Below are 72,089 nucleotides of genomic sequence, written 5' to 3'. Positions count from 1 at the left end.
CTAAAATCTTCTTTACACCAAAATGACCACTCCAATTATATGCAAACTCAATGAAAGGCAAATGATACTCCCGCAAACGTTCATGCAATAAGTGAATGAATGGCAAATGATACTCCCACAAACGTTCATGTAACACGTTTAAAATCTTCTTTACACTAAAATGACCACTCCAATTATTTGTAAACTTAATGAACGGCAAATGATACTCCAGCAAATATTCATGCAACAATTCAATGAATGGAAAATGATACTCCCACAAACGTTCATGTAACATGTCTAAAATCTTCTTTACACCAAAATGATCCATCAAACCAAATACATGCACAAGCAACTCACGCATAAGACTAGTAGGCTCACAAAGTCTATTCTCTTTAAACAAATACCAATCTAGTCTATAGAACTGACCAAACGATGCTTTCTCACGTGGTGTATTTAGTGGATTACCACCTATTAGAGAGATAGAACACTACATTGATTTTGTACTAGCCAAGCCATCATCATTAACATACAATTTCTTATCATATTCAAGTCTCAATAACTTTGCTTCTAAAATGATGACAATGACATACCTTCTTGCTAAAGCATTAAACACAAATTTTTCCTTACCTTGTGTATACTTGATTACATGAGGAAAAGTCTCAATGAATTGCACCGACTTGGCATGCATTCTATTTAACTTACCTTGTCCCTTCAAGTGCGTAAGGACTCATGTTCTTCAAAGAAAGGTTGCGTAGGGATTGTTGCACCTAGTACAAAATCAATGTAGTGTTCTATCTCTCTAATAGGTGGTAATCCACTAAATACACCACTAGAAATCATGACCTCATATCCATGCAACAAATAAACAACGCTAGGCAAAGAGTCATTAAATTCATTAGTATAAAAGATTGTTTTAGCATAAAAACTCACTTTTGTTTTTCCGTTCCTCTCTGCAATCTCTCTTTCTTTTTCCTCTCGTGGCTCCACTCTTTTTTCTTGACTCTCAGCCACCTCTCTATTTTCTTTTTCACTCACTCTTTCTTGATATTTCGGCATCATTCTCTCTTTTTCTCTCACTTTATTTTTTCTTTTCACTCTTTTTTTTCTTTCACTCCCCTCTTTTTTTAAACTCTTGGCCTCACAATTATTTTTCAACTCATTATTTCTTTTTCTTGAGGTTTCAACCTCACCCTCATTTTTTTCTCTCTCATTTTTATCTCTCTCATTTTCGGTCTCACTATTTCTTTTTTCCTCAATCTCATCCTCACTTTTACTCCCTCTTTTTTTTATCAATCTCACTTTTTAGCTCTGGTTGGTCCTCATGGACCTGTGTTGGAGTTAAAGGTGCAACTTTGATTGCTTTTCCATCCTTTTCAAAACTGTAAATGTTCCTTAACCAATCATGGATCACTTTCCTATCATAGTGCCACGGCCTCCCCAACAAAATATGGCATGCATGCATAGGCACTACATCACAAAGCACCACATCCTGATATTTCCTAATTGAAAAAGAAACTAACACTTGCTTATTTACCCTACCATAGTGATCGAGCCTCGTTCACAATACCTGCTAAAATTCACTCACAACTTGTAATCCAATCATCATCACAACCTCATCACATTACAAATACAGCCCTAACGACATCTCGCGCATATCAACCCGAAAAGTTGCAAACGAGAAATCTGAACTCAAGAAATAGCAATTAATAATGAGTTCTGCTACAAACAGTCACTTTTGCATACTCCTTGCGCACTCCACTAATGTGATTGGCCTATATAGTTGTTTTATATTAAAAAGAATGACACAACCAATCACATTAGTGGAGTGCGCAAAGGAGTACGCAAAAGTGACTGCACATAGAGTTTTTGCATCCCAAAACCCTACTTGGGATGGAACGGATACTTGGAGCATCGAGACATGCAATATATGGTTTGATACACCCGTTTGTAATAGTTAATATGCAATGCATCATTGTACACAACTATCAGTATGCAAGAATCACAGCAGAATAAGGGTGACTTATAAAAACTTTATGCCAGAATGAACTAAATATCCCAAATAGATCAATTAACCATCAATAGATGTTGCCTTACTTAAGAGCTCCACATAGTAAGGTGTGAGTTTAGACATAAAGTGAGAGATAGAATCGTTGAAAAAGAAACTAACACTTGCTTATTAGTTGTAACTATATAGCAAGAAATTTATCCTTGTACAATTTACTACACAAAAAGAAACTAACACTTGCTCATTTAATTTCTAAGTGGAAAGAATCGTTGAAAAAGAAACTAACACTTGCTTATTAGTTGTAACTATATAGCAACCTTTGAATATGCTACATTTTCTTTTCTTTTTTCCTCTTTTTTTAATTTTTTTCTTTTCTTTTCTTTTCTTTTCTCTTCTCTTATTTTCTCTAATTCAATTACAAACAGCAATATTCAATTGTGAAAATTAAGCAATTGAATTCAAACACACAAGAATTGACAATGAAGTAGAAGAGAATGAATGGAACGGCACTCCAAGCATTTGACAAACTTAGAGATGCGAGAAATCCTAGAATTTTGAAACCTAGGTGATGCAAATTTCAGCCAAACCAACAACTTTATGAATTTCGGCAGCCTACTTTTTTTATTTTTTGCAACCCTAGAACAATGAAGCCCTAGAATTAAATTTAAAAATGCAAGAATTAGAAGATTGAATCAGACTTGATTGGAAACTGAGCTCTGAATACCAAATGATATAAACCCGTGGGAATGGAATCCCTTAAACCCACAATCAATTTGAAAACTCAACCAAGAAGCCAAAATCAAGCCAATGGAAAATTTAGACCCATTGATGAACTCGTTTCAAGAACCTAGATTATATGAAAATCTAGACCCGTTGAAGAACCTATCTCAAGAATCTATATTATAAGGAAGAACGCCACAAAGGTTGTTATTTTGCCTTTGATAAGTTCAAAAGTTCATTCAATAACAAGAGGAGATGAACTCAACTCCCGATTAATAAATTCATCAAATTTTATAAACTCATTAAAATAAGGCTACAAATAGTATTTAAAGCAAAACCCAATTAAAACCCTAACCAAAATAAATCTTCATCTTCCAAAAACTCTAAGAATTTTGGCAGCCGCCTTTTCTTTTTTCCTCTTTTTTTAATTTTTTTCTTTTCTTTTCTTTTCTTTTCTTTTCTTTTCTCTTATTTTCTCTAATTCAATTACAAACAACAATATTCAATTGTGAAAATTAAGCAATTGAATTCAAACACACAAGAATTGACAATGAAGTAGAAGAGAATGAATGGAACGGCACTCCAAGCATTTGACAAACTTAGAGATGCGAGAAACCCTAGAATTTTGAAACCTAGGTGATGCAAATTTCAGCCAAGCCAACAACTTTATGAATTTCGGCAGCCTACTTTTTTATTTTTTGCAACTCTAGAACAATGAAGCCCTAAAATTAAATTTAAAGATGCTGAATTAGAATATAGAATCAGACTTGATTAGAAACCAAGCTCTGAATACCAAATGATATGAACTCATGGGAATGGAATCCCTTAAACCCACAATCAATTTGAAAACTTACTCAAGAAAGTCAAAATCAAGCCAATGAAAAATTTAGACCCGTTGATGAACTCGTTTCAAGAACCTAAATTATATGAAAATCTAGACTCGTTGAAGAACCTATCTCAAGAACCTAAATTATAAGAAAGAACGCCACAAAGGTTGTGATTTTGCCTTTGATAGTTCAAAAGTTCATTCAAGAACAAGAGGAGATAAAATCAATTCACAATTAATAAATTCATCAAATTTTATAAACTCATTAAAATGAGGCTACAAATAGTATTTAATGCAAAACCTAATTAAAATCCTAGCCAAAATGAATCTCCATCTTCCAAAAATGCCCCTAAGTGAATAGTGTTGCCGCGTCTACAATACTCGGCAACAGTACTTCTAGAAATCCTAGTTCAACAAAATAATATTTTTTTCAACATGCCCTTAAATAGGTGCCACCCTTAAGTCCTTCTCATAATAAACTCAATTATTCTAAACTAACAAAATAAGTCCTTTAAATGAATTAAACAAGTTGAAAGCCTTCAAGTGCCCAAAATCTTTAAGTCATGTTGTTGCCCTCTTCCATAGCTTGTATCCAAAGAATCAAAATTGGATCTTCATCCTTCATGCCACCTAAGTTATAAACATGTCTCTAAGATCATATTTATGGTTTGCTACTTGATCACACAAGCATCTATAAGAGGTTATAGGCTTGAAATCACGAAAAGTCCAACAAAATACATGTCACGAGTTCATCAACAGGGTTTTACATCACCGTCGCGCCAAGGTTACCATTTTCTCTAGCGATGTCGTCGCGCCACCTCCAGCCACCATTTCTTCACCACTTCAGCCTCGACCTCCTAGCAACCCAATGGACCCAACCCCAGCTCCGATCCGTCACCAGTGAAGCACTTCCAACCCCATTTCCGATTTGGGTGTTTTTGGTCTTTAACCACCCATTGCGCCGCCACCCACGGCCAACCACCACCACCAATAGCTTCACCGACATCCCTAGGCTCTTAAGTGGTTAGGTTCATTTCTTTTTGGATACCGCAAATATGGGTGGAATGGCCAAGAACTACCTTGAAAGAAGAGGTCGAATACGTCATGAAAGAGGTACATGAAGGAGTGTTCAGAAACCACTCAAGAGGGAAATCCCTTACCATGAAGATCATGAGTGTAGGGTACTATTGAACACAACAAGCCCACACATAAAGATACAATCAGCCATTGTATTCAAAGTCTCATATTCCACCTTCCCATAATGAATTCAACACATTATCATTCTTCCAAGCTCAAGAACTAAATATAAGAGGAAAAAAAAATGGAAGGGAGTCCTTTTCTGTAAGAGTGACCAGCACATAATCTAAATTGTCTGCCCATTGTTTCTAGATGCACTTTTCCACTAAAATTTCAAATCCAACTTCTTCCTTGATTGCCATTGTACACGGCTAGATCCACCTTGTTATGCTCCTTGCCGCCATCACAAGACCACCACGAGCCCTTCCAAGACCACACATAGCTATCTAAACACCCAAACAGCCACTGTACGTGGCTAGCCGCCACGTACGACCCTTCCGACGTCTTCGACGGTGACAATCAATGAGTAACGCACGGGTTATCCCGTCAATGGTATAACCCTCTATCTCTCGTATTTATGTTAGATGTTGATTAGTTGATTAGGATGTGGTCTATGCTGTTAGTATTATGGGGTTCGTTGTGTTGTATGGAGATGTGTTGTGCTGTGTAGCGAAGTGTTGGGCTTATCTATGTGGTGCACTGTGAAGTGTTGGGCAGATTTGTGTAGTGTGGTGATGTGATGTGCTGTGTATGTGAAATGTTGGGCGTAGTTGAGATGTGTGTTGTGAAGTGTTGTGGACTGTGCTATGTTGTATGGTTATGGAGTATGTGCTGTATTGGTGACGTGGCATGTGGAGTGGGAACAGTACATGCTGAGTATACTCTGTGTGTGGCGTAGTGTGGGATAAGGAGAGTATATATAAAATATACCCTCCTGGTTTATTGCGGAATGGGAAGACTACACGTGGAGTGTACTCCATGCGGTGGAATGATGCACCATATGGTGTGTACGCCATAGTGGTGATGTGGCATAGTGCGTGTGAAGGGAGTACACGTAGAGTGTATACTCCATGTGGTGGAGTGATGCACCATATGGCGGGTACGCCATAATGGTGATGTGGCGTAACGTGTGTGAAGCGAGTACACGCGGAGTGTACTCTATGTGGTGGAATGATGCACCATATGGTGGGTATGCGATAGTGGTGACGTGGCGTAACGAGTGTAATGGGAGTACACACGGAGTGTACTCCATGTAGTAGAATGATGCACCATATGGCGGGTATGCCATAGTGGTGACGTGGCGTAGTGCGTATGAGGGGAGTACATGCGGAATGTACTCCATGTGGTGGAGTAATGCACCTTATGGCGAGTATGCCATACTGGTGATGTGGCGTAACGTGTGTGAAGGGAGTACACGCGGAGTGTACTCCATGTGGTGGAGTGACGCACCATATGGCAGGTATGCCATAGTGGTGATGTGGCGTAATGTGTGTAAAGGGAGTACACGTGGAGTGTACTCCATGTGGTGGAATGATGCACCATATGGCCAGTATGTAATAGTGGTGATGTGGCATAGTGTGTATGAGGGGAGTACATGCGAATGTACTCCATGTGGTGGATTGATGCACCATATGGCTTCTATGCCATAGTGGTGATGTGGCGTAGCATGCGAGAAGGGCGTATGCATGGAGTGTACTCCATGAGGTGAAGCGATACACCGTGTGGCATGTCGCAGAGATGAGGATGGTTGAGTGATGGTTGGGCGTAGGGCATGGTGAGTAGTGTCGGGAACTGTGGAACAGTGACCCGAAGTAATCATGGTGTAGTCTGTGGTCTGAGGTGACGGGTGTCACCATGAAGTTGACTCATGGCTAGAAGTACGGGTGAAGTAGCATAACAAGTGTAAGAGTACGCAGCGGAAGCATGACTGGGCAATGTCACGAAGTGACGTGAGTACTGGCAGTCATGCTTATGATGGGTGAAGTGTTAGAGTGTAAATGGCGTAAACGGGAACATGACAAGATGTCACGATGTGTTAGGAGTACGTGAGGAATCGTACTCACGATGAGTTAAAAGTTAACGTAACAGGATGTTAGGTGATGCGACAAGGTCACGGTGTAGCTTGGGAATGGTCTCGAGCTGTATGACATGACATAAGGCACAGTTGTGAACGGAGTCTTGTAGCATTAAGTGTTGGGATGAACTGTCAAAAGAGATGGATAGCATGAGGAATCATGCTAGCCGGGTTAAGAGAAGGTTGGTATCGGAGTATGGCCCTTATCCCTACGAGCAGGTGATCAACATGTTATTTGTTGATCTTAAGTGATAAAGGGGTAAGGTACATGTGTAATCTGATGAGACACATGTGCCAGACAAATTCACCATATGTAATGGGTAATCTGTCCTAAGCATAGTTGCACGGTACTTAAGCCTCAAAGTTGGCTTAGAGCCGTGTGGCTTGTATGGATGAGAATGAGGATTAGTATGGTCTAAGATGCATGAAGATAGTGACAGGTGTACTGTCTAAGGATGGGATGCGTGACTTAGTCGGTTTGAGTCATGTGTCGGAACGTGGTTAATGAGAAGAGTAAGACGAAGATCCAAGTATTTTAACCCTAAGGTGAATCATGGGTTCACTTTAATGGATGAGCACTCGAGGCAAGACCTTGAGTTGGAAGATGAGGTGACCGTAATGGGTCCCCGAAGGTCTTGTCATAGTAAGGGACACATAAGAGCACGGGATAGAAGGAGAGTGTTCCAAGTGAAGCATAGTTTTATTTCTAGTTTAAGTTGCTTATGTATTAGATAGAGAATGACGTTAAGGTTATGTGTATGCATGTAGGTTGCCATCTGACACGCACATGAATAGACTGCATGATATGCAAGTAGCATGGAGTCCAGGTAAGTATTACGTTCATACTCTTCTAGGAGTTTTCCAAGATACAAGAAACGTTTTTCCTTTAAGATGCTTTCGAAAAGAAATGAAACACATTTTACGAAAGAAAATGCTAAGTATTCAAAGGTATAAGTATGTACGACCCCTTCTTGGCAGCCCTTGTTTACGCACCAAAAGTATTAATTGTATGCATGTGAATAGATGACTATACGGTGTATCTATTGTATGTATTTTCTAAGAAAATCCATGAACTGATATTTTATGATCATGAAACGATGTTTTCTCATGAAACGATGTTTTATCACGAAAATGAATGTTTTCATGAAAGGCAAAGAAAGACATGAGAACTGAGGCTTTCACGGATCCTACGAACCGACGCTTTCATGGATGCCAAGAGGTGATGCTCGTGGATGCTGTGAAATACGACGTTCAAGGTCATGCTTATGGATGTCGTGAGAGACGAAGTTCAAGCCCATGTTTTAAGTGATGCTTTCCATGAAAATGAATTCATGACTGTTAAAAGAAAGAAAGAATTGAATGAAAGCTCTAGCTCCTTAGAGCTGACATGAATGAATGAATGAAAAGCAAGAAAGACATGAAATCATGAAATGTATGAAAATACGTAACGGCCACATAAATGAATGAAAATGATACCAATGAATGGGCAGATTGTGATGCCGGGTAAGTAGTATTGGTAGTGCACCCAGTGCTGCCCCCTGATCACGGGGCGTAACGGTGTGTACTGGCCTATGAAAATGATAAGAAAGAATGGATGAATGCATGAACGTATGAATGCATGAATGCACGCATTCTTGAAGAAATGAAGGCACTGACGGGAGAAACGTTTACAAAAAGAAAGCCTATGTTTAAAAGAGAAAAATCCCGTTCAGTGACGTTTTCAAATGAACACACGTAAGCACGTATGCATGCACGTATAGTATGCATGAATTATGAATACATGAATGAAAACCTATGCTGTTGTATTTTAACTGTACGAAGTAATGCTTACGAGTCATCGACTCATTTTAATTTTTATGCATGTCCCTCCCAACACAGGAACTGAACGATCAGGATGGACACGGCCCATTGGGAAGAGCACGAAAGTCTAGGCATGGGTTTTAATTGTATAAGAGACCTTTTATTGTAAAAATAATGTTTTCCGCTGTAAACCTCTTTTATTGTCAAAGCATATTTTATTTTATAAACATAGAGTCTTGCACCCTGGGTACACAAGTAAAAAGTTTTAAATCGAACGGTAATTCCCGTTGTCTTCTCTAAAAATATTTATAAAAAGTCTCACCACAAGGACGAGCGTTACAACGGTGGTCGGCGACCATTAGCCACCATCGGTTTACTTCCATGCCCACCTCCCCTCAGCCACTGTCCATATGGAAAAGGGGTTGTCTTTTCATCAAAATCTCGCACCTAATCACAGTCACTATATGCATGACCTAGCATTCCACAGATAAAGCAAAAGTCAGGCAGCCTTTCCTAAGAGAAGCTCACCCAGTAGGGTACTTGAGAACCAATACAGAGTTTCTTCCCTCGCAACACGAATACGCGTGAATTCACCTCAAGCAATTTCTCCATCTAGCAAGTCTATATCCTCCAAATGACCCAGTGATTTCCCAATCAACTCTCCAACTTCGACACTGCGAGCAGCCAAGGGTCAATCATGAACCCTAACCCCGAAAGATGCTGTTGTTAATTGAAGTTGCTGAACATGTTGAAAACCATCAAAAGTCTTTACTAATACTAGTTGTTTGCCAAAAGTTCACGGACTATGATGAACGACCCTTTCCTTATCACACATCATCAAATTCTGCCAAGAGGAATTTCGAATCAAGCTCCTGCATTTTCAACCCTCTCGAAAGTAGGGGTGTTCAACCGGGCCGGATTTTTTTCCGGTCCGGTCCGAAACCCGGAATCCGGGTGGATCCGGGCGGTTATCTGCCCGGATTAAACCCGGGCGGGTAAAAACAATTTCGTACCCGCCCGGATCCGGTTACGGATCCGGTTGTTAACCCGGTTTCCGTAACCGGCTGCTTCTTTTTAAAAACAATGATTTTGATTTAAAACGGCGTCGTTTTTGCTAATGGAAAACTACGCCGTTTAACCTTGAGATTAATCCTCATTTCTTCGCATCGACTTTCCTAAGTTTCATTCATTCTCCGTTCTCGTCTCATACTTCTTTCTGAGTTCGTCGCTGAAACGGTGAAACCCTAGCCCTCATCTCATTGGTTTGCACCCCTCGAGCGCCTCTCTACCTCTCATTTTATCTCAACTGAGCTGAAAAGTGAAACCCTAGCTGCTAGCCGTCACTGCGAGCGCCGAGTCTGCGAGCCCCATCTGTCTCTCTCAACTCCGAAACCTACGGTATGTTCATCTCTCTTGCTCGGTTTATATAGATATTTTTATGTTGTGTTTAAAGTTAGATGCACTTTGGATTTGAGTAAGTGGGTTTTGATTTGTGTGGGTTGTTGGTTCGTTTTTGGGTTGTTGGGTTTGATTTTTGTTTGATCTATGTTTTGTTGTGTTTAAAGTTCTGATTAACATTGTTCTACGTACTTGCGAGAGGGGTTTTGAGTCTCTTCGATTAAGCCCAATATAAAGTAGGAAATGTGAAGGTGGGAGGGGGTTTTCGTTGTTTGAAAATATGGCAGTCCCTTCTTGCTTGGCGTGGGCTGTTTGGTTTGAAAGAAAATGGTCTCATGAAGTACTGAACATTTTTTCCCTTTATTTTAGTGTTATATTATCCCGTCAATGTGATTTTGTTGTCCAAATTTTTTGAGGTGTTTTTATTTTATTCTCTTTAGAAGTATCAAGTGTAATATCCCAAAATCAGAAATGTCTTTTGGTGCAGAAATATTAAAAGCACCACATGTAAGATATAGCAATTACAGTGCTAATTAGAGAGGAAGAGTTTTCTTTTCTAGCTACCACCTTTCATTATCCATCCTGTTGGATATTTTGTCTTTATGTATCAAGAACATGACATCAATTCTACAGGAAATTTGGCAATTCTACTTATAAATTGCATTTGGGTCATGTCAATTGCACACTGTTAACTGCTAAATCATGTAATCTAGTAGATTTGATTCTGTCATGGGTTGTAACCAGTTGTGTAAGTGGGGGCTTTGCATTAATAAAGCGCGCAAAGAAAATATTAGCTAGCCTGCGTCCAAATTAAGCCCCAAGCTGGAAAGAAATTAGAGGGTATCACCTAACATGAAACAGCTCATGATTGCATATACTACATTGATTGGGAACTCTCTCACCCTGCCAGCCCAATTTTACTACTACTGTTTGTATTTACAGCTTCTTTCCAAGTCCATAGATTCATAAATCTTTTTTACCTTTCTAAATTATATTTTTTTTCATACTTTCTGTCTTCAAATCCCTTTGTAGATTTGGCAAATTGAAGTAGGTTGGAGATTTTAGATATGAGTGGAAATCTTTTCATTGGGAGTATTTCTCCATATATTGGGGCACTATCTTCAGCGAAGGCTATATCGTCATCTGACAATGATTTCAATGGAGATTTCCCAACTCAAGGTGAGTGAAAAACAAATTAATCACCCATCTTCAATTAATTCATTAGGATTGAATGTGAGAACAAGTTAAAGATAGGCGCTAATGGTTGCATGATTTAGCTATTTTCATTGGTTTCTATTGGAAAACGTAGCAATTTACCGTTCACTTTTCTGATTTCAATAAGAAGCTTCTGAATTTCTGTGCATGGAACTCTAAGAAGATCCTAGTAATTCAATTCCCTCATTTGTTCTAATAATCCTAACAGTAACTCATATATGCACAGGTTTTTAACAAAGATATAGACAAAGACACAGTTGTCTTGCTTGCAGCCAGAGCAGCAAGGCAGGAAAATCAAGATGCTATTGATGCAGCCATCACAAACATGCTTGCTGATCCAAAGGGAATATGGGTTGCATTTGGTCTATTTTGTAAATTTATTTCTTTTGTTCTTTGTAAATTTATATTTTAGTTTAATTAGTTGTGATGTATTATTTTTTCTTTTGTTTTTTGTAAATTTATGTCTTGCATTGTGATGTAACAACAATATTATTTGTTTTACACTTTTATTTATTTTGCTTTTTTATTTATTTTGTTTGTTAATTTATTATCAGAATTAAAAAAAAAAACTAAGTGCTATAAAAATATTTTTTGAAGTTTTAAAGTCTTTTTAAAAAAAAAACCCGGATTAAATCCGGTTATAATCCGGATCCGGATTAAATCCGGATATCCGGTTACAATCCGGATATCCGGATTGAATCCGGTTATCCGCCCGGATTAAATCCGGATTAATCCGGGCGGATAACCGCCCGGATTTTAACATCCGGATCCGGATCCGGTTATGGCCGGATATCCGGATCCGGATCCGGATGAACACCCCTACTCGAAAGGCGCCAAACTCTTCGAAGCATCTCCTTGAAAGCCATCTGATTGTCATTAAGTAACGTTAGCAACTGCACAATCAATCACTTTTCTCCTCTCACTACAGTTTTTTGTACCAAATCAACATCAGCAACGACTGTCTCTTGTTCCGATTTTATTAAAGATAGCTTCCCATAAAGCCCTCGAACTCCTCCGCTATTTGGAATAATCAGTGAAGAAAACAAAGTGAACCCCTGCACTAGACAGTAGGAAGAAACCAAAACCTCTACTCGTAGGAGACACGATTCTGTTTCGATTCTTAGACACGATCCCAAGAAATATCTCTTTGTACCATTTCCATACACCACGTGATGCCATTCTTCCTAATCCCAGTCCACCCTTATCCTTCTCTAATCACACCCACTTTTCACTCATCTAAATCTAATCGGTCATCGGGTTTATCTCAAAATTTGGAATGATACTTGCCAATCCATTCCAATCGACACCACATCGCCACTTGTTCCCGTACGGATTCTCTGTACCTTAAATCTTTGAGCATCTTTGTTTATTGTGGAGCCTTTTTTATTAGGTTATTTATTAATAAAATGCTAAGTGGTCTTTCAAAATTACCATTCAAACTTACAGCTAGTATATTTTTTTATTCATTTTTTTTTATATTTAAAAGTACCCCTAGTGCATGCATTTGTTAATTTTTTTAATATTTTAAAAAAAGGAAAAAAATACTAAAAAGCACAAATGAATTAGTAGTAAATTTGAGTGATAACTTTGAAGGAGCTGAGTAGCAGGACCGTATTTATTAATCCAATTATTCTTTTTTAGTTATGTTGTGAGTCTGGTTTGAAGATTCCAGATTCATTTTTGTTGGTCTTTTACTTTTGGTCTTATAGTAGACAAAGGTCACATTCAGCCTAGTACTCTTGGCTCAAATTTTTGTCCTGATGTTAGTTTTAGGGGTGTAACCGGTTCAGTTTTAGACATATTTTAAAATTGAACAGATATATACCGATTTTGAAGAATCGATACTACACCAATTACACTCCTAAATCGATACTTCTGATTTTATTGGTTTCAGTCCGATTCGGTCCAATTTTCTAATATATTATATAGAATATATATTATAATATATAATATATAGTGATATATTATTAGTATAACTACTAATATAATAGACTATGTCACTTAGTGATAATAGATAGTTTATTTATATAGGATTTTTAAATTTAATATTATATTAATAAATAATTTATCATATAATACAAATTTATTTTATAATATAATTATATATATTATATTTAAGTATAAAAAATATTTTACACAATATAAAAATTTAAAATATATATATATAAACCAGTCCGGTCTAGTATTAGAAAATAGAAAATCAGAATCAAACTGATTTCAACCAGTTTTGAGAAAAATGAAACCAAGACCGGACTGGACCGAACATTGTACTAGACCAAACCCACCGGTTCGGTTCAGTCCTGTTAACCAGTTCATCAATTTTTTTCACCCCTAATTAGCTTTTTGTTGGGTTTGACCCATTATAAATTTTTTACAGGCCAATTTGATGTTCCAGCTACTGATCAAAGTTTCAATTGCTACTTCATCAACAAACACTCTCGTAATCTCATCTATAATCAATCAGTTAATTAAGTTAGAAGGTTATGCTCAAATTTCAAACTCAAACTTTCAAAACTTTCTACTTTGAGTTTGAGGAGGGATAAATAAGGATGGTATGGTAAAAGTATGGATCATCATGTGTTTATGTGGTGTATGTGAGGTAAAGATGTATTACTTTGATTCTGAAGCCAATGGTTGGGTGGATCTAGCCGTGCACCGATTTTGGACAAGTCCTTGTCTTGACATGGCTTGACTTTTCGATTAACAACATCCAGTTGGAAAAATATACAACAGAAAAGGAAAATCAGGGGTCAGACAACTTAATCGATGAGCGAATAAGTAATGTTCTTGAAGAAGCGCTGCATGTTACCAAGATCAAAGTCTATTTTTTCAAGTTATGGCCAAATTTGGAAGCCAGAATCAGAGAGGCTGAAAAGCTCATCGAAAAGTTTAACCAAGATCTTTCTGAGATGAGGAAATGATAATTAGTTTCTTAAGGTAGAACTTTGAAGTAAAATTAGAACTCTGAAAAATAAATCAAGATGACCCTAAAAGTCCAATCCAGAGACTGAAATGGGAGTCTGTGACAATGACTCGTATCTCTTATGCACTTATAATGAAATTTTTTTTCCTCATCAGTTTTGGACTCTTACCTGGAAATTTCAAGGACTAAATGTTATCTTACAGCCATTTTGAACTGATAATTTACAAATAACATGTACTGTTAATGGTGTTGGCTAGTATAAAAACCTGATGTGCCACATCCTCACTTCCTAAACCATCGTTTGCAGAACACATTGGCTCCAAATTTAGAAAAGTCATAGTCGCTTCACTATTTGAATGATCTATTGCTAACAAATAAATAAATACGTGCATACACACAAAGTCCGGTCAATTTTCAAATGCCGAGTAAGAATTGATTAAAATTACAAGCAGCACTCTCTCTCTCTCTCTCTCTCTAGTTTTTGTTTTTCCAAAACAAGATCAGTTTTATTCAACCGGTAAATAGTTTTAGAAGCCTACAGATCAGAGAGCTTGACCTAAGGAAGACGGGAATCAAGACGGAATCATGCACGTATCATTGTAATTTCCATAAATCATAAGTAATTGGACAAATATATATATATATATGATCATTACGTAGTGCTATTTGAAAGTTTTTACACAACACACCATATATAATTTGATTTAATTATTCAAATTTTAAAATGAGAAATGCCACTTATTATTCCCTATACGACACACCAATATATGATTTATTTTTTTTATCATTCTATTTAAACACATAAATCAATATGTGTGTGTTTAAATAGAATGACAAAAAGGAGAAAATCACATGTTGGTGTGTAATTAATTAGAAGATGATAAGTATAATTTTTCTTTTAAAATTTTTCTTCCAAAATAAATTATGATGTCATTTGGATAGTATGTAGAGTAAAGGTTTCAAATAGAATTATTCCATATATATATGAGAGCTGCTCCTAGGCGATCTGGTGAAAATCCAATTTTAACACCGACCAATAAAATTTTGCCACGTAGGGCATGCAACAAATCTTCATCTACACTCACATGCACTAGATTCATTCCTTATTTTCCATCTCTTCCTCTCTTCTCTCTCTTTCTCCCCCATCCCCATGCAACTTTCCCCTTTTCTCTCTCTCTCTCTCTTAAACTCTCCCCTCTCTCTCTCTCTAAAATATTCTCTCTCTCAAATACATTCTCATCGTTCTCCTCTGCAGGCTGCCCAGCTCTCTATGAAAGTAACAAAAGTTTGCTGCCTTTTTATATATATATATATATATAATTAGCAACAACTTTGTTTTTTTTTTCTAAGATCTAGATTTTCATCATCATTTTGTTGTTGTGGGTATCTTTTGGCTGGTTTGACATGTGCAGAAATATTATGATGATGAATTTAATACGATTATTAATTCATAGGCAATGACCTATACAAGAGAGTGTATTTTAGAGAGAGAGAGAGATAACGTATTTTAGAGAGAGAGAAGTTGCAGTGGGGTGGGAGAGAGATGAAAAATGAAGAAGCAATCTAGTACATGTGAGTGTAGATGGAGATTTGTTACATGTCCTACGTGGTGAAATGCTATCGGCCGGTGTTAAAACTGGATTTGCACCCGACTGGCTAGGAGGTTTTTCCTATAAATAAATATATATATATATATATATATATCTCCAAGTGTATGTGTTTGACCATATATATACAAGAAATATTTTTTCACTTTGCAACCACTGTTTTAAATACCGTACGGTACCGGTCGGTACGACTGAAATATGCCATACCAGACATTGGTCCGATACATGTATTACATATATTTCGTATTGGCCCAAATGCCGGCCTATATTTCAGCCTGTACCGGCCTATATTTCGGTCTTTATTATTTTTTTTTTCATTTTTTCAAATTACAAATTAATTTTTTAACTCCCACTTCAGACTAAGTTATTTATAATTTATATATATATATATGTATTTATATATAATTTATTCATATATAGACTATTATTTTAGAATATAATTTTTATATATATTTATATATAATTTATTCATATAATATTGATTATTTCAAAACGATATCGATATCGAAATATTTTGTTCTAGTATTTAGACCGGCATGAAGTATGGTACAGTATTAAAAACATTGTCTGCGATTGGAAGACATACTAATGATTACGATCTTTGTTGTATTCTTTCCTCCCTTTCCTGCAGGTTCCATCATCCAATGCAACGGTAAGTTTGCTTTAAATATCTTACAACAATAATACATCAATCAATGAGTAATTCTACTCATCATGTAGAGACGATGGGTTCCATAATATTCATGAAGGTCGCTGACAGTATATGGAGAATACCACTTAATTTATCCCATAAATGCAAGTAGTAAAGTAGCATACTGGGAAACTGATATATGTTAAGACAGAGTAATGTTCGGATTCCCTTAATTTATATCAATCACTTTGCTTCTTGATGTCCACGTAACTTATTAAAAAAATTAAAAATAAAATTTAAAAATATATATTCAAAACAAAATGTTGCCCAAAAACACAAAAATAGAGAGACTAAAATCTTAGATTCCCTCTATCTTTTTATATGTTTGTGTTTTTAATTTTTTTCAATAAATCATATGACACCACACATCAAAGAGGTAAAGTGAGTGGTATAAATTAGAGGATATAATAGCATTATTCTAAGATATAAATATAAATAATAAAATCTACATCTTCCTATTAGTTTAAACTTTTGAAACAAGTGATAATTTTACATAATATAAAAGTTCTGAATTCGAATTTTGGCTCTACACTTCACTCGATTGATTTTATATTCTACGTGTTTGTCCACTTATTAAGGAAAAATCTGACACGCACACGAGGGGAGTGCTAAAGACATAAAAATATGCCTCTTTCCATCCATTTAAGTTTGATTTCACAATATATTATCCATGTTCGTAATCAGGAGGTATTAAGGTAATAGTTTCTTCTTAACTGAACTACAAATTAGCCTAGAGGTACATTTTAAGAACTCCAAAATATGCAGGGGATATGTAATCAAGACTCAGATTTTCCAAAAAAAAAAAAATCAAAGAAACGTAAATCTTACAAAAATAAAATTTATGAACTGATGTGATTAGATAGATTAAACGTAATATGTCACAAAATTGCGCAAGTTTGCGTGTTAATTTTGATGACATCTCCGACCAAACACTTGTTAAATTGAGACATACATGTCCTACCTTTACCAGGCACAGGTTGCATATGAGGAAGCCATGAGTGGATCGAAAAAGGTGTTAACCCAAGAAGGGGTCTTGATACCATGTAAGATTTAATAAAACAGAGTTGAGAGAAATGCAGTTTGAATACAGCTTGAGTATATTTTACTGATATATATAGATGTACATACATTGTTTACTATGGTTACAGAAGTTTATCTATACAGATTCAAATATAAGATAACAACTAGCATATTAGATCACAGCTAGTCTAACAACTCTGCACCATCCTTATCTTTACATTTGAATTCAACGTTATCCTTATCCTCCTTAACACGCACTTCTGTTGGATGAGCATCGACTTGCGATGTTTTGACTCGCATACCCGACACAGATTTGGTAGGTATCATTAGAAACATCACCTCGGCAGAGGAAGAGGCCGTTAGAAGTGTCGTTGTAGAAGCTAATGTTTTGGGAAGCTTTGTCCGATTAAGAACCCAAAAGGGTTGTGAGGTTTGATCTAAATACACTTTCCCCAGAAAGAAAAAATAACTTAATATCATGTCTGGCAATTAAGGTGTTCTCAAAATTTGTCAAACAGTTTTCTTCATTTTTTTTTCTTAACTTCATTCTCAAATAGTATCTAAATACAATTTTTTTTTTTTTTATATTAGATTTTCATATAATCGTTAGTTAATCATTATTCAAATACAAAAATCAATACAACTTTTATAAACTACAAAACAAAAACAAAAAATTTTAAAAAAATATATTCAAACAACTTTTTGATTGTTTCTGTCCACTCTTGCAAACTCTAATACAACACTTCTTTAAAAAAATATTTTTATTCAATTTTTTCTTTTTTTTTTCTAAAACTCAATTTCAAAACACTAAAACACTAAAACAACCAAACCAAACCAACTTCTAAAACAGGCCTATAATAAACAAAAAAAACACAACTAAACAAGCCTAGGAAGAAAGAAACACAACTACTTACATACGAATGGCCGGAAGGCTCACTTTACAGACAGAAACAACCACAAAAACAGACTTCCCGCCACAGTTAAACTGTATTGGTTTCAGACTTGGAGAGGGGCTGGGTCTGGCTACAATGGATTCAACACGACATGGAGCACATACAGGATCACCGATCATGGAGCGCCATAGTAATATTTCAGTTCAAAATGCTAGTGATCGAGGATAGAGCTCAGTATTTGAAGCCTCATTTGCTGCGGTTTAGACAGAGCTGCGCTTGGATCTCTCATCTGACTCTGTTACGCCTATGCTATGCTCCCATTTAGATGACATCTCAGATTTAATGCTACTAGTACTGTTCATAAAAAATGCAGGCTGTGAGGGTACTGGAAGTGTGGTGGAATGTCTATCAAGCATGAGATCGATTGAAGCCATGGTTGGTCTGTCATCTGCATTTTCCTGAACACATAGTAACCCAATGTGGATGCATGTCATCATTTCACTTGTTGAACCAGAACTCATTTTGGAATCTACAATATCTAAAGCAGTCTTCTCCATCCAATTTCTCCACACCTGCAAAATATGACAAAAATCAGCCAACATCATAAAAATTAGCCATTTCAAAAGCCGCGCTACAATAAAACTATATATTTGTGACCAGCAAAAATGATTATTTTTTGTCGATGAGTCTGTGTTTATCTTAAATAATTGTTATCATCGTAAATAATCAATCACAAATACTTATTTTTCTCATTGTCGCATGCACGCTTGCAGGATTGAAAAGGGAAATGTACCAAAGTCTAAGCGTACTTACATAGCTTAAAAGATCCTCCACATTTTCACCATTTAGAAAGCAATGGTTCCTTTGTCCACTCACTATCTCGAGTACTAGCACACCAAAGCTAAAGACATCGGACTTCAGTGAAAATTTTCCAAACATGGCATATTCTGGAGCCATATATCCGCTGCACATTGACATCAATGCATTAGTTTTGCTTGAATGGCAATAGTTTTAGTTTCAATAAGTCGGTATTAGGAACATGCTAAGTCTTGGTTTGGAAACCGAAGCTAGCCATTTTCTATGATACTTACCTGGTCCCCACAATTCTAGTTGTATTTGCTTGAGTTTGATCTAACGAAAACAATCTTGCCATGCCAAAATCTGATATTTTCGGATTCATGTCCCCATCCAGAAGGATATTGCTGGCTTTAAGATCACGATGAATAATACGAAGTCGAGAATCTTCGTGAAGGTAAAGCATCCCTCGAGCAATGCCTCCTATGATTTTGTAACGCCTTTCCCAATCCAAATGTGCACGCTTGATGGGATCTACATGTAAAAATTATATATATATTTCAACAAAACTTGTAGGCCAAAAGAAATATCGATCATGAATACAATGTGAAATGAAAACAGAAGCTGCATAAAGTAGCATACCAAAAAGGAAGTGATCGAGGCTTGTATTTGGCACAAAATCGTAAACTAAAAGCCTTTCATTTCTTTGCAAGCGGAAGCCCTGGAGCCTAACTAAGTTGCGATGTTGAAGCTTGGCCACCAACAGGACTTCGTTCTTAAATTCTGAATCCCCTTGATCGGATCTGTTGACAGTCTTTTCACAGCTATAGCTTGCCCATTCGGAAGAGTACCCTGATAAAATAAAAGAATTAATAAAGTGCATATAATCATCATTAATTAATGGAGGAGTACTTGAGAAATTAACATGTTTTGACCAAATAATAATGATACCCTTTAATTTCAAGAATATATCCATTGATTACCTTGTAAACAACACCGAAACCACCTTGCCCCAGCTTATTTTCTTCAGAAAAGTTATCCGTAGCAACTTTTATTGTGTCGAAGTCGAACTGCAAGGACTCCACGCTTCCTATTTCTACATCCCCAGGTTCACCTAATTCGAGAAAGCCAACAGATAATTAAATGACTTGAAAATTATTCAAAATATGCGCTAAGGAAAAATTTTATTCATTCAATCATCTTTACTATACATCAGATTTATTATTATTATTATTAAATATATAATAAATGAATGATATGTACAATAATTTATTAAGTTTAAAAATAATAAAAATATATATATATAATATGTACTGTATAAAAATAATTAATAACAAAACTCTTCTTTTAATGAGGCGATGGTATCACATTAATTGGTTTTGAGACAGTAAGTAATAAACCTTACCATATAAAATATTAAGAGTACAACTGAACTTGTACTTACTTTGAGGTTTCACCCATGGCCACCTCCACACTCCTCTATAGATGCAGATGGTGATGATGAGTAGTATCACAGAAGCAACATTAATTGTTACAACTATAATGATGACTGTCCGAGACATACTATTCCCCTTGCTTCCTGCTAAGAGATATTCTTAAATTATTTTATTATTATTTATAAATAATTCTTTACTATTTACAAATTATTTATTACAACTTTACTAACATCCACATCGATCAGAGATAGATTTACTAAACGAAGATATCTGCATCATGGGATCAAAATGAGGGAAATGCATCGAATTGAGAGTTTCTTCCACTGTCAAGTTATATTAATGTTCATGATGGCATATATATATATATATAAATATATATACATATGAGAAATGAATTCTGTATTACCTGTTATAGGAGTGTTATAGGCTGGTGGTGCTGACGCGTCAGTTGTAGAGTTAAAGAAGGGATTCGTCTCAAACCTGATATTACAGCTGGGTCTAACGACTCTCCCACCTATCTTCCCGTTACAACATTGTGGGATGGCTTCCATAGCCCCGCGTAAGCAACCTTCGCAGTCGTCCATAGACAAATCAGGCGTGCACTGCACAAGTGCATATAACGTTTTAAACTCGGTTGCGCTCGCGCTATTTGCAGCAAACTTGCGGAGAGAACCACCATCTTTAGCTTGACTAGTCAGGTTTTCAATCAAGGTCCTCAGAACAGCATTGAACTGCTCTACATAATTGGCCGATACGTTTTGGGTGTTCAACAGAAATAATGGAGGAGAAGTTTCCATGACGCCATAAATTGAGCGATTTGAGTAGCGAAACATACAGTAGTCATACCACACAATTGCCTCCTTTTGATTGGGACAGCGCTGTGGGAGAAGTGACTTAGCGTTGTTGAGACAATCACGACAGACATCTGAGTCAACATCGCCTCTACAAAGCCCGATTGCATGTACTTGGTCGGGTTTTGGCCATACGAGGAATTGTAGAAGCCAGAGTTACTACCCGTGTCGGAGGATACAATGGAGGAGAGGAGTTGATTGAGATTTGTCTCGTAGGTACTGTTAGCCGCGTAGTTACCCTTTTCGTATAAACAAAAATGGTACGAGGGTTCTGCAGACTGCGCGACGGCTAGAGCTGTGAGCATGGAAATGGCGGAGAGGAAGAAAAGCCTTCTCGAAGAAACCATAATGAATGCTGTGACTTGTGTTTCGTGGATATGGTAAGGTTTCTGTTTTTGCCTTCAAGAAATTATGCACGAATTTATTTACTGAGAAGCGTGAACTGCAGACGCCATTTTTGAATCGAATCTGTCAAACTCTGTAAAATAAGATTAGTAGGTAACAGAAATGCTTTGACCTGAATTTGTGTGATTAAAGAAATATTTTTTTAATAATATTATGAATTTTTTATTTTATTTAAAATATTTATAATGATTAAAAAAATACATAAAAAACAAAAAAAAGAAAACTGAAAAAACTAATTTCACCTTTTCGGTAGGTTGTGGGGCAATCAGACTAAGGGTACGTTTGGGTGTTGAAAAGTGTTGAGAAGTGTTGAGAATGTTTGTGAATAGTTATGAGTAGAGATTGGAGTGAGTTTGTGGGTCCTATTGAGAGTATTTTGAGTTGTTTGGATGTATGAAGTATGTTGAGTTGTTGACTTTTGAGTAGGTAGTTGAAAAATGTGTGGGTCCCATAAATATTATAGTGATTTGATTTTTAATAATAAATATTATAATAATTTTATTATAGTGATTTTTTAATATTAATAAATATTGTAGTGATTTTATTTTACTTTTATATATAATAATGATAAATATTATAATGATTTTATTTTTAATTTATATATAATAATGATAAATATTATTATGATTTTATTTTTAATTTATATATAATAGTGATAAATATTATAGTATTTTATTTTTTATTTATATATAATAGTGTTTTTATTTTTTATTTATATATAATAGTGATAAATATTATAGTAATTTTATTTTTTTATTTATATATTATAGTGATAAATATTATAGTGATTTTATTTTTTATTTATATATTATAGCGATTTTATTTTTTATTTATATATAATGGTGATAAATATTTTTTATTTATATATTATAGTGATTTATTTTTTATTTATATATTATAGTGATTTTATTTTTTATTTATATATTATAATGATTTTATTTTTATTTGTATATTATAATAATGTTATTTTTTATTTATATATTATAGAGATTTTATTTTTTATTTATATATTATAGTGATTTATATTTTATTTATATATTATAATGATTTATTTATTTATTTATATATTATAGTGATTTTATTTTTTGTTTATATATTATAATGATTTTATTTTTTATTTATATTTAATAGTGATAAATATTATAGTAATTTTATTTTTTATTTATATTTAATAGTGATAAATATTATAGTGATTTTATTTTTTATTTATATATTATAGTGATTTTATTTTTTATTTATAAATTATAGTGATTTTATTTTTTATTTATATATTATAATGATTTTATTTTTTATTTATATTTAATAGTGATAAATATTATAGTGATTTTATTTTTTATTTATATATTATAGTGATTTTATTTTTTTATTTATATATTATAGTGATTTTATTTTTTATTTATATATTACAGTGATTTTATTTTTTATTTATATATTATAGCGATTTTATTTTTTATTTATATATAATGGTGATAAATATTTTTTATTTATATATTATAGTGATTTATTTTTTATTTATATATTATAGTGATTTTATTTTTTATTTATATATTATAATGATTTTATTTTTATTTGTATATTATAATGATGTTATTTTTTATTTATATATTATAGTGATTTATTTTTTATTTATATATTATAATAATTTTATTTTTTATTTATATATTATAGCGATTTTATTTTTATTTATATATTATAATGATTTTATTTTTTGTTTATATATTATAATGATTTTATTTTTTATTTATATATTATAATGATTTTATTTTTTATTTATATATTATAATGATTTTATTTTTTATTTATATATAATGGTTATAAGTATTATAGAATATTTGTGAATAGTTATGAATAGAGATTGAAGTGAGTTTGTGGGTCCCATTAAGAATATTTGAAGTTGTTTGGTATGTGAAATATTTTTAAAAGTATGAAAATACTTAGAAAGTGTTGAAGATACTTAGTTATCCAAACACAGCCTCAGTCAATTTGTTAGTAGGTAATTCTAAAGTTGTTAGTAAAGGAAGTCGGGCCAGACTCAGTACTGCAATGACTTTCTATGATATTGAAATATTATCTGGACGGGATAATAAGCAGGATTAATGTCCGAAAATAGCTTAAGATAATCCATAGCTACAGAATTGAAGGGAAACCAAAAAAAAAAAAAAAATTAAGAGTTTAATGAAAAATTATTCTCAACAATTATTATTTATCATCTCACACTTTATACAAAATATTCTCATATCTTAAGAAAAGTATTCTCACACTCTATAAAAAAGTTATAAATATGGATGTGAGAGTAAATAGGGATTGATGCATATTAAATCTCGAATTGAATATTACTATTTTTATTTGTGATAAGCGTAATTACTTTTATCTTTTTTCAAAAAAGTAGTTTTCATGTACACTATCCATTCATGTGCAAGACTGTCTGTTATAGTTATAAAAAAATTATTGTGTATCATATCAATTTGTGATTTATTTTAATATAATCTCATTGTGTCTAAAACATTTCTACTAATAGATTAGTAGATTACATATATAATTAATTAATGTAGGAAAGTAGACTAAGTTGTATAGATCCTATATTGATTTGATATATGTGATCTCATTCCAAAATCCCTCTCTCTCTCTCTCTCTCTCTCTAGAGATGCGTCCTGTTTCCTCTCCTTGTAGTTTCTTACGACCCAGTAAATAGTCATCCACAAACGTTTGTTCCACTAGTACTGCTCCAAAGAGAATATTGCGCCTGTCCGACAACGTTAACACGCATCGATCGAACTATGCTTACGCACTTAATTGTAACCATGCAATTAAAGGTCACAACCACTCTCGATCGTCGTGCAGGTCCATTTTTTGAAAGAAATATCAAACATCCAGATCATAGAAGTGTCAAATATATGATCAGTTGTGCTCTAAATTACAACTCCTGTAAAATACTAACGAGGATATATAGCTAGAAAACAATAATTGAGTCCTCATGCATCTGCTCAATTAAGCGTCGACAGAGGTGCCTGTCACTGCCTCTACATGATCTCCCTTTTAACCTGCTAGCTCTGATCTCCAGCACTGTATATATAGAACATAGTGAATTAATAATAAATTATGGTATTATAGACATGATAATAATGGAAATAATAAATTTAAAATGGTTTATATATAGTTGGAGTACTGAGTGAGAAAGGGAGCTGGGGGGAGATCAGCTAGGGCAAGAAGGTGAAAGAAAAAAGATTATATACTTTTTCAAATAGAGACAACCACTACTTGCATACTCTCGATAATTGGATCGAGCTTCTTAACCTCAGAAAATGAACATGAATGATCAACCATGTGTACATATTATTAATAAACTAATAGGATATGCAAAGGGCATGTGCATGGCATTGTCTTGTTTTCTATAATAGATATAATAGCTAGGGTATAAAATAACCACTTAATTTAAGGAAGTAGGTATTAGAAATGTCGCTAATGACATACAATGATCCTAGATTGGAGGGAGCAAGCTGGCCGAGATCTTCTGAAATTTGACTTTGTTTGTTCATTCATTCATATATACTAGGATTCTTTTGAAGCTTAAGGGGATGGAAATCATTTGTTTATAAACTGCAAGTCTGCAACTTGGATCTTAGGTACGGGCCAGGAAATTTTTTGTTAATTTGTGTTATAAACAAGTGACGATAATCATTAATATTCAAGCCCAATTAGAAAGAAGATCATAATGATATAAATTTCAGGCCTGCATGATGATCTGTTGAATGGAATTGAACACATGATTTCTGCAAATACATTAAACACGATTGCATGCATGCAGTTTTATGCGCGTATAACACATGTTAATAAGCCAAATAATATATATATATATATATATATATATATATATTATATATTTAAGTTCTATTTCAAATCTTTCTAAGATTAAACGTCGAAGGTATTACAAACTAAAAAGAAAAGAAAAGAGGAAATGAAAGTGAAATTGCCTTTTTTTTTTTAAAAACCTTGAATCCAAGAAGTACACAGCTTGGAGATTTATCTAATGCGTTAGTACGTAGTACTACTAATTATCCATGCCACCTTTTAGGACAAACCAATAGGTAAAAGAAAAGAAGTTGAAGTTTGGTTAGAATGTTAAACGCGTTAATGGTACATTAACTGGCCGATCTGCAATCAACTGCACATGATTTTAAGTTCACGATCGATGATGATCATGAGTGCAGTCCATTTTGATATATATATAGGAAAGCTAGCCCAACAAGCAGCAGCTTATTTCTTTCTAAACATTTGTGCAATCTGCAGGCCAAAGAACTTGGAGACCCAGCCGTATGCATGCATGGCCATTTAGCCATATATACCTAGTCTCATCCCCAAAAATCTAGTGCGTACTGATCGAACCAATAGTCTGAACTACTATATATGCATGAAATAACATGAAAACATGAATCACAAACTTTTACTCCGATCGACTACTACATCATGTGGGCAGCCTATAGTCTTTTCCCTAATAACATTTCCATCCCTAATTGCCTTCGCAGCATCTTTTATTATATACGTACCCTTGTGCTCACAAACTTCCACTAGAAAAGTTTTTTTTTTCTTTTAGTAATTACTTTATGGGGGAATGATGCTTTTATATGCTCATGATGTTTATTGGGTTTGATCTTAAACCAAAAAAGGATCAAGAGTACTCATGAAGCCCGGCCAGTACATATAATATGCACATGATCATGATGTTTTGGGATTACATATTATATGTTGATCTGCATCAAGTCGCGCGTATTCGCAGCCAACAAAGCTGGCTCGGAATTGAAATTGTTTAGGAGAAAATTAGGGGAATAAAAAAGAGTTGGGTTCTTGAAATCTAATAGATAGAAGAAATATACAGTACTCATGAAACGTCTCTATGTGAAGCACAACTCCCGAACAACCAAAAGAAATGACCATGCGCGCCGAGTAATCATATTACTGACGTCATTAATGCATGACACCTGGTCATTTCCCGCGAGTCAAAACACTATATTGCGGAAAAAGCAATGTTTCCCATGACGAGATCGATGTAGAAATCATCCAAATTTGGCCGCAAATATGTCACCCTGTGCAACAAATTTCGTGAAAATAAAGACATTTGCCATGAAATGAGGTGGTGGAATTCAATTGTTGTCATGACCAATTTTTATCGGAAAAATATTTTTGACATAAGCACTAATTATTCGTATAGGTAAAAAAGAAGACTAATTACCATGAAATGATGTGGTGGGATTCCGTTGTTGCAATGACCAACTTTCGTCGAGAGAATATTTTTTACACAAGCATCAATCGTCTATATAGGTGAAAACGAAGACTAATTGTCACGAAATGAGATGGTAGAGTGCTGGTAATCCCATGAACTACTTTCGTCGAAAAAAGTATAATTCCCATGAACATACAACGTCCATAACCAGCATTTTCCCAGGAGTTTATGTTGTGCGAAATACTTTTTTGATATTGTGGAAGGTACCTATATATTTCCAGTTCCTCAACTCTTCTTAAAAGGTATTTTCTCACTAATACATCATGTAGACAAAGTTTTGAGACACAACTCTTTCTCCATGAATTGTTCTAATCAGAAATACCAAAATTTCAATCATTTAAATTAAAAAACAACAAATTGAGCAAGATATCATAAATAGTTACAAGAAGGATACTCTTGCACAAAAACCAGCACCTGAACAACTTCAACCAAAAATACAATTCACCCATATATTTATATAACAGAAGTAATACTAGTTTTACACATCTTAATTTCCACTGAGTTAACCAGTCAATCAAAGCAATGAAAATACATTATGTAGTTTACAAATAGGGGAGTACTACAGGAGGGAAGCCTACATGGCCTTCAAATATTTAAGCCACACAGTAGTCACAAAAAATTATTCATATATCTGACCCTCATCTTTTTTATTTCTCATTTTTCTCTCTTTCTCCATTTCGGACTCACTATTTCTTTTTTTCTCAATCTCACATTCACTCTTGTTTTTCAGCTCAATCTCACTTTCACTCTCACCTTCACTCTTGCTTTTCAGCTCGATCTCACTTTCACTCTTGCTTTTTTGCTCAATCTCCTTTTTCACTTTTTCTTTTTTGATCACTCTCACTTTTACTATTTATTTTTTTATCACTCTCATTTTCACTCTTTCTTTTTTGAGCAACCTCACTTTTCAGTTTCAATTGGTCCCCATGGACCTGTGTTGGAGTTAAAGGAGCAAGTTTGATTGTTTTTCCATCCTTTTCAAAACTATACATGTTCCTTAACCCATCATGGATCACATTCCTATCATACTGCCATGGCTTCCCCAACAAAATATGACCAGTATGCATAGGCACTACATCACAAAGGACCATATCCTGGTATTTTCCAATTGAAAAAAAAACTAGCACTTGCTTATTTACCCTAATCTCTCCACAATCACTCAACCACTGCAACATATATGGTCTAGGGTGTTTCAAGGTACGTAAATTCAATTTCTCAACTAAAGTAGTGCTAGCCAAATTAATACAACTCTTCAAATCAATAATCATACTACATACCTTGTTGTTGATGTGGCATCTAGTATGAAAAATGTTCTCACTTTCCTGCTCTGTATCATCCATCTTAATTTGTGTATTGAGCGCACGCCTAGTAACAAGAGCATCACCATACTCTTCTTTTTTATACCCATTTTTAACACTAGACTCACGTCTCCTCCTATCCCTCCCACCTTGTAGATTTCTAATCGCTACTTCTTGATGGTCCATCATATCCCTCACTTCACCCAACACCTAGTTCAACTGCTCAAACTGTTATTGCATGACTTGTAACACAAAGGATGAGTTATCTGCTCTCCCCCTTGATGATGCGCTATTCCGATGAGACATATTTCATGGTTGTTGCTTTTGGAGCACCTTGTTCTAAATTGTTCATGCAATGACGACATGCGCAATGAACGTCGTCTGCATATAACAGAATCCCTTTTGGATACTGCACAAATAATGGGTTACATGAGGTGTAGAGCTCACAGCCATTATACAAGAAATTCTAGCTTCACCGACATGCAATGACGACATTTACTTCTCTTTTTTGCGTGCGTGGGTGGAGATTGCCGTGGTAGTTTTAGCGGCTATTTGTTATGAACCCACTAGGTAGAACTCACTCTTGAAAACTAGCTTACAAGGGAAGGGTGCCTAGGGGCTTATAAACCATCAACTAATCTCATACTTAGTCAATGTGGGATCGTAACAACCACCACACTCCGCAACCGACGTCCACGGCGGTCCCGGCGCTCACACGGGCTGACTGTGCGCTAGGTCTTTTCCTAGCTCCGGGCGAACACTGCCATGCCGGCATCACCCCCCGTGCCGCACGATTGCAACCGTCGCAATATGGCCTTAGATGTGGGGTAGCTCTGATACCATTTGTTATGAACCCACTAGGTAGAACTTACCCTTAAAAACTAACTTACAAGGGAATGGTGCCTAGGGGCTTATAAACTATCAACTAATTCCATACTTAGTCAATGTGGAATCGTAACACTATTCTTGGTAAACTAACATGCAGGCACGTATCTATATATATATTGGCGATAAAAAAAAAAAAAACCCTAGAGAAATGAGGGAGACGTGTGTGGGAGTGAAAGCTGAGTCGTGTGTGTGCATGCATGGAGTGGACGGAAGAACTAACGGGTGAAAGAGAAATATAGACAGAAAGGATAAAACGTGCGGAAAGAAAAAAAATAACGTGCGAAGAAATTAAAATAAAATAAAATAAAATAAAATGAACTAAAAATAAACAAATAAAAATAAAATAAAATTCGAGCAAGATTGGATCAGGGTGTTACAAGACCATTCCATTCCCCCCAATCTGACAAGCATCAACAAAATGTTAGACTACAAAAAGTTTTTTAGACTCTAATCAAGGGAGCAAAAATCACATTTTAGCTTCAGAAAACTGTAAGAAAAAAATAGATACATTTCATAACAAAATAGGAACACACTCTCATATTTTGCTTCCGGCATGGGAGTTACAAACATGCCCATCTTCTTCGACCACCTCACCTTTTTGAAAAAATCAACCTAATTATCACCATCAGTACTCTCAGACTGCAAATAAAACCAGATTGCATTAAAACCAATATTTAGTTGTAACAATGTTAATACCAACATCTTTATTTACGAACCAATATATAATAATTCTTACCCTCATTTGCAGTAGCCGCACAAATTACGATGTTCTTCCAGTTGTTTGGTTAGTTTGTTACTTCTTCCTATTACATTTATTATGCTCAGATATCCTCTACAACTCATCATATAACATAAACAATAAGGAAAAGTCACGTCCAGAAGCAGAATATTCATCATTGAAATATGACATTCAAGAAAATAGATTCACCAAAATGGAGTTTGGTCAACACCATATTCAAGGGCAAAAAACACTGGAGGATTTTAACTGCAGAATATATCTCAGGAAAAGGAAATCAAACAATCAAGCAGGATAAACTATATATAAATAAATAATAAAAGATAAAAGAGGAGGGACTACTAGAGGTAAAGAGAAAACAGGATAGATTGACTATAAAGATAAACAATCTGAATAACAACACAAGCATTACAAGAATTGAACTTCAAATCAACACAATGAATCAATGCAAAGAATAACAACAAAAGAATTGAACTCCTCCTGATGCGTAAATTAGACTCTATTTAATAACAGAGCTTTAATTAAAAAGCTTAAGAGCCTCAATGGGTTAATTAAAGTAGGAATATAGATTCGGTAGGTACTTTAGAAGTTTAGTGTATAGTTAGTGGGATTCCATCAATTCCAACTAATTAACAAATCAAACATGATTATATTAATCTTCTACACATATTTCCACCTAAGCTGCCTATGCATTTTAGATCACTTTGATATGGTCAACCCAAATAATTAAATCACAACACTGACCACGTTCCCATCTAGTGTATTATGATAATACTATTATCCATGATCACTAAAAGTGCTCTATGCCAGCAGAGTTGGGTACACATCAGTGGTCACTTTGATGGGAACAAATAATGCCAAGCATACTCTTCATGTCTACATTCTAATTCTAAATTCTCTTGTTTACAATCTTCTAGTGTTTATCATCAATGTCTACTGAAAATGCCCATATGGAGGGAGCCCTCTGAAAATAGGGGAATGAAGTAAACAGATGGGAGACCATGCATTGAAGGACAAAAAGGAAAAATATAAGATGTGAATGGATATAGCATGGCCATCATATGAGAACTGAGTCAACACTTCTCTATTCACTTGCGATTTTTTAAGGGATTTTATTGTCAACAGAAATTATAGCATATTAGAGCAAACCCATAAAAGAAATTATGGATAAACAAAGACAACGACAATCACCGCATAAAGAAAAGTAGGGTTTCCGACGATCAAACAGAGAACACACAGAGCACCAAACAAAGTTCCAAAACTTAAATCTTACCGAGAGAGAGAGAGAGAGAACGAACCTCTGCGATGACCGCTGTGACTGGCGACGACGAAAGGAGACGGAGAACAGCGACAGTGACTAGGGTTTCCGCAGTGGAGAGGAGTGTCTTCGTCTTCGTCTTCAGAAGTGATTTCGTCTTCAGATGCAAAGTCGGTTTGGACGGATTCGACGGGTTATTTTTACTCAAACCTGGCATCATTCATATGACCCGATGAACCCGTCTCTCACGGGTTGGAGAAGTCAGTTCTACCGGACGGGTCGGGCTTAGGCCCAATTATGCACAGCCCTAAATGAAATAAATATTCAATAAGATTATCGAGGCACACTTCAGGGACCCCAGCCCCAAACACGAGGAGAAAATTTTATTGCAGACTTAATTGGCTGTCTATGAAAGCTAGTGAAATATAAGCAAATTCATAAGGAATGAAACAAGAATTTCAATTATCATAAAACAGGATACATATTTGTAGTGAAAAAAAACCTGGGACAGCAAGAGAGATAACTATGACCAGAAAAGTTTCCAGAAAATTCAAAACTTGAATAATAACTTCCCAAAAAGCTATTTGAGCAACACCAGAAAGGTAACTAACAAAACCAACTAGACCCCTATCCATTCCTTATTTCTCTAGTCCTCCAGAGAGATGTCTATGGTTTGCTAACATCCATTGTTATAAATTTCATTTCAATTTTTTTTCCGAGTTCCAGAGAATTCCCCTTTTTAGAACCATGGAGTAAAGTATCCATCTCAACACATTTATGTCATTGCATAAATGACAAATAAAAATCCAAAATGTTTTTGTCACCTTAAATGCTTTGAAACTAGAGAGTAACATGAACTTGTCTTCTTGATAACCTGTCCATATTTACATGGATGACTAGCGGTTCTTTGGAAGTTAGAGCAAGAACCATCAGTGCATCTACTGTCCTGTTCTTCTCCAATTTCCCATAACACTAGCAGGAAACCACTAATCCCACATTTCCCATTACATTAGCTAGGGATATCTCCATCATCTACAAAAAAGTTTACAAAATTCATGCCTGATGGGAAAAAACCCATAATCTGATGACAATGAGCCCATATTTCTTTTTTATAAGTAGATAATGAGCCCAGATTCCATAGCGAGCTCACTGTAAGTAAACAAATTATCCAAGTTTTCACTAATTGGTTGGTACAATAGAAGAATCAAGATGCCAAAGACCTAAAAAATTCTCTTCAGCACAAAAGAGAATTAAAGTTTCTCTAAGCAGGGGAAATTGTCCAAATGAAACAGAACAAGAAAGGAGCATTTCCACTCTCCTCAACAACTCTGGATAAGAAAGATTTCCTACATTAATTGAGAAATTAGTTTCCATATAATTTCGAGAATAGACTGGCAAATATGGCAAAACAAGAAACGTTTGGAAGATATAACTCGGATATGATGAAGATACATATAGGCATATGACAGCCTAAATTACATAGGAAGAATAAATGGAAAGCCAAAACTTAATACAGTACAAGGAGCAAAGTTTTTTGTCTATAAGTGAGACTAAAGGGAATAGTCTAATTTACGGTTCTAAAACAGAGAGGTCTTTACTTTCTTCTGTCCCATTACGGTTTGCAAGTACATTTTTAACGATTGCATTAGTGTGGATAATTAGATTACATAAAAAGTGGCAAAAATAAGAAGAAAACAAAATGCAGCATGAACAGACCTGAAAGCAACATTTCAGAAATGCAAAGAATATTAGCCATATTATATCAACAAATATGATGTCAAAGCAATCAGGCTTACGAAGGAACTAAGTATTGGCAGCCACAACTTTTTTGAAATTTGTAAAATCACAATTTGTCTCAAATGCTTAAACTAATAAAAAGAGGTAGATTTTATTATTTATCTCATATCTTAACACTTTTCCTTACTTGTGGGTCAAACTCTCACTCACACTACAAGCCACACAGTAAAGGTTCTCTCTTCTTTTCTTCCGCTTCTATCATCCTTCATCACCCATGCACCTAGTCCAGACGCCCCCCGAGGAGGAGCACAGCTTCCTACATTCCAAAACTATACCTATATTAATGTTGTTTCCTCGAAATCATTGATTCAGAACTGATCGAATTCTGGTTTCAGCCGGAAAGGGAAGTAACTCTTCACGAACTATCATTATAGTCGTGGCGGCTGTTGTTTCCACGATCTTAATCTTCTGCATCTGCACCTGTATCTATTTAAGGATAAGGAAGCAAAGGAAGAAAGTTGAAAGTAAGTTTAAAATTGGTTCGTTGTTTCGTAACTGTTAAGGATTTGGTTTATCTTAAATATGGAAATCGTAAGAAAACTGAGACACTGAGGAAACTCAGACATGATGTTTCACTTTTTGGCATATATATGCTGGTTTAGTTCTAGGCAGTGCAGGTGAGAACAAGAATGACATCAAATTCTCTGTTGTACTAACGATGAATTAAGCTGATGTTTTATGCACATAAATTGCTCACTGATCTTTAAGCTATGGACTTATCTTTCCACAGTGGATAAAATTAACAGCACTGAATCCTTGCAATTCGACTTCAGCACGATTAGAGTTGCTACAGACAACTTTTCCGATGTAAACAAACTTGGGCAAGGTGGATTCGGTACTGTTTACAAGGTAATTTATGAACAATATGATCATATGATACACTTGCTATGTCATGAATTATCTGTAACTTGAATTACTGGAGGCCAGACAGGAGTCATTTTACATGAATAAATCTCTATTCAGGGCAAGTTTCCAAATGGACAAGAAATAGCTGTGAAAAGGTTTTCTAGGAGTTCGAAACAAGGTGATCAAGAATTTAAGAACGAGATCTTATTAGTTGCCAGGCTTCAGCACAGGAATTTAGTAAGGCTCCTAGGTTTCTGCTTTGAAGGACTCCCTTGTATCAAAGATATATTTTTTATACTAATTACCTCAGTATTTAGACATCTTAGAAATTGTTCATTTAATTTCGTATGGTTCAAAATGGTTGTACGTATATTTGTCCCTATGTGATGCTATGAGATGATATGAGTATAATACTTATACTCATCACATTATACACTCAAGCCTTATTTCTTGTCTACATGATAACCACAATTCTGTTTATATGACTTCATTTCTTTTTGGATATCGCAAATATGGATGGAAACAAGGCAACAAGGCAACACGGCGACAACTTTGTACTTTTCTATGTTATATGAAACCTCAAGATAAATGGTATCTACAGATGATGTGAGTGATGAAGTCTAAGCACTAATACAGATGGTGGTTATAAACTGCTGATGGTTTATATGTTATATATATAATATATAACATATATAATATATAACATATATGTATATATATTATATATATAATATATAACATATATATTGCACGCAACTAATTGTTTATAGTTATAATGGAGTAGAAGTCAATGCAGTAGCTTCAACGCTGCGTGGCTTTAACGCTGGTGCAGAGCGACGCCCACTGGCAAGGAGATGTGGCACGAACCTGGATTGGAGGCTGGAGACGCGAAACGTGAAACGCCCCAAACCCGGTTGGCCTGGAGAATTACTACATGTCACTTAAGAACATGTTTCCCAACACAACTAAAATAAAACTCCAAAACTTTATTAGTAAAACTCAATCTCATGTACTCTAAATAACCACATTGAAAACTCTACAAAGTCGTTACTGCAGCAAAATAAACTAAGGAGTCCAAAATCTCCCGGTAGTCATAACAAACCAAACTAATACTTTCATAAGTCTTACTAAACTCAAGCCCAAGATATAATTAAATCTAAAAGACATTAAAACTAAAGAACATCAGAATTCCTTCTTCTAACATCCTCTCCCAGCTTAATCATGCTCACCAATCTAATCCAGGTCCTCAGTTGGACTATCCACATCATCTAAAAAATATTATGAAGATAAGGAGTGAGTTATCAACAACTCAGTAAGCATAGGACATATGCTAGCGTGCAAACATGAGCATTTATAAAGTATAGCATACAGAACAAAATATTTTCCAGAGTTATCATGCAGAACATAACATATTTTCAAAAGTAACAGAGCGATGGATTTAAGACATGTAAAACCCATAATACTTTGGCATAACATAAACTGAGTATCATCATCAGATCAAAACAAAGCATCACACAGAGCAGAGACCATGTTTCACCCCCGTGGTAGGGTTGTGCTCCCCGGTGGGCAAACCAGGCAGAGACAGAGGTGAAATCTTTCCTTTATTCTTCTCGGAGCCCCGAGTGTGCACACAGGAAAGACCACAATAAAACCACTTTGTTTCCAAAGTGGGTTCAATCAGAGACAGAGAAGTTGGTACCAACCCAAACAGAGCAGAGCATAACAGAGCAGAGCATAGCAGAGCAGAGACAGAGTCAGATACAAATACCAGTAGACCATGCCAAAGGTTTTCAAATATTATATCAAAATAATATAGAGTACCAAAACAGAATTAGACAGTTTACACACACTAACAACAAAAGCCAGAACATTTTTCTAAATAAATGCACAATTTTTCATATTCTCAATATCGCTCCCTTTTCCAGATTTCAGAAAAACACATGATAGAATTTAGCTCATGTCTACACAATGCATGTCAGAACATATTTTTCCTTTTCCACACTGATTTCATGAGTATGCAAATAAACGACCGAGGTTGGTTTTGTTTTTCCTAACTTCTCATTTCATCATAAAAATATGCAAAGTTTTCAGAAAATCAACCTCAGTCTCAATAATTCGTTTAAGGCCTAGCATAGGAACCCCGCTTACCAGGACAACTTAGCTTTTCAGAATTTTTCTCAAAATGTCGAGTCGAATATAAATCGTCACCTATAAAAATAATTACATAATTTCCATAAGTTTTCAATCATTCACAGATTTCGATATTTAATCCTAAACTTTTATAATAACCTATTTTAATATCTCAAAACTTAAAACCCTTATAATCCTAAAATATATCATCACTTCCTAAAAATCTCCAATATTCACCAGGACCATCATCAAACTCAAAACACCAATATTCAAACCCGAAACAGCCAACAAATTTCATAGCATAAACCAATCTCACACAAACAACTCTATCATCCAATCCAACCGACCCCCTTACTCCTCGGACTCAGTCCGGCACAACCAATAAATTCACAATAAATATGAATTAGCGTAGAAATACATTTAAATCTCAAAAGTTCTTTAGGAGAAATACTTACAATGCTATAATATAATTTTTGAAAGATTACGGAGGTGCTAGAAGCGGCAACGCAGTAACAAAACAGTGCCAAATGCACTGTGGCTGTGGGTCTCAAAAATCCACTTTTGAACAGGTGCAAACGAAGATCCGAGATTGATAGGGTAGGGCTTAGGGATGTCGGTGAAGCTAGTGGTGGTGATAGTTGGCCGTGGGTGGCAGCGTAGAGGGTGGTTGAAGGCTAAAATACCCAAAACGGAAATGTTGATGGTGGGGCTTCACCGATGACAGATCGGAGGTGGGGTTAGGTCCATTGGGTTGCTAGGAGGTCGAGGATGATGTGGTGAGAAGATAGTGGCCGGAGGTGGCGCGACGGCGGCGCAGCGGCGCAAGGAGTGCTGCGACTTGGTGACGTGCGTGGGAGCTAACGGCGGCGCGGTTGGGGCTGAGATTACAGGGTGGTGGTCGCCGATGGCAGGGGAGGACGGAGGGTCGGGCGGTGTCGATCACAGCCGGCGCACGGCAGTGGGCTGGGTGGATGAAGGAATGGACGGAGAGAGGAAAGGGAGAGACGTGCCGCACGGGAAGAGGCCAGGAAAAAGAAAAGAAAAGAAAGAAAAGAAGGAAGAAAAAAGAAAAAGGAAGAAAAAGAAAAGAGGAAAGAGAAAATGTAGGGAAAGAAATGAGGTCCAATTCCCAAATCTTGGGTCACAAAAATGATCCAACGGAAATGATTTTAAAACAGCAAGTAAAATAAAATAATTCAAACATAATGATTAAAATGAAAATAAATAATTAAACCTAACAATACGTTAATTTAATATGAAAAACAATTTAAATGTATTACAATAATCAATTATAAGAAAGCACTTCAGAATAATTTTTACAAAATTAAAATCATAAAAATAAACCCACTAAAAATCCAATCAATTTTAAAACAAGAGAATAAAATTTTAAATTAATAACAAATAATCTTTCAATTAAAAATACACTAAAATACGGGGTGTTACAAAACGCAACTGAAGATGCGAAACACAAGGGCTGAAATGCAGAAAGTGGAAAGGCAAAACGCTGCTGGAACGAAACGCAGCAGAGTATACAAGAATTTTTTTTTTTTCAGTTCTTCTACAGGCAACCGCGACAAGCAACCGCGGGGGAATCAGCTGACCACATCAGCAAATATAAAAAAAAATAAAAGAAAAAAGACGAAAGGAAAATGAGGGAATAAAGATTTCACAAGCTCAGATTGAAGAAAACAAACTCCAAATTACAAAGTATTGACTCTAAGGCAAAAATACTCAGATCATCATCAAGACTGAAATCATTTCCAGAACCTGCATAAAAACTTGTTCATCCACTCCTGCCGATCTCAAGACCTACACACTCTCTCTTCTTGACCAACTCTTTCCCGCCATCCAAGGCATACTTTGAGTTCCATACATTTCTTGGGGTTAATGGTGATAGATCCAGAAAGAAACACACAGAGAGGTTTAGTAGGACCTTGTCAAATGAGGGAATCCCACGAGATTGAAACCCAGAGAAGGGAAAGTGATCAAAACCTTTACATTCGACATAGATCATCCATGAAAGTCCCTTTTGTGCCGCTAAAAAATACCCATTTTAATATGTTTTGCAAATCGGCTTTAGAATATGCAAAAACAACAATAGAAACTCAGAGAAGGGAAAGTAAATAAAACGGCGAGAAAACGGGAAGAAACAAGAACGAAAACAATACCGAATAATTAATCTTACAAAATCACATAGAAAATTTACGCCGACATTGTTGGGCTTCTCACTCTCTTAAAGAGCTGGACCACGGCTTGTCGTGGCTCGACCAAACCGTAATGTCAGATTTTATTGGAGCTTCAATCTTGCCACCCAGAGAGATTTCGGGCATGTCGACATCGCTGAAAATTGCCAGCGAGAAGTTCATAGCTAGGAGGTTTGTGCTCAGTGCTCCCAAGATCGCGAAGCTGAAAGAAAACGTTACAAGTATGATTGGGTGAGAAAAACACTATCCATCGCAGGTGGAGGTGGTACTAGCACTTCTCTGGAAATCTGCAGTATCCATCGTCAAATAAAAAACTGGGGTATTCAAACCCACCGTGTTGTTCCAAGCAGTGTACCTCCTATCCTTGACCAAATCATTTCCTATTCTTGAAGATCTCTCCAGTGGAGTTGAAGCTTTGGTTACCTTGGACAAGGAAGAGATGAGCCTGCTTGGGGAAGGGGGGATTTCAGGGAAAGCACGAAACGTTTAACATTTTTCTAAACGACACCGTTTATTCTATGCCACGTGGACGACAATTCCCCGGGGGTTCCCCCAGCCAATTGTAAGAAGCTTTTTCCATTTTTTTTCCCGTGCGCCATCTATCTTTTTTTCTTCGTGTTTTTCGTTTCTTCTCCGAGGGATTTTAGGTTTTCAAACTTTTGATTTTGAGATGATTTTATTTTCTCAGTGATTCATGAAAGCGGATGAAACATTTTGATTCAAAGATGTTAGACTAAATTTCTAAGCCTAGGTGGTGGGGAGTAATCTAGAAATTGATTGGCATGACTTTGCTCATTTTCCATTGATTTTTATTTCACATCTTATTGAGTTGTAATACTGTTATATTTGGAGAAGTTTGGAATTCTTTCTCATGCATTTTGATCTGTTGTAGACATTAGGCACAACTGATGCTTGATCTGATTTAAGATTCTGTTTTGTACTTAAATAGATTGAGTTGATATGTCAAACCATTAAGGATTATTGCATGGTGGGATAAGAGAGGGTATGATTATGTGTGGATTACTTCAACAGGAAAAAGAATGACAATTTCCCGTGGTAGTTAGAATCCTTAGGTGGATGATTTAGGAAGTGACGGTATTTTAGAATTTAGAGAAATTTTAGATTTTTGAGGAATTAAAATAGGTACTTCAGGTCTAATATGAGATTATCTGTTCAATGGAAATTTATTGAAGTTACATGAATTTTTATAGGTGACGATTGACAATTGTTTAGTACTGTTGTGGAGAATTTCTGAAAAGCTAAAAACCCAGGTAAGCGGGGTTCGTATACTAGTTTTGCAATAAGTCAATGTATGACAAATGATACTCCCACAAACGTTCACGTGACACGTCTAAAATCTTCTTTACACCAAAATAATCACTCCAATTATATGCAAACTCAATGAAAGGCAAATGATACTCCCACAAATGTTCATGCAACACATTGAAAGTCTTCCTTACACCAAAGTTACCGAACAAACCACCATGTCTATCACACACAAGCAACTTATGCATAAAACTAGTAGGCACACAAAATCTATTATCTCTAAACAGCATTTCTTGTATATGCAAAATCTGGAAGTGGACTCCAGTTTCACTCGTGTAGTTATAAAAGTTCAAACTTGTTTAGTACACAATTAGTCCATTATTTGTGCTTTAGGAGATATCATTAACACATTTTTAAAATACACTGGGTGACGGTGTTGTTTATGCATATATATTATCATGTAATTCAAAACATTCTAAAATAATTAAAAGTTCAATTGCCAAATTTCTCTCACATGGGGTATGCAATTGGCCACTAGGAGCAGCCAGGCGTTCGGGTTAAGTTATGTCCACGCGCAGGGGGGAACGAACCCCAACAAATTTAGAACTTCGCAAATGGGGGGCAGAATGGGAGGCGAAACCCATTCACAAACAAAATGGTGTGCCAAATGGCCTGCCATCTCGTCAATATCCACGACAGGCATGCGATGCCTTGGAACCTCCAAAACCACTAACGCAGGGGTATTGTACTTTTCCTTGAATGCCTAGAGATCGTCGGGGGAGATCGACAACTCCTAGCTCTTCCCAGTGAAGCACAGAGGCTTGTTCCTTAAGGAACTCTTCGAAGCCATTGAAGCGATAAAACAAGACAGTGAGAACGATGAGGGAAAGATGGAAAGCTCGAGGAATGGAGAGAACCGCAGTGGAGAAGAATTCGAAATAGAAATGGAGGCAATGGAGGAAGAAGATCGAAAGCTTGAGGAACAAAGAGAACCGCGGTGGAGAAGAACTATAACGAGAAACGATGACCATGAAGGAAGTGAGAAGATGAAAGCAATGGTAGAAATGTGGAGAGAAACCAGCAAAGTAAAGGAAGAGAAAGAGGCAAACGATGAAAATGAGAGAGGGGAATGACCTTATATAGGCTCGCAAGGGAACTGAGGCATTGAATGATGTGGGTAGGTGGCCTCAAGAAGCCCAATAGGCGCAAGATTGTTCATACGTGGAACGCAACGTCGGCCACGTGGGGAGCATGGGCCAATAAACAACCCGGATGTGGGCAGATATACCCCGTTAGACCCAACCGTCAGGAAGCTGTAGAGACTGCGGAAGTCGAGGTGATGCACGCATTGAATGACGTGGGCAGGTGGCCTATGACATGGGCAAGTGGCCACGGGAAGCCTAACTGGCATAGGACTGCGTGGACATAGGAAGCCACATCAGGTGCATTGGGAGCACGAGTGGATAAACGGCCAAAGATATGGGGAATGCCCGCACCGAATTCAACGGTCAGGAAGTCGAAAAGACAATGAAATCCGAAGTGACCTCATGTTAACGATAGGGGAAGAGCTGCAAGGAACGCACTTGGAGAAGGCATGGCAAGAATGTTTTGAATTCCCACCATACATGTGTGCTAGGAATTCGAGGGATATTGTGATGGGAGTAATCCCAAGGGTCGGGCCGAGTGGAGTAGGTCCAGTCCACAAATCTCGAAGAGTCTTGAGGCCCGAGGACAAGAGCAGGGTTGGGCCAGGTTGGCCCAGGGGGCCCAGGATGGGAAGTGATCTAGTAAAGTACGCTGACTAGAGAATGGAATGTAGGACTATCTGACACCACTACTGGTCGACATTCAGGGATATCAACTGCTCCTAAATCCTGGTGTCTAGATAGGTTAGAGGGATGGACGTACTTGATCGGAACCACACTACATTTAATGGGACAAAGATCGGCACGCCACGACAAGTAGACACATCACATTTAATGCATTCCAGGGCTCAACACACAACGATGTACCTTTTAAAATGTCAGTGACAATCGCAATTAGGTCTAGCAAGTCTGTTGTGTAGCAGGGAGTTGGCAATGACACCCAACCCCTGTACGGAAAGGCACACCCACAACCTCCACCTCGGGGATCACCCTGGTTAGGTATAAATACCCCCTCCCCTAGCCAAGGAAGGGGTTCAGACTCTCTCATACTTTAGCTCATTATTCTCTCTGATTGAATGTTTCTCCCTTTTAGTCTATCTCAACAACTGACTTAGGCATTGAAGGTACCACGGCACCGTGAGCCCCCATTCTCTATCTAAACAGGATCCAGACCTAGCTCAGCAGCGTGGAGTAGTCTAGGCTATGAAACACGGCGTCAACAAGAATACTTGAGATAAATAAATTAAAAAATTAAAAATTAAAAGAAATGGAAGCAGTTGTACGCAAAGTTTTGAATACCGTATCGGACGCCGTACTGGTCAAGGTACTGGAACGAAATATTTTAGTACCGATACCATTTCGGGATAGTCGATATATGAATAAATTATGTGTGAGTGAGAATCTGACCCACAAGTAAGGAGAATGTGTGAAACTAGTCAAATTCAAAACTTATCCAACACGTCAATATAACACTTATTAACTAATTCCAAATGTGTTAATAACTTTGGAACACTGCGGCTAGGGTAACTGTGGTCGTTGCCAACTTCGTCTTCTTCGAGCACGTAAAAGCTCTATCATCTTTTTCTTTCTGGAATGAAATTTTGATTGTATTATCTTAATGTTTCTATCTTTTCTTTTCAGATCCTCTATTTTTTCATAGACTCAAATGAGTTATTTTTGTTTGATTGAAGGCCCTTTCTTACTGGGTTAGATCGGGACTGGCTTAGTTGATTAGAAAGTTAGGGTTTTGAATAATCTGAAGGTGAGGCCATGCACCTGAATTGTGGGTATTTACAGCACTTTGTATCCGACTCACCCATAACAATTAGATCCATGCCTTCACCGTTGGTTATTTTTACAAAGAGATGACTCCTTTATGGCATTAGAACCTACGACATAATCCTTCTATGTGTTACTAGAAAGGGAAGACATACCCATAGCGATTAGCGGTGGCTGCTTTCTACGTTGGAAATTAATATCATGTATTATTAGAACATTGCCATCAGCTTGCCCATCCCATTAGCCAAAATTTGCTTAATATCACACTTTTTGCCTTTTACCTATTCCACTCAAAACCTAATCCTATATTATAATTAGATTATCAACTTAAACTCATATAATAATAAAATATTTTTAATTCCTAACTTTTTTATAATTTTTTATCTAATTTATCTTTATCAAATATTGCAGATCTACCGGTCATATTTTAATTTTTAATCAAATAAAATATATTTTGTATTAATTTTCATAATTTATAACATGCACTTTTTCGAGAGTAGTGTCTCAAATATTTGGATAAGCACCGTAACGAAAATCAGTTTAGCTAACCTTTTGACTACTCCAATGAAACCCCATTTTCATCTTCATTGGTTAAAATATTTGCTAATTACTAGTTGTTATAGCTAATGGGATGCATGTCAATCCTCTTATACTATATAGTTTGTGGATTAATTCTACATACAGTCATGAAATGCACAAACGCCGTACAGTCGCTTTGAAAAAGAGTAGGATCTATTATTAAAAAATTAATTTCTTTTCATGTGAGTCTCATATTTATTCAATTTTTTCAAAGCGACTGCACGGTGCTTGCATACTCACAACTGCAAGTTTCATTTCTCCAGTTTGTGTGGTCCGCATCTTCTTTTCTTTGGTGGGAAACTTTCCATTATCCACGCATGTAAGCATGCTAGCTACCATTCACCACTTCAGTTCAGTTGTTCGTAATTCCGAGATTGCTATGCTATCTATATATGTACATGTATGTGAATTACTTGCTCACGGCAAATGTGGGAAATGATGTCTTTGATGTCATTCAATAGGTAGCCTTATTTTGTATTAGAGTATTGCTATTGGGCCATCATGTGACGTCATATGTTCATCTGAATTATATGGTACTATACTTACCCCATGTATTGAGTTTGACTAAAAAAAGTGTGGTCAATGTTTTCGTCTTGATTTAGGAGGCTTGTAAAGAATATATTCATGCTTTTGTGAGTCCATCTCTATTAAATTGTAGACGATGAAGGAATTTAGACATGTTAGAAACTCAAAACCAATGGTGAAAGCAAGACTACTAAACCGGCTTAGGAAAACAATGGTGTCATAGAGGATTAAGCAAAAACTTATGGCTGCAACGGTTGTCAATATTCTAAGTCTTGACAAAGATATTGGCCATCTGAGTTACCCTCCCATGGAGTTTGTGCCTATTTCCTTTGCCCCTAATGAAGTTTGACATCATCGCAATCAAAGGGGAAATAAAACCCAGAAAGCTAACAAAGCATAACCAATTATTTAATGAAGCCAACAAAGCACAAACCAGGTTATAAGGAACAAAACAAGATTGCATCATGGCAAAGGGCAACCATATCAACCAACAAGAAAAAAAAACCTTGCATAATAGGAAGATATTCTCAACCACAAGAGTTGCCACATATGGCTACAACATATCCAAAAAGTGCTGCCACATATCCAAAAGGGGCTGCCACATTGACCAACAACCAACAAGTCCAAAAAATTAACACCATGCATAGTATCCTTTAACAAAGCCAATTACCACAGCCAAGTATTATAACTCAAGAACATGGATCCTCAAAATGGTCCAATTTTAGGCATAGGAAAGTAATATTTCAAAATGGTCAGTGGAAAAGTGTATGAAGGACCTCTGTCGAATTACATCACTCAGAATTACATTTCTCAAGCATTTCAGTCCAGTACACTAACTACTTGCGCAAAGATCTGATGCCTGATGCCTTCCCAGATTCGGCTCCGAGTCCTTGACTTGTAAAATTTTTTGTTCTTCTTTTTTTGTTTTTTTTAAAGATGTATTAATTCCACGAACAATATAATGTTGTATGTGACGTAGCGCCTCTGTCATTTCATTTTGCATCTACCTACTTGTGCCCTGGTTCGTATATTTAGTTATGTTTTGTTTGAACATGAGCACCCTAGTAGGTGTTGGGCCTCCACGATCTTTCCTTAGCTTTAGTTTCTTGTTGGACTTGTATGAGTTTGGTCACTTTAGGTGGTGAGAGGGGAATGTTTGAGGAAGAAGTTCCCTACTTATTAGTTGGTCGAGCCATGGGCTCCACCAAGTTCCTCATCAACTGAAGCGACTTTTGGCCTTTTTACTTGCAAACCAGTGCTCAGTGTGCAGGGTGCCTTGCATGAGCCTAGCTCCACATTGAAAGCTAGGCGGGAGATGAGCTCAACCTCGATAGGGGGCAAGGAGGGACATGCTTAAGGAAGTTATTTCCTCCTTTGTCGTCAAGCAGGCATGAAGCTTAACTTTGAGTGCTAGGAGGGAGATGGGCTCGATCACGCTAGTGGGCGAGGAGGGAAACACTTAAGGAAGATGTTTCCTCCTTTGTTGTAGGGCAAGCGCGAAGCTCAGCTTTGAGTGCTAGGCGGGTGATGGGCTCGACCACGCTAGGGTGCGACGAGGGGAATGCTTAAGGAAACTATTTCCTCTTTCGTCGTCAGGCGAGTGCCAAGCTCAGCTTTTAGTGCTAGGCTGGAGATGGGCTCGACCGTGCTAGGGGGCTAGGGAGCGAGCTTGGAGCTTGGCTTTGAGTGCTCTTCGGTAGTTAAAAGTTGGGTTATTTCATGTGCCCATTTGGGTATACCTTCCCCTACTTCTGAGATCTCGAGCCCAACGGGGCGGGAGTCTCTATTACCTTGGTGACCATGGGCAATGGCAGCATCGTGTCGTCCATGATCAACGTTACACGTGCTAACTAGTCAACCTTCCAGTTGTCCTTCTGGGGAATCTGCTCAATGGTGAAACTCCTAAACTTGTCACGTTCTTCCCACACTTGACGTAGATAGGATTGGAGTTTCTCACTTTTCACCACATACTCCCCCTTGGCTCTATCCACTACCACTTGGGAGTCCGCCTTCACCTCTACATTCACCGTGGCTCTATTCTCGGCATTAAGACTTCAGAATTGGAATGTGTTTATAGCATAATAAAATTGAAAAAAAAAACCCTTATTTGAAATATAAAGTTTGAGGTAACAGAGTTATTTTCGTCTTTTAGTTCTTAAATGCTGGGAATCTTATACTCTGCGAGTTCACTGCTAAGAACTTGCATTTGGCTCATGATCTAAGAATTTAAGAGCACCTGTACAATATAGAGGTCGTCTTGCCTGTGTTTTTAGAAGGGTTATGATTAACGTGGTTAATGAGAAGAATGAGACAGAAGTCTTGGTGTCTTAATCCTAAGGTGAATCATGGGTTCACTTTAGTGGATGAGCACTGGAGGCAAGACCTTGAGTTGGAAGATGTGATGACCGTAATGGGTCCCCGAAGGTCTTGTCATTGTAAGGGACATGGAAGAACACAGGATAGAAGGAGAGTGTTTCAAGTGAAGTGTAGCTTATGTTTTCTAAGTTTAAGTTGTTTATGTACTAGATAGAGAATGACGCTAAGGTTATGTGCATGCATGTATGTTGCCATCTGACACGCGCATGAATGGACTGCATGGTATGAAAGTAACATGGAGTCCAGGGAAGTGTTATGTTCATACTCTTCTAGAGTTTTCTAAAATGTACGAAAATGAAAAAGGAAACGCTTTCTCCAAACCCAATAATTGCCATCTGACACGCGCATCAACGGGTCTAAATTTTCCATTAGCTTGATTTTGGCTTCTTGGCTGAGTTTTCAAATTGATTGTGGGTTTAAGGGATTCCATTCCCACGGGTTCATATCATTTAGTATTCAGAGCTCGGTTTCCAATCAAGTCTGATTCTATCTTCTAATTCTTGCATTTTTAAATTTAATTCTAGGGCTTCATTGTTTTAGGGTTGCCAAAAAAAAAAAAAAAAAGTAAGCTGCCGAAATTCTTAAAGTTGTTGGTTTGGCTGAAATTTGCATTACCTAGGTTTCAAAATTCTAGGGTTTCTCGCATCTCTAAGTTTGTCAAATGCTTAGAGTGTCGTTCCATTCATTCTCTTCTACTTCATTGTCAATTCTTGTGTGTTTGAATTCAATTGTTTAATTTTCACAATTGAATATTGCTGTTTGTAATTGAATTAGAGAAAATAAAAGAAAAAAAATTAAAAAAAGAGGAAAAAAGAAAAGAAAATGTAGCATATTCAAATGTTGCTATATAGTTACAACTAATAAGCAAGTGTTAGTTTCTTTTTCAACGATTCTTTCCACTTAGAAATTAAATGAGCAAGTGTTAGTTTCTTTTTCTACTATCTAAAAGGTAATTTTTAAAATAAGCCCATGGAAGGAATCGGTAGCCCATGCACAATTTAGGTGTCTTCTTGGCAATTGTACATTCTCTTGATTTTGCTATTTGAAAAAGATGCACTTGTACAATTTACTACACAAAATTTAATCTTGGCACTTGTACCATTAAGCTAAGGATTAGAGAAGCAAGTCCATTAGTGAATTTAGTGAGACTTTTAGGACCTTAGAGCATTCATGGGTCTAGCCCAAGAAGCCTTGAAATCAAGCCCATAGGGAATTCAAGACTTGGTAGCTAGCCTTGGCCCAAGCTTAAAAAAGGCATAAGGCCTTTGGGCCAAACTTGGCGTTGAGACTTTTAGGACCTTAGAGCATTCATGGGTCTAGCCCAAGAAGCCTTGAAATCAAGCCCATAGGGAATTCAAGACTTGGTAGCTAGCCTTGGCCCAAGCTTAAAAAAGGCATAAGGCCTTTGGGCCAAACTTGGCGTAGAATGGACCCTTTGCCCAATTAGGCCAAGTCAAACCTTTTCAAGTACATCTTAGTGGATCTTGAGGTTTCTTTCCAATCCCAAAAAGCTAGAAATGAGGCTCCTCTCATTCAAACCCAAGAGCCCATAAGCCATGAACCCACACACTTGGCCCTTTTAAGACCAAAATTCCAATACACCATACCAATAGTTTCCTTATGTCCAAATCATACCATTAGTACCCAAATTAAGTTTTGAAAGTTGGCTAAGACCATTAACCATCATGCTTGAGGTTAGTGAACTTTAAGCCACGCTTTGAAACTTAATTTTGTTTCTTCTTTTCTTAACCTTTTATTCAAAATTTTTTTGATTAATTATTTCATTTCATCATATTAGACATTACTAATACCCTAGCTAAACCTCCCCACATGTCATTAAGGAAAATGACATGTCAAACCCCCAACATTACATCAATCGGCTATGTGCATTATTCTTTGAATACTTGGACTGTTTTGCCCTTAGATCCAATATTTTTGTGGCTTGACCTCAAGGGTAATATGATCCTTAAACACCTCATGAGACCCATTTAAACCCAGTTTGAGCCATGGACGAAATTGGTTACACAAACCAACTCAAATGACCAAACCGAGTGCAGTTTGGTCTAGTTTGTGTAGGAACCGATTGGGTTGGAATCTAACCAACCATCTGCCATGGTTGAGCCACCACCCCATGTCACCTCCTTCACCACCCAATCTCCAAGAGGTCCCATGACCATCATGAAGGAATTGGCTCAGTTTTTCCCACCCAAAACCATCCAAAACCGAAGTCCAAAATCTGCCAAATAAAACCACCTAAATCCGCCGGTTTGCAAGGGTGGTTTGAGTGATTTTTTGCCACCTGAATGATGCCTCACGACCTGGACACCTCTACAGGACCAATGTAGATACAGTGAAGAGGGAATCATAGTGGTTTCAGGCCATTATTTCCCTTGCACAATGTGACATAAGCCCATGGAAGGAATCTAGAAAATTTCCAGACTGGTGCACCGCCCACTTTACCCAATACCCTTGCATTCAAGCCAACGTCTCCACCCCTCTTGAACTCTATAAATACCTCTCTCACCTCATCATTTCCTCCACACCTCAACTCCAAGTTTCCTCTTGAGCCTTGAGAGCACCTCTCCCTCTTAGAGATCAAAAGAGTGAAACCAAGTGTATTCTTGGTGAGTTCTTGAGTGTTCTTGTGCAAGGCTATCTTGAGTGCTTGGAAGGCCACGAAATTTGTAATTTTTCTTGATTTTGATCTTAATTAGCATTTAAAGCTTTGTTTCCAAGTGTTGGTACAAAATTTGGTTGAGTTTTGAGAAGGTTATCATGCTTAGTTCAAAATCGGGTCAATTAAGAGATGGTTTGAACGATTAAATGATATTAAGTGAGAATTTAGCTAGGGCATGTCTTAAGCATGATTTGATATGATTTATTATTGTCTTATAATGATTATGGAAGGTTTTATTTGTGATTAAAAGCAAGCCATGATAGGTTTTAAATCTATCTTGTTTTTATCATCAAGTATGAATCAATTTTGAATAAATTGGAGATTAATTAAGGATATGTTAGCCATGATTAAGTGTTGGGATGAACTTGATTATCCAAGAATTAGCCTTCATTATTTCATTAAAGATGTTAGTAATCATTTGTGATTAAAGAAAATTTCATATGCATGCATTCATAGGGATCAATAGCTGAAAATACACTTAGGCATCAACTAGAGTGCATGCCATAGGTTTGGACTGTTTGGGCAAGTTCCATTTTGATTTTTGAAAATACAAGGGTATAGATGGTTATAAAATACCAAAAATATGAAGTTCATTAATTTTGCTTAAATTTGGAGTTCATTTGCAATTAGTAGAAATTTAGGCCCTTAAAGACAATTTTTGAAAGTCTAGGGGTATTTTTGTAAATACTCAATTTTTGAAACATTTGTTTGTGAACCTTATCCATAGAAATATTAATCCTAACTTAGTGCACACTTGATTTATGCAGTTACATCGTTATTTTCAAATTACTCAGGAAATTTTTAAGTTGGCCTCTAACTTACACCTTGATAGATTATTTATGAATTATTGATAAATGTTTCATTCATATTTTAATTATTATTTTAAGCATAAAATATCATGTTATATAATACATTAAGTGCATGCTTACATGACATGTGATATTCTTCACCATTTTTGCATATTACATCTATAAATGTCATTTTTGCATGAAAGTTTGCCACATATGCCCATGTCATGAAAAACATTTTTCAAGTATAGCATGAAAATCATTTTTGACACAACTCGAAAGGCTAGGATGGGAAATTATCTTAGTGGAACCCCTCTGTCCACTCTGGAGTGTTTAAGAATAGAGTGGTAACCCCTGAGTTGACGAAGAACAGTCAACAGGTTTCGAATGGGTTCTTTTTAAAGAACACTGGAGCGAAATCAATATGTTATGACACCTAATGCTGGTAGGTGTACACGTTATGATGTTATGTTATATTTATCAATGCATTGAGAACGAGTCTATAGATAACGTAGTTTCAACGTAAGTTGTACTACAGTCACAGACAGGTACTCACAATGCATATGGGGGAACTGTGACATTACCACACATTATAGTGTAGTCATTACCACTAATTGAGTAATTGACTGGAAGAGCACTCCTTTGGGCAAGTTTAGTGAAAATAAAAGATCACTCTAGCACATCAATATCATTATGAGATCTGGGTAATCCAAAACGTGCATTTCATATTCAAAAATCATATGATGTCACCAATTCTAAGATAATAGTTTATTCACGGTTATAACCGGAGTACATACCTTTCCACACAGACAGGCAATTTTTTCACTTCTAATACATGCAATCAATCCTCCCTAGCATCCCTGAGAATCCACGCTATTCAGTAACAAAGAGCAATCGAACAATATTGTTGGCATTTGGAGATCTCGAATATTCATTAGAAAAAACACTTACGACCGCTTCCTCAAACTGTTTCAAGCTCTCCATTGTGTGTTTTCTCCAATCCATATGTATTCATCTATGAAATCGATAGTTACTCCATATGCAAGCACTCTAAGGGCAACGATTATCTTTTGTATGGAAGATTGACGAGTCTTCTAGCATTATCTCTTCTTTAGATGAAGTAAAACTCGTAATGTAACAACCCGCCAAAATTCAACGAATGAATTACTTTAGGCTTTAGGAACCTCGTGAAAATCCTGAAAATCTTTCACGAATCGATCAATTCGGCAGGTTTTAGTCTTACCACTATGATATCAAAAACGTGATTTCATTTATTTGAGGTAATTAGGAGTGTGATAATGAGAAATGGTCTATGACATTAGTCTCAGATAAATATTTAGGATTTTATGGCACAATAAAACGATTTTCATTTTTTGAGCAACTACTGTTTGAAAACGCATTTTGAATTGTTTGAGGCACTTAGGATTTGAATTTCGTGAACCGAAGTATCCTCCTAGTTTCATATGAATATTTAGAATTTTATTGTACAAAATTATTTTCACTAGTTTCTGAGTGAATAGTGACTCCAGTATAAGCGCCATGTGGCACTTCGTCCAGTGATCTCAAGTTCAAGGTGTGGAATGCCTAAATTAGGTTAGAAAATGTTTATTTGGACAATTGACAAGATTTTAGCCACACTGGGAGAATTAGTGCTGGACACTTGGTATCAAGAAGAACCATGAGATGGAAATGTGAAGAATGAAGAAAATCAAATATTGTGATCATGCCACCTAAGCCACACATTATTCCATCTAACCATCCAATTTATGTGAAACCAAATAAGATTTCAATTCTATAGAAACCGTAAATACTTTAGATTATTCAACTAAACTCTATATAATAATAAATATTATTAATTTTCAACTTTTATATTACTTTTTATAAAGTTTTTCATTATAATTTGCAAATCTAGTGGTTATAATTTTTGAATAAAATATATTCTATTTTAATTATCATAATTTATACAGTGCACTTTATTGAAGATTTTATAATTAATAAAGTGACGGTGATACCATTCATTTTAATTAAATTATTACTATTTACTTATATTTCCGAAGCTAACCCCCGTTTGATAGGGGAGAGAGAGAATTGAAGAATTTGTAAATGTCGTAAAACGAGAGAAATCATGATTAGAAACTGTCAAGGACAGAAAATAAACTTTAAAAAGTAGATACCGAAGTTACTGTTCATCTACGTTCATGTTAAGCCCTCCCATTTCCATACAGGCCATTCGTAAAAAAAAAACTGAATAAAATTAATAAAGAATATTTTTTTTTTGAAGTAAAAATCTTTTTTTTACAAAGAATCAACGTTTTTAATACATTACCAAGTTGTATATATGTTACCTGCTTGAAAAATCGAGCACATTAACGTGTCCACCCACAATCGAAAAATCAGTTGTCATTAAAGTGTTTTTCTCCATGGTAGAATGCAAGTATAATAATTAAGGAGACGATTTTCAGGAGTTGCTTTACCCGTGTTGATGTAAGAAAAAGGATTAATTCAATTATGATGATGTTGCATTATCAATTAATGCGCAATACTGGACCGTATAATTTTTTTTTTTTTTTTTTTTGCCACCAGATGTAAAGGTCTCGCAAGAATTTTCTGCAAGTGAATCTCGGATAATTTAAAAAAACAATCTCTCAATCCAATAACTTCTAGAGATTGTTTCCATCCAAGAGGATTCAAACCTTACACCTTGGAATAAGCATACCACCAAGACTAGGAGGCTTTTATCACTAGAAAAAAAAAATACAACACAAATATTGAAAGGAGAGACGTGCGTTCTGGCTAAAGACAAAGCTGAAAATGATACGCGCGTAAATACATTTGGCTCAAAATTTGTACCTAATGTGTCAGTTAACCCTCAGGAGCTCCCTCTTTTCCTCCCCTTAAGTTCGGTCACACTTTGTAATGGACCATAAAGACAAATACGCAGATTACCTTGCAGCAGTCGTGGGTGAAAATAGCACTTGTACAAGTCCCAGAATTCATCCCTGCCCAGCAAAATGAATATGAGTGATGCCTGAGGCATGGATTTCGAAAAACAACGACAAAAATGAATAGATATCAGGAGGTCAGAACCGTGCCAATCTCACGCAGGTATAGAATGTCAGTGAGTTTAAAATACAAAAATAAGATTTTTTAAACTTGGACAGATTATTGAACTGAAAATCACAAGGGCATGTTAAGACAAAATGTGGGCAATACAATATCCATGGAGGTCTATCGTGTATCAAAAAGACCTCATGTTAGGTCACAGTTTTAAACATTGTATCAAATTAATGAAAATGCCAATCTCCAAGGAGGTCTAAAGTATCATAAAACCCTCATGGAAGTTTAAGGAGATCAAGGAAGGTATCAAATAAGAACCAATTGAATGGAAAAAACAAAATATAAGAAAAGAACAGAAAAAAAAAAACTGCAACCAATAACAAAGAATAATAAAATAAGCATAACAGAAGGGAAAATGGATATGAATTACCCAAAATAAAAATCAAACCTGACTTGTGGAAGTGTAAAAAGGGAATAGCCCTTAACATCTGGATGTATGTCGAGCAGAATCACTGCTAACCGTGAGAGGCCCAGCGCCTCAATGTCAATTAGCTTCTTTACTCTAGGATCAATGTAAAAAGCACCCATAAGCCAAATTATTCAAATAGAGTAGAAACAAACTCAAAGACAGGAGATAAAAGATGTCATTTGCACATCAACAATCCCAAAGTGGTGGACAAATGCCAGCTTGAGGTTCCCAGAGGAAAGTCTTGACTCATTTGTCATAGTTCTTTTTTACTTATAATGAATAACTAATTTGTCATGATCAATAGCACAATATGTTCACTAACCTGCTCGGTGTACCACAAGCAATATTAACACGACTCTTTAACAATGATACCTGCATCAAACCACGAGGGAAAAACATTAAATATACATATAAGGAGAGTAGATGATGGGTAGAAGGGTAAATGAAGTACTGGTAAGACCATTTAAAATTACACAACTAGAAACTGACAAGAGTAGCATATCAATAACAATTAAGAAACCAATGGCATCAGAGACCAGGCACAAACTTTTGAAAATACCAAGGGTGTCTTCGTGTAGCCTCTCAAAGGCTCTACCTCAAATGAAGAGTTTTGGGCACACAAAAAAAAAAAGTGCACCACCATATAATACACTTGCAAAAGTTAGATAATAAAACTTAGCAAAAGTCACCTATTATTAATTTCAAACGATCATTATCAAAGTAGATTACATTCTCCTGATCAAAATGAACGTTGATTACATTCTGTTAGACAAAAAAGTCAAATGAGAGTTTACTTATAAAAAAGTCCAATGGGAGTTTTTTTCCAGCTTTGACCAGCGTGTCTTTAAATTCAGTTGCACTTTTTGACAATTATATGGGATCCTCATGCTATTATCTATCATGCTGGTAAGAAAATGCAGTGACTGAGGCACAAAATGACCAAAAATCAATGTGAAAGCTCCTGATAACGTTTTTCTGAATATCTAGAAAAAATAATCATTACGATATAAAACTCATTACAGCATTCTTCGTGTTACTAAGTTTAAGCAATAAAAAGGATTTATTGGATAATTGAAGTGTTTGTTCTTACATAAACAAATGAAATGGAGGTTTGGCAAACTAATAAGATGAGACATTAATGTCAAAATAATAGAAGAGGTCAGAAATAACAGGAGAAAAATTGGAAGCCACAAATGCTATAAAATTATTGTCTTGTATTTCATGGAGAGAAGATACATAACTTAAGGCGCACGTAAAACAACACATTGAGGGCGATAAGATGAACGATATATAGATGTATAGGTAAGTAGATATAAATTAGGAATAATTTGGGATCAGACTGACGTGCAAATTAATATTCAGCAGAGCTGATGCTTCAGTCACTCATGTTGTTGGCATCATTTCCCCCATATTCCAGTATCAACCATAAATCTAGTCATCTAACTGGAGATAGTGGGATATCAACTTAATGCGCATGCAAAACAACAAATTGAGAGCAATAAGATGAACGATATAGAGGTAAATAGGTCAATACATAGAAATATAAATCACAGATAATTAGGGATCAGACTGACGTGCAAATTAATATTCAGCAGAGCTGATGCTTCAGTCACTCATATTTTTGGCATCATTTCCCATACTCCAGTATAAACTACAAATCCAGTCATCTAACCGGAGATAGTGGGATATCAATTTAAGGCATACAGAAAACAACACATGGAGAGCAATAAGATGAACGATATAGAGGTAAATAGGTCAATACACAGAAATATAAATCATGGATAATTTGGGATCAGACTGACGTGCAAATTAATATTCAGCAGAGCTGATGCTTCAGTCACTCATTTTTTTGGCATCATTTCCCATACTACAGTATAAACTAGAAATCCAGTCATCTCACCAGAGATAGTGGGATATCAACTTAAGGCATATAGAAAACAACACATGGAGAGCAATAAGATGAACAATACATAGGAATAGGTAAATAGATAGAAATATAACATGGATAATTTGGGATCAGACTGACGTGCAAATTAACATTCAGCAGAGCTAATGCTTCAGTCACTCATTTTATTGGCATCATTTCCCATATTCCAGTATCAACTATAAATCCAGTCATCTCACCAGAGATAGTGTAATTCCTAATAAATGTCACTCCGAAATTTAAAAAAATAGAAAATAGAAAACGACACTATGGTGTACAAATAAATCATAACAATGAGACTTGGGATCAGACTGACGTGCAAATAAATAAATTTCGGCATTTCTGGCACCTTTGCCAATCTGTTTGTATCTAATCATCATTTCCTCAAGTCTACAATAATCAAGAACACTAATAAATATACAATTACTTGGGAGATGCTACATAATAATCAAAGATATGAAACCTTTACAAATTTTGGTTACAGGAAACAAGTTCCACCAAAATATACGGACTCAGGAACAGCAAAGAAAAGGACAAAATGTCATGGACAGTTAAAGAAATCATTAGAAATTTGATGTGCCAATTGCATCAACAACGCTTCATTTAAACTTTTGTAATTGAATTTTATTGAAAGCATATAATGGTAAGCAGTTGGGTAAAACTCGTTGGAAGAAGTGAAAAAATCTACCCTTACCAAGAAAAAGAGAGGTAGATCAATAAAATCTCTAACCAATGACCATTGGATAAGGAAAGAGGAAGCGGGATACCTAATAACTTAGGAAAATGAACATTATTGTGATTGACTGGTGTTGCATGTGGAGTGGAGAATCAATTTATCACCTATTATTGCATTGTGAGGTTGCTAATGCTCTATGGACTGTATTGTGGGCTTGTTTGGCTTAGGTCAGTTTATGCTTTACAACCCAACAAAGGCAGAATCGTCAAAATGCAAAAAGGCTTGTTTGGCTTAGGTCAGTTTATGCTTTACAACCCAACAACGGCAGAATCATCAAAATGCAAAAAGAAGAATGTAAGTAACCAAGTTATGGCACTTAGACTCTACAACGAGTTGAATGTAACGAGAATCCTGTGCATCTTAAGTCTTAAATGACGAAAATTGCAAAATGATTGGCATCACGAAAAATAAATCTCGAGATGACTAAAACATGTCATCTAGACCCAACTGACATCCAGGTCACCCTGAATAGCTCTTCAAGCCAAATCACAGCCAGCATAAAGAACACAGTTCAAGACTTGCATTAATCCACTTGGGTTAAAAAATCTAATTTATTCAGCATAGATGCAGCTCTTTAATAAGTTTCTCAAAGCTGAATGACTATAACCATCATCCTCACATATCATCCCTACACTTGATCAACAAACAAGATCCACCTCAATTTATGGGCCCAAAGTTTTGGTCACATGAACATTAACCAAGAACTTTCTGAGATTCACGGACCTGAACTATGTCAAGTCAAGTGCTACTGATCTCTTTAATCCAGTCCTAATAGGCTTACCATTATACTTGTAGTACCTTGAACAGGAAAAATACGATTGAATAATTTCAGATCATCACATTACTAAAAAATCTAAACCACTTCCCTCAAATTGTCTCTACATCATTTATTTCACTCTAAATATAGCAAAAGTCGCATTGTCAATAAAAAGGTTAAATTGGCACCGAAAAGTAAAGAAGGGATAAAGAAACTACCTGTTCCTCAACCTTCATGTGCTTCGAGAACAGCTTTACGGCATGGCAATCTTTAGTCAAGGACCGAAAACCCCTACAGGAACAAAATTCTCAACTAATTTCTCAGTGATACTTGCAATACAAATTAGAAATAGGAAGTTTGACACATACCAGGAACACTGGCAACATAGACTATTCAAATGGTTCAAAAGAGAAAATGTTCAGTGGGAGTGAAACGAACAGCATTCAAACCTTAGGAGTTCTATCGATCTCAACGCAGATGAACTAACGATGAGAAGTGCCGGACAGCCAGGATCAACTTTCCCTTCCTGTTTTCCACAAAGCGCTTCTTTCCACGGTGACCCGAACGCTGCCTTCATATGTTTCCCCAAGTTCTGAACATCTTGGGTCGCGTCTTGAGATAGCTCCACAATGGACGTATCTGATCAATCAAACGGAGACTTATCACCCAAGAATATATATCTATAATCTCTCCTTTGGAAACCAACCAGAGCGCTATAAAAAGTACCTTTGATGGATTCCAACTCGAGAGAAGAAAGCTGCACCCCATTCGCAGACTGAAACTGATCGAGGAAGAAACAAAGCTGCCGCTTTGCTGCTGAGGCGGGGTAGGCCTCTTCGTTGTTTTCATGGCTGCTTTGTATATTTTGTATAAGCTCAGCCTCGTTCTTGTCCCTCCTCTTCTTCTTGGACTTGAGCTTGGTCTTGGCTCTCTTCGGGCCAAGACGTTTTTGCTTGATTTTAGGGTTTTTGGAGTTTGAATGCTTCTCAGCCGTCAGGCTCCCCATTCCTCTAAGTTCTAAGCGTCTGTTAGGTTTATGTTTCGTGCTGTTTTTATACTACAGTTCGGGTTCGGAGTCGACTTGGAATGGGTAGACACACCTAATTTTTAAGAAAAATGCTAGTTGCACCCGGGATGGGGGACACGCCGCGTACCCGGTTCCAACTCAGCATAATTGAAACGGTGCGTTTGCACCTTAAGTCAAACGGTGCGTTTGCACCTTAGTCTGTTTCACTGCAAAATGCTTTCTATATTAAGTAAGAACCCGCAATCTCAGACCAGGAGTTAAAGAAATGCCAATAAGATGTTCCATCTGCAATTAAATGGTTAATGGAACAGCCTATAAAAATGCCATCTTTGAGCTCTGTCATTTGAATGGAAAGCAGAGCCATTGTATGCCCATCATGATTGATCGCTCTGTCATGATCAAATAACAACTGAACAACAGATGGGACATCAATCGGTGAAAGGATGTCCGCTATTTCCATGTCTAGTGCTGCGTGGATAAATTTAGCTCCATGACTGTTATTGCAGTCGACGAAAACCAAGCAGGAAGGTGGGTTTTCATTCTTTTGTGTCACAAGGCGGCTGGAAAGTGGATAGAAATGGACAAGGGCGAGGGCGAGGGAGCTCTTCAACCGGTCCAAGAGAGTCTTGACGAAGGCCTGATCTTGGTCATCTGATGCGGGAGGCTTGTTGTAAAAAAGGCCCTTTTGGATGTAGTGCGCAGAGAGCATGATAAGATCCCATGGCGTCAGGTAGAAGGGTTGCTTTGACTCTTCCGATGCATATTCTGGTTTGATAAAGCATTCTGAGATGTGTCGAACTCTGGGAGGATTCGACATGAGAATTGTAAGGGGAAGATGCCGGTTTTTGTAGGAAAGTGAGAGAGTCTTCAACCTCGCTAAGTACCTTTTGGTTGAATACCCTTCTCTGGCCTGGCTTTATATAGCTAAAGATAAAGCAAAACATGTTGACTGTAGCTGTTCCATATTTTTCAGAGCACCCATCATTTACATACTCCACAATAAAGCAAAGGTGCACACCGGTACAAGAAATTATCACAGCACCCTACCCTGACGTGCTCGTAAGGGACAATTTGTCAAACATCTGGGGTTCGAATTTGATTGGTTTGAAGGAGTGACCACTCGAAATGGAAAATGCAGTCTAACCACTTGTTTACAGCCGTGAGGCATCCTCGAAGTCTTGCGACATATAACCACGGGAAAATTTGAGTTTGGGAACTGCAGCCACCGCTCCCAGAGCTGTTGCGCAAAATGGTTTATGGGGCTTTTCTTCTCAGCGCAAACTTGTTTCTGGTGCTTTTGTCTTCAGCTCAATCGGACCACGATGAAGAACGGCTATCGCGCAGAATGGTTGCACCGCAAAATGCTTTCTGGTTTCAGGCTTTCAGAAATAATTTTGGCGCTCATTTCTCCCCTTTCCGTCTTCTTCTTTCTACTTTTTTTTTTTTTTCATACAAAAATAAAACTGACGTGGCTAACGCCACCTCAGTGATTCCGCAATGGGTACCCGAAATACGGGTACCTGTAGCAGAACTGAATTTTTAAAGAGGAAAATGATATAGTTTGCGTCTAAATAGGGAATTGAACTCAGTAAATAGTAATAATAAAATATTAAATAACAGTAAATAGTGATAAAAAGTAATTATAAAATAATAAATAATAATAGAGTATTATGAGCCTTAAGTTGTGTTTGTGTAGTGGATTTTCATTAATATTTAATATTTTATCATTACTTTTTACATACTTTTTACTATTATTTACTACTATTTAATATTTTTTTATTTTTTATTATTATTTACAAATCATCTGAGATCACCTTACTATCCAAACGTAGAACTATTTTGTAACTACTTTACAATTCTACATAAAATGAAGGGTAATTTTATTATATTGAAATTTATTTTTAATTGAGTAGCATGATTGTATTGGTTGATTGGACACGAATTGTAAAATAGTTGTAAACAAATTATAAGCATATTATTATTCTTTTAAAGAAGGGTGTTGCTATAGCTTTAAAGCTAATTGGGATGTAGATTGTGTTGCCAAACACAGGAAAATTGAGATAGGAGTCATTATTAGAGACGAAAATGGAGAAGTCACAACAGCTTATTGTGGAATTAGAGGCAATGTGGATCAACCAGTAATCGCAGAAGGAATTGCTCTTAGAAAAGCCATGGAACTTTGCAATGATTTGGGACTCAACAAAGTGACATTTGAAGGGAATGCTCAAAACATTGTTAAAGCTGTTTATAATCCAAATGAAGATCTATCATGCTATGGTAGTATCATTGAAGATTCAAAGTCTTTTTTATCTGCGTGGTCCAATTGGGTAGTTCAATATACACACAGAAACACAAACACAATAGCACATAGTCTTTGAGGTTGATGTTTCATGTGGCTTTTCAAAATGATTTGACTTTGAAGCGATTTCTTTTGGAGCATCTACAACTTGGCTTCCTTTGACAAAGACGATACTCATAGAGGTAGTGGCAACGGATGATGAGGCTTGAGTATCTTTGTCTTGGGAAGTTGTATATCCCAAACTAGTATGATCACAAATGGACTTTTAATTACTTAACATCTCATCCAATTTGGAGTTGTTGATTTTTGTTGATACTCTTGAGAACTATTCAATTCTTTGTCTAGTGCATCATTTGGAGTCTTCAATCTCAAGATCTCAACTTCAGAAATTCTAAGTGCCTCCAAAAGATTGTTCTATTCATTCTCCACTGCTTTTTCAGCTTGGCCATTTTTTCACATAAATCAATATAAGCCTCATGTATGTTTACCTAATGGTCAGCATCAACAAGAACTATATCTGAGTCATTATCATTAAATTAACTTTAAGATTTTGTTAGCACAATTTTTGAAAAATTATCAACAACAGTGGTAAAAGCCATAAAAGAATTCTCATCATCAAATGATGAACTAGAAGTTCCAAATTCTAAACAGTCACTCAGTGTGACATTCAGTGATTTTCCCTTATTTTTTTTAAAGTTTGGGGCATTCCACTCTTATGTGACCATATCCAGAACAATCTTAGCACTTTACTTTGTCATTTTTCTCATTTTTTTTATTCTAATTTTCTTTATCACTTTTCTTTACAGGAAGTTCCTTACCTCGTTTTTGTTTTCCACTAGCTTTCTTGTTAAAAAGAAATTTTCTAAAGTTCCTTGTAACGAGATCTATATCTTCACCATTCATATTTTCTTCATCAGAAAAATCATCTCGATCTTCTTTCACAATCTTTAATGCAATGGACTTACATTTTCTTGTTTGAGGATGTGAGGACTCAATTGTTTGCAAAGGGCCTACCAGTTCTTCAACATTTATAGCATCCAAATCCTTGCTTTCCTCTATGGCTGTTACTTTTGGGCGAAATCTTTCAGGCAAGGATCTTAAAATCTTTCTCATTACCCTTGAATCTTCTACCTTCTCGTCGAGATTAAACCTGAAATTCACAATATCATTAAGTTTAATATAAAATATTAAAACTCTCATCTGCTAGCATATTAATCTCTTCAAATTTTAAGGTTAGCATCTGTAGTTTCGAATATTTTACTATCTTGTACCTTCATGTGTAACCTTTAAATTATCCCAAGTTTCTTTGGCAATCTCATTCATGGAGATTCTTTTAAACTCTTCGGGAGATACAGCCATGAAAATAGCATTAAATTTGCTATTCCAGTTTTAGTTGTTGATCTCATATCTAGTCCAAGTATCAAGAGTTGTCTCAGGCTTAGTCCTTCCTCATTTATCTGCATACCACACACGTTCATCTAAAAACTTGATGAAAGCTCATACGAACTTTTTAATAAGTATAGTTTTTCCCATCAAAGTGTGTCTGGGTATATAACGACAACGATATTATCTACAGGGACACAAATCACATAGTAAACCACTCTCTTATGCCAATTGAAATTACTCAAATGTCCATGTATCATAACACAAAAGTCTACCAATTCACTCAATAAATTGGTTAATCGTGATCCATACAATTATTTAATAATAAAGCAATAATATAAAGTAAATAAATTGCTTAACACAAGATTAGTAACGAAGGAAAACCCTTTTAAAAACTCATTAAAGATAAAATCTTGTGGGGTAGCAAAACCCAAAAAAGTCAATTTTATTATTTGAAAATCAGTTTCAAGCAAGTTTCAATTACAAAACCTTGTCAATTGATACTCTTACTTGACCAGACAAACGACCCTTGTCTCTATTGTAGTAGCAGCCAGAACCTCTGAAGATCTTCAAACATTGGTTTTTCTCCTAGAACTCGAGTGGCTAATCGAGATCACGCTATCTCAATCTTGAATCAACGATCACACTTTTTGAAAGAAACAATATGAAAATTCTCTAAGAAATTTTCTCACCAAAATATATACTAGACAGTGCTCTAGAAAATATCCAGAACTGAATCTCTACTGATTCTAATTAATAGGATCCCTTAAATAAATAATATGAAAGTAGTTTGAATTATAGTAGGATTTTGCTGACGGAGCGACTTTGTCGCGAGGGACTCTTCTGATGGGATACTGACACGTAACAGTTAATTTTTTTAGCAGTAGCAGTTTTCCATTTAAACTCTTCTCTGGATAATTACATAACCCTTGAAACTCGATTTCCACACTCTTGACTTATCTAAAACACTTCCTAATAACTTGTAGATAAACTCAAAATAGTTATAGATAAAGTCAAAGTATTTTACATTCATTCAAATTACAAAACCAAAAATAAGATGAAGTATATCTTCTTAGTCACCTAGTCTTATCCAAACTTATCAACTTAGTCACTTAGTTCTAGCCAAACTCTTGCATCTACAATAGAAATAGACTAATAATTTAGTTTATATAAACATCATATTATAATATCCATAAAATAGATAATCCATTAAATCGGAAAAACCAGACCGAAATAAAAAAAAAAACCGTAAGTTCCAGATTCAATAATGAATTGGTCTGGTATTGGTTCTTAAATTTCTAAAATTGGTATATATTGGTTCAGTTCTAAAAAAGTTCAAAATCGGACCAAACCGGGCTGGCTACACCCCTAATGGGAATATCATTTCTCAAAACAATGATAAACACACCTCATTTTTCACAACACTTTACAAAACTATATTTTAAAATAAATTATATTTTTATATAATACCTTACATAAGTACCATCACTTTATAAAAATATTATCATTTTAAATTATATATTGTAAAATATATTGTGGAATGTATTATGTGGGTATCATTATTTAGTTTTAAACCAATAATAATAAAAATAATTTTAATGAGAACAATATACACAATTATTTTATTGACTTTTACAAAATATTTAAATAAAAAAAAAGATACAAGTATAATTATTTTTTATAATTTTTATATAATTACATTTTAAATGAGTGAGATTTTTTGTAAAACAACTTATAAAAGTAACATCATTTTATATAAATGTCACTATTATTTGTAAAAAATGATTGTAAAAAGATTGTAAAAACTAGTTATACGTATATCATTACTCTTAACTAAAATCTATTATTTGTTAAATTTATTTAAGTTGTATGATTTTAATAGGTTTAAAATAATTTTATTGAAAGGTTGTATATTATGTATGAAAAACAGAAACTTCGAAAAACCATACTAATTAATAAAAACAAAAATAACAAATACAACAACTTTAAACATAAACTTCAGTGCAAGAAAAGCAAATACACCAAGTCTTACACACTAGGCCTTAATCTATAAGGTTTCATTCTGCACTATGTGATCCCTATTAGAGATGTAGAAAAAATTGAACAACTGGTTGAACCGACTAAACCCGTAGGTTCGATTTGGTTTGTAACCAATCCGAAACTAGTTCGATATCGGTTTTCATATTTTGAAAACGGGTATATTTTTAATTTTTTTATATTATATATTAAATATCTTTTATATAATTTTTATTTTATATTATATATTATATGCTAAATTTCTAATTAATATAATATAAAATTTTAATCTTATTATTCATGTCTATTAATCTTATAATATAAAGTTAATATAACATTTGATATAACATTTAAATTTTAATCTTATAACATAAAATTAATATAACATGAAATTTTAATCTTAAACATGAATATTAATATTAAGCTATTAATATAGACTTACTTTTAGTATATGCATATATATAAAGGATAAATACATTTTTGCAAACATTAGAAAGTGTTAGGTACAAATTAGAGAAACGGATTCTCAAGTCTCAACTTATATAGTTCATACGTGTAAATGATAAATCAAAAAAAATTGGACCAAACCAAAAACGAAAAAACCGAAAGTTTAGATTTTAGTAATGAATCGATCTGGAACTTTCAAAACTGGTGTATGACAGTTCATTTCTAAAATTTGTCCAAAACCGAACTGAGCCGGACCGGTTACACCCCTAGTTTCCATTTGTAGGCATTACTCGGGCAACTGCCACGCATGCATCATTAGGATTTTCTAGTTCTTGTTTAGTTTCATTTTGGCTCATTTCTAGCTAATTTGATTACTCTATTGTGCAGTTTAGATTAAAACTTATTTTTCAATACATGATCCAAGTGCTCTTGATATGGCAACTTGTCAAACTCATCATTTTATAGAGGAAAGTTACCTAGAGATCATCCTCATATATTTTACCTATAAATTGACCAGTGCAAGTCACTTTCTTCTCCATAACCCCTCACTACAAGAAATAGTAGCTATTGCGGCAATATGTGGAATGCTATAAAAGAAAATGCCAAAATTAGTACTTTTTTGCAACGGAATAAATGTCGCTGTTAGATTTTACAGCAGATTACAATGGGTGCAGTTGGTTTACTTGTTACGGAGAGCTTTTGATCTTTTGCAACGAGTTATTCGTCGCAACTAGTAATCGTTTCTTTCATCGAATACTGTTAAGAAAGAGGGAAAAAGGGTTTGAATAATTCTGTGTATTTTATTTTGTGTTCTGCTTTACAAAATATATAAGTGTACAATGAAACTAATAATGGAAATTTACATATAAGGAAACTATACTATTGTAACAGTTACCTAAAAATAAGAAATCCCTGATTTTGTGCAATCTAAAAATATGGGAAGAGATGATTCTGTCAATACTCCCCCTCAAGTTGGCGCATGAAGATTCGTAATGCCCAACTTGCATGAGAAATGGTGGAAAATATCTTGTCCTAAAGCTTTGGTGAAGATATCTGCAATTTGCTCATGTGAAGAAGTGTGAATGGCTTTAAGGAGGCCGGAGTGAATTTTGTCGCGAACGATGTGGCAATCGATCTCAATATGTTTGGTACGTTCATGAAACACTGGATTGTGAGCAATGTGAAGTGCAGACTGATTATCACAGTAGAGATGGAAAGGCTCAGGATGAGGAATGCCAAGATCAGTGAGAAGTTGCTTTAGCCAGGTGAGTTCACAGGTTGTGACAGCCATAGCGCGGTATTCAGCTTCGGCGGAAGAAGAGCAACAGTAGTCTGTTTTTTTGTGCGCCACGAGATTGGACTGGTACCGAGCTGGATGAAATAGCCTGTGGTGGAGCGACGGGTGGTTGGGCAACTGGCCCAATCAGAATCAGTATAAGCTATAACCTGAGTGGTACTGGAAGAGGAGAAAAAAATGCCTTGGCCGGGGCTCCCTTTGATGTAGCGGAGAACACGCGTAGCAGCAGTCATATGGGGAATACGAGGAGCATGCATAAACTGACTAAGAATGTTGACGGCATAAACAATGTCAGGTCGAGTGATGGTCAAGTAAATGAGACAACCAACTAGACGACGATAAATGCTAGGATCAGGAAGTAGAGGTCCATCTTCATTGGAAAGCTTCAAATGTTGTTCCATCGGAAAAGAGGCGGTCCGGGCACCAAGTTGGCCACTGTCAGAAAGAATATCAAGAGCATATTTTCGCTGATTCAGAAAAATGCCTGCAGAAGAATGAGCAACTTCAAGACCAAGGAAGAATTTCAGAGAGCCAAGATCCTTGGTTTTGAAGTGAGTGAAGAGATGATTCTTGAAAAACTCAATTTGGGGAAGATCATTGCCAGCAACTAAGATATCGTCAACATAAACAAGAACAATAGTGATGCTGGTGTGAGTAATAAGAGTGAATAAGGAGTGATCAGCCTGAGATTGACGAAAACCTGCATCAAGAAGCACAGTAGTGAGTTTAAAAAACCAATTGCGGGAGGCTTGCTTGAGGCCATATAGAGATTTTCTGAGGCGACAAACACGGGTCTCCCCTTGAGTGCAATAGCCAGGAGGTGGGATCATGTAAACTTCTTCATCAAGATCACCGTGCAAGAAGGCGTTGTTGACATCGAGCTGATGAATGATCCAATTTTTTTTAGCAGCAATGGCCAATAAGCAGCGGACAGTGGTCATCTTGGCTACCGGAGCAAAAGTTTCATGGTAGTCAAGTCCTTCAACTTGAGTGTAGCCCTTGGCAACCAGTCGGGCTTTGTATCTCTCAATGGATCCATCAGCTTTGAGTTTGGTTTTAAAAACCCATTTACAGCCAATGGGTTTCTTACCAGGTGAAAGATGGTCAAGAGTCCAAGTGGAGTTAGCTTCTAGAGCCTGGAGCTCGGTAGACATTGCCTCGCGCCAATGAGAATGTTTGAGAGCATCAGAGTAGCATGAGGGTTCAACACAAGAGGTGAGAGCATTTAAATAAGTAATATGTGAGGGAGAAAAACGAGAGTAAGAAAGAAAAGCAGATAGAGGATGAGCAGTACCTGAAGTCGTTGTAGCAGGTGAAGACGCCGTGGGCTCTGTGTGTAAAGTGGGACATATGTAATCATGGAGATAGGAAGGCCGGGTAGTATGGCGGCGAGGACGAGAGACAGGTGGAGGTGGAGGTGAAGGTGATGAGGGTGGAGTTTGAGGAGGTGAAGATGAAGAGGCTGGAGTTTGAGGAGGATTTAGAGGTGTTTGAGAAGTAGATAAAGTGAGTTCAGGAATCGGAAGGGGAATGATTTGAGATGAAGAAGAAGAGGAGTCTGAAATATTCTGAAAAGGGAATTGTTGTTCATGAAAGGTGACGTCACGAGAGTAGAAAATGGACCGTGTATCAAGATTGTAGAGTTTGTAGGCTTTGTGAGTGCTAGGGTAGCCGAGGAAAACACATTTAGTAGCACGAGGAGAAAATTTATCACGGTAAGTACGAAGAGTTTGAGCATAACAGAGGCACCCAAATACACGAAGGTGATCGTAGTTGGGTATTTTGTTGAAGAGAACCTCAAAAGGTGATTTATTTTGAAGAGTACGGCTGGGAGTGCAATTGATGAGGTAGGCGGCAGTAAGAACACAATCACCCCAAAAAGGGAGGGGTAAGTGTGCTTGAAAACGTAGACTGCGAGCAACATTAAGAAGGTGCCGGTGTTTACGTTCCGCAACACCATTTTGTTGAGGAGTTTCAACACAAGTACGTTCGTGAATAATGCCGTGGTCAAGAAGATAAGTTTGAAATTGATGAGAGAGAAATTCTTGTCCATTATTAGTTCTAATAATTTTAACATTGGTGTTAAACTGAGTTTTGACAAGAGCAAAAAAATGCGTTAAATGAGTGTAAGCTTCAGATTTAAAACGCATTAAATATATCCAAGTGGTGCGAGAAAAATCATCCACTATTGTGAGAAAATAATGTGCTCCAGATAAGGAAGAAGTATGATATCCACCCCAAATATCACAAAAAATACGATTAAAAGCAAAAACACTTTTATTAGCAAAAATTGGAAAGGGTAATCTTGTATGTTTAGAACGAGCACAAACATCACAATTACAAAGAATACAAGGAGAATCTAAAATTTTAGGAATAATAAAACTGGAGGGATGACCTAGACGTTGATGCCATAGGGTCTTATTAGCAGTAGATTGAGCAGCAAAAATCACAGGTGGGTCGGGACGGTACACGTAAAGCCCATTGCAGAGTTCACCCGCTCGAATCAGCTTCATCGACTGTGGGTCCTGAAATAAGCAATTATTAGAAGAGAAAGTAATAATGCAAGAATTGTGAAGGGCAATTTGGGAAACAGATAATAGATTAAAGGTTAAAAGGGGAACAAAATAAACTTGAGTGAGAATGAGAGAAGGGGAGAGAACGCATGTGCCGAGACCCTCGGCAGGCACATCTTGACCCGTGGGAAGCCGAATCGAATGGGGGGTTGCAAGGGGTTGGAGATTGGCGAAAGCTTCCTTGTGGTGGCAGATATGGTGGCTCGCGCCACTGTCTACCACCCAATGGAGGCGCCGATTGAGAGGAAAATCAAGATGAGGGGAGAAGAGATGATTCTGTTTGGGTCGCGGGTTACGTCTAGGGGGGTAATCGACGAGAGTCCAACAACGATCGCGGGTATGGCCATCTTTGCCGCAAGCCGTGCACTTGAAAGGGTTTTTTGGGCGTCCACTAGATCGAACAGCCATGGCCATGATTTCCGATTGAGAGGGTCTAACGTTGAGCAGCCTTTGTTGCTCTTCTTGAAACAAAATAGAGAAGACTTTGCTGATGGGTGGAAGTGGATCCATGGCTAAGATTTGAGTGCGAAGGGAGGCGAAGGAATCGTTGAGACCAAGGAGGAACTAGAACACCTGTTCATCATCGGCTTGCTGCTGTAAAGCTGTGAGGTCAGTGCTTTGTTTGAGATGACCAAGTTCATCCCAAATTTGTTTGATTTGGTTATAGTAATCATGAATGGAATTTGTGGTTTGATGTAGGGAAGATAGAGTCCGTTTGAGTTGGTAGATTCTGGCATTATTGCCATGACAAAAACGAGAGGAAAGGTCCAGCCAAACATCACGTGGGTTGGTGTGATATTCAAGAGAATTGGCAAGAGAGGGGCTGATGGAGTTGAGGATCCAGGTAAGAACCATATCCTTTGTTTGGTTCCATCGGGTGTATTCGGGTGTATTAGGTTCAGGAGCTTTGAGAGTGCCATCAACAAAACTAAGTTTGTTTTTGGCATTGAGGGCTCGGGTCATGGCTTTTTGCCATTTGGGATAGTTGTCGCCGGTTAGGAGTCCATTGACAAGGGTTAAGCTTGGTGAATCTGAGGGATGAAGAAGATAAGGGGAAGGGAGGGAAGGGAGAGGCGGGTTGGAGGATTCATCCATGGTGATGCCAAGAAAACGAAACCTAGCCTGATACCATGTTAAGAAAGAGGGAAAAAGGGTTTGAATAATTCTGTGTATTTTATTTTGTGTTCTGCTTTACAAAATATATAAGTGTACAATGAAACTAATAATGGAAATTTACATATAAGGAAACTATACTATTGTAACAGTTGCCTAAAAATAAGAAATCCCTGATTTTGTGCAATCTAAAAATATGGGAAGAGATGATTCTGTCAATAAATACTTTCCTTCAGGATACGGCTAATACGGCGATAATATTTTGTCGCTGCAATAAAACTATAAGAACTTTTGACGTTTTGGGCATTTTCTCCTCTGATCTGCGACGTTTTGGGCATTTTCTCTGTCGATCCCCTTTCTCTATCTAAACCCTACCTCATCTTCTGGAGTTCACGATTTCCCCCACCACCATGACTGAATTTTGTTACCGTTATGAGGTGACGATTTATTTGTCGCAACTAGGAATCGTTTCTTTCATCGAATACTTTCCTTTGGGATACGGCTAATACGGCGATAATATTTTGTCGCCGCAATAACAACTAGAAGAACTTTCGATGTTTTGGGCATTTTCTCCTTTGATCTGCGACGTTTTGGGCATTTTCTCCGTCAATCCCCTTTCTCTATCTAAACCCTACCTCATCTTCTGGAGTTCGCGATTTCCCCCACCACCATGGCTGAATTTTGTTACCGTTATGAGGCGACGATTTATTCGTCGCAACTAGTAATCGTTTCTTTCGTCGAATACTTTCCTTCGGGATACGGCTAATACGACGATAATATTTTGTCGCCGCAATAACAACTACAAGAACTTTCGACGTTTTGGGCATTTTCTCCTCTGATCTGCGACGTTTTGGGCATTTTCTCCGTCGATCCCCTTTCTCTATCTAAACCCTACCTCATCTTCTGGAGTTCGCGATTTCCCCCACCACCATGATTGAATTTTGTTACCGTTATGAGGCAAGATCTCCAAATCAATTGTAAGTTTCTTTCTATTTTGCATTTTCAATGGTGCTGTTGGAAAAATCTGAGTTAAATTTTTCTGTCTACACCAGGCCGTTTATCTCATACATCATGCATGGGTTTCTCATCAATCTAACCAAGTTTTTGTTGATTTTATATGAATGAATTTACCTTTTCAGTGACTTTGTATAATGTACAAAGACCCAACATATATATGCTATCAAACATCCAGACCTCCACTTGTAAGTCATTGATGACAAGTTCGAAGATTTGCATCTAAATCAAGGTATTTCTTTTCCCTTAAAATCTCTACCATCAAATTATAGAGATATCTATCCTCCAATTTTGGATTTTTAAGCTTTAAGCATTAAACTCAATTTCTGGAAAGCATTTGCAGTGTTTTGGGAAGAATTGTTGGGAATGCATTCATTCTATCTGATTTTCTTATATAATGTTTATCAGTTCTATGAACTTCAAACTTGGGCCATAATATATCAAATTCTATGATCAAGGGGCATGCAACATGGTTGGAATTTGAGTGTGATATGCTTTTGTATCAACTATTCCTTGTGGTTAATAATATCTCATAGCATCTTGTGTTTAACAAAAGTAAATTGCAGTGATATTCGACGAATAATTTACAGTACTGACTAACCTTTTTCCTATTCTAACATGCGACTGCAGCCCGTGGATTTAAGTTGTTTAATAATGAAAGACATAGTTTTTTGTGTGTCACAGTCGATACAGAACACTGAGTATATTTGAAAGTTTTTTCACTATGTGAAGGCAAACCACACCCCTATTTCACATTTTAGATGATAATTTTCACATAAGAATTACAAACCCCATAAATGTGTGGATGACATATATACCATTTTACATACGAAAGGATGCACCAGTATGTATGTAACGCATACAAATGTTACGTTTTCATCGAAGACTACATGCACCTATATATATAGATATATAAGTCCACAAATGTAAGACACACACACACACACACACACACACACACATATATATATATATATGGACCCCTGCAGCTAGCAAACGCCTTTGGTCTTATTGTCTTGCTTCTTGCCAACGGGAAGAGATCACTGTAAACCCCACCAGTTAATTTATGTGGTCTTGCATGCATCCCATCGATCAACAGCCTCCAACTCCTACATGTTCTACCTCATTGCTCTCTCCACACACACACACACACACACACACACACACACATATCCTCAAATCAAATTATACTTTCATCAAAGTTGTTGGACTTCCATCTCATTGACCTCCAAATTCTGATCTTTCATTTATCCATTCGACTCTCCACTTATTAGTCATCTCCTAGGAGTTACTGTATATGAGCTTTAGCAAGACTATGACTTTAATTAGTGCATGTGTTTATAAGGATATAACACAAAAAGTTAAATCTTAGAATAAGTGATATCATTTAACATGTAGGAGTAGAGATCTTTCAATTAGAACATTAAATATTTCACGTGTTGAACCAATTTTTTAAACTCTTTAATTGAAAATAGAAACTTCTAATAAATTTAAAATCCCCCAGGATCAGTAATTATGAATTACTTCTATTGTTTCAAACCCTTTAATTTGATCTATTATTTAAAACATACAAAGTCTTTCAATAGATTTTATAAGTAAATATAGCTAAAACCTAGATTCAAATCTCCCATATGGTTTGAATAATTTTACCTATCATGATAAAGTCTTCAAAAAGAGGCCATTTGCATGTATATAGATGCTTATATGTATGTAATCTCGATTTTTTTAAACACTATTATAGGAAAAGAAAGGAAGAATTTGATCAGGATCACCAATGAGTTGTATAGAAGGGGCATTGGGAAATGCAGCTGGCAGCTTTCTGTGGAAGATATTATAACCCTCAACTTTTGGATTAATTTTTAAAAGTATTAATTACTAGATTAGGATCAAATCATGTTGTTAATTGGATTGGAGTATGATTATATGCAAGCAGGAACTATTTGTATAAAACGATAAAGGCTAGTTGAATTTAGCCAAAAAGAACTACAAAATAATTTCTTTTAAATTGATGTGGTTTAACGTCATACTATATTTAATCCCATCAATTTGAAAAGTAGTTTTTTAAAATTATCTTTGCGGGCCAAGTATTTGTCTATAAATAAAGATATATTCTTTTAATTATTGCATATAATTCATTAAGTAAAAAGGAAGACTTGGAATCTATTGAAGCAACTAAGACCACATGATGAACTCTTCATAAGTACTCATCTCTTGATATAAAATTTTATTCCTATTTAATTAGTAAGACACCTCAATAATCCGGCCACAAATGAAAGGTTAGGAATGAAATTAAAGATCAGAGAGTGAAATTATTAGAATTAGTAACCACCACCTTTCAGTCACTATAAATGTGTATGTGGCAAGAGATTCTGGAATGGATAATAGAGCTGTTCTAACCTTTTTGTTATCCATAAGCCATAGGGGGATCATCCATATATTATATACTCGATCATGTCGTACATCGAATTATGAATTGGTATAGTGTGTTAAAAATTTTCTTATAGGAAAACTCTCATTTATATATATATATATATATATATGTTAGAAACAACTGATTATTTTGTATATTTTCTGGTTTTTCCTTCCAACAACAATACTAGAAGTGAGTAAACACACATGCTATAATCAGAATTTATTACATATCATCATTAAAAAATCAGTTTTTAATTTTAAATCCTATTCTTTTTGCCTG

At 36.1% G+C, this 72,089-nt stretch overlaps 2 protein-coding genes, 5 non-coding genes and 1 pseudogene across 7 annotated transcripts; all 8 read right to left on the bottom strand.

Annotated features, from left to right (window-relative positions):
* Positions 1-18,488: 18,488 nt before the first annotated feature.
* On the bottom strand, positions 18,489-21,615 carry LOC108993844 (annotated as a pseudogene).
* A 30,231-nt stretch (positions 21,616-51,846) lies between these two features.
* LOC108986848 (protein CMSS1) lies at positions 51,847-57,249 on the bottom strand. Its single transcript, XM_018959628.2, has 6 exons — positions 56,955-57,249; positions 56,678-56,867; positions 56,447-56,519; positions 53,134-53,183; positions 52,791-52,904; positions 51,847-52,284 (listed from the first exon to the last, which is right to left on the bottom strand). Exons 1-6 carry the CDS (start codon positions 57,232-57,234, stop codon positions 52,155-52,157), a joined length of 837 nt encoding a protein of 278 aa, XP_018815173.2. The 5' UTR covers positions 57,235-57,249; the 3' UTR covers positions 51,847-52,154.
* Positions 54,139-54,220, bottom strand: LOC118344071. The gene has a single exon (XR_004797838.1). It is a non-coding gene; the product is annotated as a small nucleolar RNA Z122 (small nucleolar RNA).
* On the bottom strand, positions 54,369-54,450 carry LOC118344070. The gene has a single exon (XR_004797837.1). It is a non-coding gene; the product is annotated as a small nucleolar RNA Z122 (small nucleolar RNA).
* On the bottom strand, positions 54,597-54,678 carry LOC118344141. Its single transcript, XR_004797906.1, has one exon. It is a non-coding gene; the product is annotated as a small nucleolar RNA Z122 (small nucleolar RNA).
* LOC118344069 lies at positions 54,821-54,902 on the bottom strand. Its single transcript, XR_004797836.1, has one exon. It is a non-coding gene; the product is annotated as a small nucleolar RNA Z122 (small nucleolar RNA).
* Positions 55,035-55,124, bottom strand: LOC118344072. Its single transcript, XR_004797839.1, has one exon. It is a non-coding gene; the product is annotated as a small nucleolar RNA Z122 (small nucleolar RNA).
* A 226-nt stretch (positions 57,250-57,475) lies between the features above and the next one.
* On the bottom strand, positions 57,476-58,072 carry LOC108983730 (uncharacterized acetyltransferase At3g50280-like). The gene has a single exon (XM_018955473.2). It carries the CDS (start codon positions 58,070-58,072, stop codon positions 57,476-57,478), a length of 597 nt encoding a protein of 198 aa, XP_018811018.2.
* Positions 58,073-72,089: the final 14,017 nt, after the last annotated feature.

This window comes from Juglans regia, chromosome 12, assembly GCF_001411555.2.
Source record: "Juglans regia cultivar Chandler chromosome 12, Walnut 2.0, whole genome shotgun sequence".
NCBI lineage: Eukaryota > Viridiplantae > Streptophyta > Magnoliopsida > Fagales > Juglandaceae > Juglans > Juglans regia.
The sequence above is the reverse complement of the archived record's forward strand: the minus strand, read 5'-3'. Positions and strand labels throughout refer to the sequence as shown.

Excerpts from the sequence above, each read along its gene's own strand:
- LOC108983730 (XM_018955473.2), bottom strand. The coding sequence starts at position 58,072 with ATGTCGAATCCTCCCAGAGTTCGACACATCTCAGAATGCTTTATCAAA.
- LOC108986848 (XM_018959628.2), bottom strand. The coding sequence starts at position 57,234 with ATGGGGAGCCTGACGGCTGAGAAGCATTCAAACTCCAAAAACCCTAAA. Across the intron at positions 53,184-56,446 it reads ACATGAAGGTTGAGGAACAG|GTATCATTGTTAAAGAGTCG; the intron begins GTAGTTTCTTTA and ends GGTTTGATGCAG. Across the intron at positions 52,905-53,133 it reads GCTTGTGGTACACCGAGCAG|AGTAAAGAAGCTAATTGACA; the intron begins GTTAGTGAACAT and ends CATTGATCCTAG.